Below are 72,089 nucleotides of genomic sequence, written 5' to 3'. Positions count from 1 at the left end.
CAAATTCCGAAGGCAAGAACCGCTACCGAAGAAAAAATCCATAATAATTTTAGTATCCATGTATATAATTTTAAGAATCTTAGATAGAAAACATTCACTAAGTTACCTTAACATTGCCAGCCTCTTTGATAGCATCAACAAGTTTGAGTTGCAAGCCAATACTATGACTCCTAATATGAACACCAGAGATGGCACTGATCACAACATCAACCTTCTTGATAGCATCAACTAAGCTTTTGTGATCTGAAAAAGATGCTTCAATCAAATGAGCACCTTGTTTCTTGAATGAGAGAAGTCTTTGAAGCTTCTCAATTTGTAGACTCAATTCTGGCCTTTGAATCACGTAGGTTTCATGTCCTTGTTCTAAGCTTGCTTTCACTATTCTTCTTCCTATGTAGCCTGTTCCTCCCACTACTAAAACCTTGCTCTTCACCATTTTTTCCTTCTCTTTTTCTTTGTGATTCAATGTTTTGTTTTGGATCTTTGAATTCACCTTTTATTTATTGTGAACTTAGTTTTAGCTGAATTAAATAATGTAGTACCGCTAATTATTATTATAATATGGGATAAGAAAGAAAGAACAAGTTGTTGGTGTGCACTAAGAGTAGAATATTAGTTTTAAACTGTGACACAAATTATGGGGTAGCTGGGTAGGTGGAGGAGGTATCAAAACTAATTTGGTGTTTACGATTCTACCTTAGTTGACTATGCAAAGTAGCCAATTTTGAACACAAAAAACGACTAAGCTTTTTCCATTTAAAATTTTTATTTGTACTAATTTTTTTTATACAAATATAACATTATTTAATTTATCTATTTTTTTTATAATTAACAATAAATAGTGTCTTGATAACACAAACATATCATCTCTCTTAAAAGATAAATCTATAAAAATATTATCAATTATGTTGGAATTTCTGTCTTTATTGCGGTCCGTCTCTAGTCGTCTTAATTCTGACATTTGACTTGTCTTAATTGCAGTTTCCAACACCTCATTGTGTTGGGTTTGAAGGGATAGATTTAGTCTCACATTCATTGTTTAGAGATATGGTATGCGTTGTGTTTTTAAGTTATGATAATTTTCACCATAGAGACCATTTTGTAGGGTTTACTTATAGACAAAATCACATTTCTTAACAATGATATAGAGTTTGGTTTAAGATTCGGTGGATCACGTGCTATCAAATTTCTGTTATTAGATTATCCGTCTACGCTCCAGATATTCAAACTTGAACGTGAAGGATGTGTTAGAATTTTCGTTCATCGTGTGCATCCTTAATCGTCTTAATTGCATTGCCTTAATTCCCGTCTCTAACAAATCATTATTATTTTGTTAATTTTTACAATTAAATTGATTGATCTTATATTTGAAAATAAATGTAATGAAAAATAAATTGGAAAGAAAACTAGTGATGCTCCAAACCCATAAACAAAGAATCATCGTCGGGGAAGCACGAAAAGAATTACAATTATAATCTAAACCTCAACGATAGCAATACTCTAGCTCCCTTTTTGACGAATATAAATTTATTGAAAAACTAAAAGTAGAGTTACATAAATCTTGTGATAAGGATCAGATAAAAAACAGTGGTGCACTACAATCCAACAGAACAATAAAAAATAAAAATTGACAAATTAATATAAAAAAACAAAATAAAACAAAAATAGTCATAATTTGGTAAAAGATTCAAAAATAAATAAATAAATACCTGGAGATAAAAAAAAATCAAACCTATAAGAAAAACTTGGAGAACACTAGCATCACTCAAACAAAAAGACCTTCCTTAACCCACAAAAATCTTCTTAAGATATATCCTTGATATGATCCAATAACTTTTTTTACACGAATATTCTACAATCTCCTAAACTATAAAAACTATCCATGTGCAATAAAAAATTTATTTTTCAAAAAAATCATCCATATTTTATGTATCAGTATATTTGTAAAAAGAGTCTTAAGAGAAGACACTGAGACCTCTAATCTCCCATTTATCGAATCATTTATTTTTTTTATTAAATATATTACCCTTTTGTTAGATGTATCGTCATTCTTTGGGTTAAGTTATCTAAGCGCGGAAATGATTGGCATGCTCTCCTCTTGTAACGACACATAAAAAGTCGTGAGAGAGGTGGATCACACTCCCCTGAACTTAGGGTGGAAAATTGCTCACTCTTTAAGCGGTTGTTATTTGCAAGGAGGCCTAAGACTCAGACCCAATATGGTTATAAATATCCCATCATCACACTTGAGAAAGAAGGAGAACGACTACAATAGAGAAATATGCATATACAAAAGCTTCTCATCCCACATGAGATAGCTCTCAACCCTACAATAATCTAAAAGTATTTGCCAACCCCCAATCACTAGAGATTGTCACATATTTGTACTTTTAGCAAATATAGTTGACGCTTACCATGTGGCTCAATAAAACTAACATAGGCCACCATCACAATATTTAATAGGATTTTTGTCCTCGTGTTCATCCTCTTTAGTGTTGTAAATGAATATCCATGGAACAAATAGTATGATATTCATGTCTTTCCCATTAGATAAGTATGATATTTGTATTTGCCCCGTATATGTGCGGGTATCCACATGTTATATTTACATATATCTATGGATAACATTTTTTTTCTAAATATAATTTTTGACCAAAATTTCACCAAAATTTAATAACAAAATTTTATCACATTAATTTTCTTCTTTTTCACCAAAATATAATACCATAAAAAAATAATATTCATACATTTCATTTTTAACCAAAATAAATGAACATAATATCCATACATTTCATTTTTAACAAAAACAAATGAATAATATTCATACATTTCATTTTTAACCAAAACAAATGAAATATGTTCTGATTGTGAGTTATGATGCAAGAACAGACGACAGAGGAGTAGGAAGAGAGGCACTGGTTGAACGGGGAAAGAGCAGTACTGGTTGGTTAGACGATAGAATTGTTGAAGTGAAGTCTGGAGTATATAAGAAGCTTAAATATGAAATGGCCAAATAGGATTTTTATGGAATGTGAAAGGTTTTCTTCAAACAAAACTTAAAAAAATATGAGAAGACTATTTTTTTAGAAGATGAAAAGACAAAGTATAATAAACGAATGATATTTAAATAATTTTTATAATTTATTAACAGATACAAATATTTGTAGGCACGAGTATCATTAAACTCGCATCCTTATCCATTAAAAATGGGTATTTAAATATCCATTTAATTTATCCGCAATTATCTATTATGCTACCCACCCTGTACTCATGGCAGACTTTATCTACGAATAGCCGCATATACAGGGTTTTTTAATCCCTAATCGTTTGTGTTCATCACGACGAACAAAAAGACAACGTCTCCGGCCAGCGAGGAATCTGATGGCGAGGGAAATGTCATAACAAAGACACACATTGCTATGGATGATCTTCGTAACCATAACCAAACTTTGGATGACCTAAAACCCTTCTTGTGAATGTTGGCGGGTTTTTAGGATAAATGGTACAAATAAAGAGTTACACAACACTGAAGACCACCTTTGCACCAAAAGAAAACACCAGACAGGTCAAGGTATGATATTTAGTCATTGATGCACCCTCATAATCTAACATGATCATAAGACATCATGCCTCTAACTCCCAAGGGTCTGCCTTATCCACTTTATACCTATGCACGGAGTACCCGCTCCTAGATAAGCGAGTCACAGTTATCCAGGGGAATCGAGTGATTTTCAAAAAATTCTATGTAGAAAACTTGAAGTTGAAGAAGATCATAACGGTAGACGTGAACGTTGTGGGCATAAAAGTGAAGGTAAAGCCACCAAAGGAAGCTCTCATTAAGGAATGTTTAATCATTCCAGGTGAGGGGAACACAAAGGCTGTAGAAGAAGATCTCATATCACGAGATGATTTCTAGGGTGATGAGCCTCATTTAGTTCAGGTTGTTTGATGTTTATTTTTATTAGGCAAGTTATATTCTCGGCCTTTTTGTAAGGATAATGATGTTTTTTTGTAGGGACACTCTTTTTTAGTGTTGTTAAAATAACACACAATTTTTAATGAGGCCATCGATTCATTTATATAAGTTTTGGATTGTTGTTAATTTACTTGCAGGATGTCAAGAAGCAAAGGAATATGATCATGATTAACTTTAAGGCTATTAAACATGGTGAATCCTTATGTAGGAATTCTTGTTGCCTTTATGGTGAATCTCATCTTGGGGATCCAACACATGTAATTGCCTCCACGGGCGACAAGGATCCCAACTTGGGGATCCAACGTATGCAATTGCCTTTATGGGCGGCAAAGATCCCATCTTGGGGATCCATCGCATGTAATTTCCTCCATGGGAGACAAGGATCTCATCTTGGGGATCCAGCACATGTAATCTTCTCTATGGGTGGCAAGGATCCCATCTTGAGGATACAACACATGTAATCGCTTACATGGACGACAAAGATCCCATCTTAGGTGTAACACCTTAAATTTTGATTAATTGATTTAATTTAATTTTAAATGCCTTTTATTTAATGATTTTGGTGATAAAATGTTTTATGTGTTTTTTTATGATTGTGGGATTTATCGAGATTTATTTGAATTATTAAAACCATTAGTAGTTGTTATTTAATTAAACTAAGGGAAATATGGATTAAATGAGAAATATTGAGATATGGGGTGGAAAATAGTGTTTTTCTAAAATCAGTGGGTTAAAAGATGAGTTACAAATAGTTGGTGGAGAATTTTGAATAAAATAAAATAATTTGAATTGTTAGGTTATTTAAATAGAAATGTGGAGGAGAGAGAGAGATAATTTTACAGTACGTGAGAATTTTGGCAAAGAGGCAAGAGTAGAAAAGAGGCAACCCTAGGTTGGAAAAGAACACCATAACCAAAAGCTTGAATCTTTGCCGAAAATTAAGGTAAAGGCGGGGAGAGGGGAGAATTACTCTAGTATGAGTGTCAAAATGCATGAAGGGTAGATATTGATCCTCCTCCTCCTCCTCTAGGTTTTCTTCTATTTTCCCCCATTATTGATGCTTGTGTGTTTCTTTTGGAAATGTTTGTGTAAAACTTGTTGTGATTACTGTGAATGACATGAAATTCGTAAATTGTTTTACTACTGGTTTTTGGGTGCCTCTGTATGTGAAAATTGATTGAGTTATGGTTCATGTTTATGGTTTTTGGTGTGATGAACATATTCTTAAAATTGTAATAAATTGATGAATTAGATGTTGAATAAGTGGTTAATTAGTGTAATAAACGTTGTATGAAATATATGTAATGTTATCTGTTCGATTTGGGTGATTAGGGGTCAAAATCGGAGCTTTGATATGGCTCTAATGGTGGAATTTGTGTTTTCTAGTTTTGCTGTCATGAGCGTCCGCGCTTAGCAAGGACCCAACAAGTTTGTGCTCAGCGCAGGAAGATCCCGCCCAGGGAATTCGCGCTATGCGAGCAGTGGTTACACTTAGCGAGGATGACAACACATAGTTAGATGTTTTCAAATCGATTTTTTTGACAAAGTTCTATTTTGATGAATGTTTTGTACTGTTAGGTACTCATTTTTTTGCACTGTTTGTTGTTGATTGATGAGTTAGGGAATAAAAATTGACATATTTTATGAGTTGTGTAAATACTTGAGAATGAATAAGCATATGTTGTTGAATACTTGTATGATTATGCATTGGTGAGTCATAATTATAAAGCATGATTATTTGTTTTGAGACGGTGGCTTTATTGGCGAGTATGTGGTTTGAAGGGAACCAATGAATGTTTATCACATTGGTGTGTTATTGCATTGTCATGTATCAAGGTGTAAGGACTTTGGTCCAGTGGTGTATCACTGGTTCAGTGACAAGTTGTTGATTCAATAGGGGGATCAATGACGCATTGTTGATTCAGTATAGGATCAATAACGTTTATGGTTTGAAGAGGAATCAGGTCCGAAGAGGAACCGTCAGTGAGTAGACGAAATCAATAACATACCTCTGATGTTCGAATTGGTACCACATGCATATAGAGTCGAGGAGTTGATCCATTGCATACATACCTACTTTGTGATCAAGTTATTATTCTTATTGTTGTGAATGATATTCATGTGTTGGTGATTGTTTGTTCGTGCTTGGTTGAGACATGAGTAAATTGGTGATGTTGAGAACAATTTATACATTGATGATTATTTTGTATGATGTTGCCCTTGTTGTCTTTTGCACCGCTAACATATTTTGAGCGTACTCTCACCCTTGTTTGCTTTGTTGCATATCCTACACATGTAATTGCCTCTCTGGGTGTCAAGGATCCTATCTTGGGGATCCATCATATGTAATCACTTCCATGGGCGACAAGGATCCCATATAAGGTACCTAACTTATGCAATCGCCTCCATGGGAGGCAATGATCCTATCTTGGGACCCATCATATGCAATCACCTCTATGGGTGGCAAGGATCTAATCTTGGGGACCCAACATATGTAATCGCCTCCATGGGCGGAAATGATCCCATCTTGGGGACCCATCATATGTAATCTCTTCCATGGGCAGAAAGGATCCCATCTTGGGGATCTAACGCATGTAATTATCTCTCTGGGGGTTTTCTTATGATTCTGGATTTCCTGCGAAGATATAGAATAACCAACAAACGTAGATAAATAAAAGCGAGTTTAATTACACCAGCAGTCCTTTGAGTTATTTTATTGTAACATGTTGGTCCTTTAAGTTTTTCTTACAACTTGGTCCTTTAAGTTACCAAACGTGTGCACTATTACCCTTTTTTAAATCTCTGTTTCAAAAAAGAATATGTGGCATTAACGTGAGTGTGGTGTCAGTTAACGATGGTGACACAAAATTATTATTTTTTACATTTAAATAATTACCCAAACTCTTCTTCTTCTTCCTTTGTCCCCAACCTAAAACCCAAACACCATACTAAAAAAATGGAATATGTGATAACCGAAGTAGCACCACCAACAAATATGCTCCCACACATGAGTTCAAACATAGTTTTTCATATCCAACTAGTTATGGGTGCATATAAGTACTCATCATTCCATGATGGTTGCTAATGCTCAGGGTGATGATTTTATATGCTCAAGCAAATCTTGGTTTGTGTCTCAAAATGACCATTAGGCTGATAGCATAAAAACTAAATTTATAAGCATATAGTAATTGTGTTGCATTCACAACTCAAAAATAAATAAAGACATGTTAAAAGTATAATCACATAAGAATCTAGTTAATCTAGCGAGTAAAATCTTACAATCAACAACATAAATGAAGGAGGTTTGAATGGATATTCAGCAGGAAATTGAATCCTTCCATGGTAAATACCACCCACAAATTCAGTTTCACCAGGTCCCCTAATTGTAAACTGCCATTCAAATATATTTTCCTAAAACCAGATACGAAGCTCAATAAATAGTTTTCAATTACTTTATTATCAAATTGAATAATAAGATTATGAGAGTCAAATTGAATAATAAGAGATTGCTTAATGAAAATTGAAAACCCTAAAATGAAAAATTAGAAAGAAAAAAGAACCACAAAAGGTAAGCTCATGAAATCATCAGAAGGGTTTGATTGCATTTCTTTGACCTCTTAAAGAATCCTCTAGACGACAAGACTCTTCATGTTGTACTAGTCTGCCATCATTGAAAATGGGATTGTGAAGTGAATTTGACAGGTTTGAGGTATTTAGGTGAATTAATGGTGATCAGAGAAATGGATTATAAATAATACATGACCTAAACAATTCTGCACCACCATCTAAACCTATTCCTTCCCATTTATCCTTTCCCCCACACTTAACAACAACAACAACCCTTCAAACTAACCATCCTCATCATTGTTATCTCTTTTCCTTCTCTCTCCCAAATTTCATCTTCATTCCATAACCCGTTGTCGGGAACCAAAGGAAGAAGAAGAAGAGAAATATTTTTTTTGGTTAATTATTTAGATGTAAAAAAAATAATTCCATGTTAGCACCGTTAAATGACACCTCACTCACGTTAATGCCTCTTATTCATTTTTTAAATGGAATTTTAAAAAAATGGTAACGATGCACATATTTGGCAACTTAAAGAGTTTAAGTACTCACATATGAAAAATTGTCAACTTAAAGAAATAAGAAAACAAAAATGAGTACACCAATGACTACTAGAGAAATAAGTTCTGACCTCAAACTTCATTGTGTTAGAATAAAATTTGGTTATGCATCTATACCTTGAGTTTTGATGATAACAATGTTGTATTTATGTGAAACCAATTTTGGTACCCTAATGGTTTTGGTATTGTGTAGCTTTAACAACTAGTTCTGATTCTGAGTTTATGCATGCAAAGTCATCAGTTTTTAAACATTTGTTCTGAATTCCGTTTATGTGCTAATCACTCATGAGAAGTTATGAAAGATGTAAAATTGCTGCTGCAATATTCTTTCTGCTTCTGTGTTGATTCACTCCTGAGAAGTTCTAGAAAGACGACATGTTACTGCTGCAATGTTCTCTCCGCTTCTACTTCAAGATGTAATTCTGATCGTCAAGCTTTTGAAGAATGGTAAGCTTATGAAGTTTTATTACTTAACTGAAGATTCTGAAGATCTCAAGATATACGTTGAGGTTATCAAGGTTCTGACTGAATAGTCTGAAGATTCTAAAGATCTCAAGTCAGACTGCTGACGCTGTCAAGGTTCTGTCTGAAGATTATGAAGTTTTTGAATCCGGTTGTGTGTTTCTTTGTTTCATGCTTCATCAAGTATTCATCAAAAGCCAATGAATTTGAAGATAAGATCAAAATGGATACGTGATCAAATAGTACATGGTACAAATCAAATATTCCTTCCACTACATGATATCGTGGGCAAATGACAATACTATTTTTCATACATGTCACTAATTCATTAGTGGTTAACTACATTTTTATTATTTCGGATTTTTCCTCCAAAAGTTCCTTTTTCATGCTATATAAAGAGGACTTGGAGACTTGAAGAAAAGACGACTACAACAATTTTACGAGATTGTTTTCTACGTGAAAAAGCTCTAAACTTTATGCATACTTTTCTTTAAGTGTTTGTATTTCATTTGTATAAAATATGCTTGTGTGTAAGCAACTTGTTGTAGCACCTTAAATTTGCACCTACCTTTTGTACATACATTTTTCATATTAGGTCATAACATAACATGGTCCACTGCATAGCATTGCATTGTCCCTTTGCCTCAAGTGCAAGATCACCAGTCAGATTAGGTCAAACTGGTTAGGAGATCAGTCAATCAAGCAAGCAAGTGCAATTTTTCATTGAGCCAAGGCCCTAGGGTTGGTCCCAACATGTTCACATGACCTAAGGGTCCTTTTGAAGTGATTTGGTCAAGGTTTGATTGCTCAGAAGTCATCAGTCAGTGTGCAGTCCACCAGAAACCCTAGAAAGTCAACTATTGGTCAACTGTGCATTTAATCAGGGATTTGATGGTGGGAATTGGTTTGAGAGGCCTCATTCATGTCCATATAAGCCTCATATAACATGTCAAACACCATCATGGAAGAATTTGAAGCCAAACAAGAAATTTCCAAAAATAGAAACTTGACCTGTAATTGGAATTTGCCAAAAATGGAAACTTCTTGATCCTAAACTTACATCATGATACAAGCTTCAAATGAATTTTTTCCCAACATGAAAGTTGAAGATCTTGTTCTCCCATTTCCAAAAAGTCCAAGAACACTCAATTCCCATGTATGGTTGGCAAGTTATGATCAATTCATTTTCAGAAATTTTTGAACTTCAAAAGGCCATATCTCTCAAACCATTTGGCCAAATTGGGTGGGGTTTTTTGCTACAAGTCACATTTGATCCCCTCTTTCCAAATATGTCATCATCATTCACCAAAACATCACCAATCAAAATAGCACTTTTGGAAGTAACTTGAATTATTTTAAGTGAAGTGAAAAATTGACTTTTCAAAATAACCATTTTCAATCACTTTTACCAATTGGAATAGTTCAGATATCATATTTAGACTTTGTTGGAAGCCCAATTTCGTGCACTTTCATGCACCTCCATGTAAATTGGTGGATTTTTAGCAAAATGGCAAAAACACTCAAAATTACCAAATTTGGATTACCGCTTTCACTAATCAAACTTAGCATGTTAAACAGCATATATATTTGCCATTTTCTGCCAAACAGAACCCTAGCAGCCACTCTCACCAACAGAAAACCTCTTTCTCTCAAAAATTCATTTTCCTTCATTTTGAGCTTGCTGTCAAAAAACTTCAAGAATTCGAGCTAGAGTTTAGTGCCTTCATCACTCATCACCATCTTGAGATCTTTGCAAGTGACATTCTTCAGCTGTAATGCCATTTGCACAACTGTTTCTCCAAGAACACATCCATGGCAGATTTGGTTTGAGGTCATTTCAAGGATAGCTGAGCCAAAATCTTTCTTCCATCCATCATTTAAAGCATTGTTGTGCATCTGTTTCGAGCCAAAACAACCAAACAACACTTGAATCTTCACTGTGCTTCAATCTTGGTCAGTTTTCGAATCTCCCATTTCTTAAAACCATGCTATGCTTTAGATAGGTCTCTTTACCATGGTTGCAATGAACTTTGAGTTAATGAAAATGGTTGAGTGATGAATGAGAAATCTGATTTTTAAGTTGTGTTGATGATTATGTTTTGCATGATTCTCTCATTTTGGTTTGAATTATTAAAAATGATTGTTGGATTATGAATGTGTGTTGATTGATGAGTTGATTGGTGTATTCGATTTCATTTTCTGGGCAAGGTGAATTTTCACGAGTTAGATGAGGAAGATGATGATACTGTAGCTAAACCCTAAAACTTCATGTTAAACCCAGATTTTCTTGTCCTGTTCGTGTAGCTTTTGTTTTGCATGGCCAGACACTGTACCATTGCCATGAGCCAGTCACAGTGTGACACGCATCTAATCAGCACGCACCGTTTCATTAAAAGTTCCAACTATTTACCAAACTGCCACGGCCATTGTTTATTTGTTTATTTAAATCCTTTATTTTGCAATATTCATTTCATTCTGTACACAAACTTGCAAAAATCATAGCACCTTCATCTTTGATCCAAATTTAATGAGATTTTTTGCTAATTGTTCATCATGATCTCTAGTCAATTATCATGATTTTTCCAGATTTTTTTGATGAGTGGATTTTTAATGATGCTAGGGTTTGTGACATGTGTCCATTTTTTGTACCCTTTTCCAAAACATTTGTGAAATGATGATGCATTATCCAATGGCTTTGAAATGTTTTGTGATTAAACTAGACACATTCATGGTGATTTTGGTTTAGAGTTTGTGAATTTATCATCTCTGGTTTGTGAGTTTTGATTTTTTGAATTAGGGTGTGACAATTTGTGTCACACCATTGATGTGCAACTTCATGATTTTCAATACCATGATTCTTGACCTCAAATTGCTTTGAATTTTTGCATGATTGAACTTATGTATGTCTAGTTTACATGTGATTTTTCTTGGAATTATTTGTGGCATTTCCTAATTGTTTGAGATTTTTCTCCCCTGTTTGGTCTTATGTTGACTTTTTATGACACATGTTCCCATTTCATTTGTGAAATTCTCATACTTTATTGAATGGACATGAAATTTGATATATGATTAGTAGACATCTTAAGCTTTGCCATGGTTTTGATCCCATTCATTTCTCATATGCTATCACTGATTTATGATTTTTTCAAGTTGATGCATGTTTGGTTGACTTCTTTGAGCATGTTTGGAATTGCCTTGCCTTTCTGATTTTCATTGACCACCTTCCCATGATCCAATTGAGTTGAAATTTGACATGCTTACCATGCTATGGATTATGATTGATCATGATTTATTTTATGATTTTTGGAATTGTTTATGATTGGTTTTGAGTTGAGTCTTGCTGTTGACTTCTATGAGCTTCCATATGCCATGCCTTGACCTATTTTGCTTATGAAATCATGATGATGAATGATATGATTGTGAAACCAATTGAGTTTGTTTCTTGATTGTTTGAATTTGATTTTGGACACTTGCCACTTGCTGTTTTGACTTTATCATCCCCTTTTGACCCTAGGCTTGTCCTAGTGGTCCTGTTGCTCATGTTTGAGTTCATTTTTTCAGGATAAGAAGCAGTTGCCTTAGAGAGATCAATACAATTTGATTGATGCTTGATTGATTATCATGACTAACTTGTTTGTTTTGTAGCTTGCTTGGCCCATATGCCTTGAGCCTTGTGCATTGCACAGTTAAACTGATTGTGTAGACTGTTGATCCTTATCTCATTTTTGCTTTAACTTTGACTTGTATACTGATGTTGTCTGACTGGTTTCAGGTACTCTTAGTTGCTTATAGTTCCTTGTGAACTTTGCTTTGCTTTGCTTAAGAGCAATTTGCATTGAGGTATAACTTCTTTACTTCATGTAGTCTGGAAGACCTGGCCTGTTACTTGGCCAGGCAACTGTCTGAAGTCCTCCTTAAGAGGCAATGTTTGTGACTGTTTACAATTTGTCCTTATATAGAGTCAAAGACCTCCTAAGTGAAGAGGCAATTGGCAGAACCCAAGGGATATGCAACCTATCCCCTGCTATTCTGTGTGTCATCTGCTTTGCTCACACTACTATGTTGATGCATTGCAGATACAAACCCAAGATCTTGTACAATTGTACAGTTGAGTCAGTTTTAAATGTGTAGAAGGGTTCCCACTTTCTGAACCCACACATTCTTGTCTTAAGCTCTCCCAGGCCAGGGATAAGAGCTGTGAAGTCTTATCTTCACTCACCTTTCATCAGCTTCACCTTAGCCCCTCAATGGCAAGGTTAAGAGCTAACACTACCCAGTTCCAGTGGTTTGTTTGTTGAGGTTGATATGACCCCTCGACTAAAACCTAACCTTGTTTGAGCCCATTGCTTGCATATAGTGTGTGCTACTTGTGTTTGTGTGTTTGTTTGACTTGCTTCCTGTGCAAGTTAGGTTTAGTTTGACTTGCTTCCTGTGCAAGATAGGTTTGCTTTAGCTTGCTTCCTGTGCAAGTTAGGTTTGGTGTGGCTTGCTTCCTGTGCAAGCCATGTTTAGGATAGGCTGGCTCCCTGTGCCAGTTAGTTAGAAACCTTAACTTAGGGACGACTTTGCATGACAACATCTAGGCTCGAGTCGTAGTCTCCCTAGTGTTGTGTCTCCCTCTGTTATCTGGTTAGGCTAGTCCTTTTTCCCTCCGTAGGGGAACTACGTCGCCCTGATTCTCATACCAGATGAGATACGTAGGCAGGAGATGAGCAGATCTCTCCGGGCGCCTTTTTTCTTTTTTGTGTGTGTGTTTGGCAACTATTAGGCTCGAGCTCTAGTCTCCCTATTAGTATGACCTTTCAACCTTTTGTGTTCCTTCCGACGTCTCAGCGTCTCTTTTTGTTTGCGTGGCAACTATTAGGCTCGAGCTCTAGTCTCCCTTTTAGTTCGCGTGTTCGTCCTTTTTCCCTCCGTAGGGGAACTACGTCGCCCTGATTCTCATACCAGATGAGATACGTAGGCAGGAGATGAGCAGATCTCTCCGGGCGCCTTTTTTCTTTTTTTTTTTGTGTGTGTTTGGCAACTATTAGGCTCGAGCTCTAGTCTCCCTATTAGTTTGACCTTTCAACCTTTTGTGTTCCTTCCGACGTCTCAGCGTCTCTTTTTGTTTGCGTGGCAACTATTAGGCTCGAGCTCTAGTCTCCCTATTAGTTCGCGTGTTCATCCTTTGTCCCCTCCGTAGGGGAACTACGTCTCCCTGATCCTCATACCAGATGAGGTACGTAGGCAGGAGACGAGCTGATCTCTCCGGGCGCCCCTTTTGTTTTGTTTGTGTGAGTTGTTTCTTCTTTTCTGGTTGGAGTCCGACGTAAGTCCAGCGATTGGCAGTTGGTTTCCTGTGTGTGTTTGTTGGTTCGGATGCTGATGTAAGTCCAGTGATTGGCAGTCAGGCTCCACGTTTGCCTTTGTCTTATTGTTTGTGTGCGTGTCAGCCGAGCTACGAATGCTCTGATTCTCTTTTGTCCAAGGAGATACGTATGCATAGGATGCGATATCCTAGCGAGCATGTGTCGTTTCCCCGGTCCGAACTATTTGGACTCTGATGTCTATGTTTGATAGACTAAGTAGGCCCAGGATGCGATATCCTGCCGAGTCAGTTTCAGTCTTGTTTGTTTTCTTGTGTCTCTTTCAGCCAGTTAGTGTGTTTGTGAGCAGCGTTTTCAGCAACCATTTTCCTTCCTATTGTGCGTGGATCCCGTCGAGTACGACGGATGCGTAGGGGTGCTAATACCTTCCCTTCGCATAACCGACTCCCGATCCCATTCTCTTTGGTCGCGAGACCATGTTCTTTCCAGGTTTACTTCGAGCGTTTCCTTTCCCTCTTTTGGGATAAATAACGCACGGTGGCGGCTCTGTTGTTCTTGTTTTCCCGCCGGTTTTTCGCGTAATGCGACACTTGTAAACACAAAACCTTTATTCAAACTTGTTGTTTGTGATTCCTTAAGGATATTAGGGTATAGTCGGATCCTTGAGAAGACAAATAAGGTTATTCTTTGTGATTTTTGTAATCAGTTGATTATAGTTGATTAAGTCCTTGTGTATAAGGAGAAATCACCTTGGTGGATGGAGTGGAGTAGCTTTGAGTTTCAAGCGAACCAAAATAAAAATGCTTGTGTTTTTATCTTTTTGTTCTTAGTATCTTTGTGGTGTTCTTGAGTTGGTAAAAAGCTTTTGTTTTTAAAACCCAATTCGAACCACCTTTCTTGTGTTTTTCACACCTTTAATTGACATCAGAGCTCAAATTCTGATTGTGATAAAGTTTTTATCAACACTTTATCATGTTCATTACCGATCCAGTTTATGTGAGAAACTATGGTCGTTGCTAACAACAACGTTGTCGCTAATTACAACAATGAGAGAGATGGCTACAATGCTAAACCATCAATCTTTGATGGTGAGAAGTTTGATTGCTAGAAAGATAGAATCAAAAGTTTCTTTCTTGGATATGATGTTGATCTCTGTGATCTTGTAGTCGATGGCTACGTTCACCTAGTTAATGTTGAAGGCAACAATATAGTAAGAAACGCCATGACAAATCAATAAAAGAAGGATTTCAAAAATCATCATAAGGCTAAAATGATATTTCTTAATGCTATCTCTTATAATGAGTATGAGAAGATAACTAACAAAGATTCTTCTAAGTCTATTTTTGATTCCTTGAAAATGACTCATGAAGGGAATGCTCAAATTAAGGAGACAAATGCTTTGGCCTTAATCCAGAAATATGAAGCATTCAGAATGGAAGACAATGTAACCATTGAGACTATGTTCTCAAGATTTCAGATGCTTGTCGCAAGACTCAAGGTTCAGATAAAGGATATTCTATGGATGATCATGTCAAGAAAATCATCACAAGTATCCCCAAAAAATGGAGACCTATGGTAACAGCCTTAAAGTTGGCAAAGGACTTGAACAACATTAGTCTTGAAGAATTTGTTAGTTCTTTGAGAATCCATGAGATATAACTCGAGGAAGATGAACCTCATAAGCGAGGTAAATTTGTTGCCTTGAAGTCCAAGCCTGAGAAGATAAGGGTTTATCAAACTGAGGAAGAATCAGAAAATTATGATGAAGACTCAGAAGGTGATGATGAGTTGTCTTTGATTTCCAAGAGGGTCAACAGACTCTGGAAGCACAGGCAGAATGGTCAAGGGAAGTTCAAAGGAGATAGAAGGATTGTTGGTCATTCTAATTCTTCTTATAGACCAACGAAGCAAGGTTCTGGTAAAGAAGTTATCTTTTATAAGTGCAAGGAGCCAGACAACTATAAGAACGAGTTTCTTAAGATGAAGAAGGACAAAAGGACCAAGAAAAATCTCTCTAAAGGCAAGAATGGGCGACGACTAGATGGGATGACTCAGAATCCGAAGAAGAAGATTCTGATGAAGAACAAGCTAACGTTGCATTGATGGCAACTACAGTTAATCCAGAAGGTTTTGAAGAACTAGAGAACAAGATGTTCCCAGAATCAAAATCAAACTCTGATTCTGAAGAGGTATTTTCTGAATTATCTCGTTCTGATTTAGAGTCGTGTCTTTTTGAAATACTAGAAAAGTACCAAAGTCTGCAGAGTAGGTACAAGGACCTTAAACAAGTCAAGTAGTTGCTTCTGAAACTCGTGGTGAGCTTGAGAAGGATATTTCTTACCTAAATGAAAAAAAATATTTAGAAATTAACAAATCTGCTTTGAAAAGCAAAATCTCAAAATTAAAGGAAGAAATAGTCTCAAAAGCTTCTGGTAATTATTGTGTCATTAGATATGACAGAGCATTCTAGTACTTTCTGGCTAAAAGCATAGATAGAAGCAAAATGGCTTCCATGATCTATGGAGTTAGAAGAAATGGCAAGAAAGATTTAGGTTGTACATAAACTGGAAAACCTGATGAAAGTCAAAAGGTAAAATTGAAACCTCTCTATGAGTATTTTGTTCCTGCTGGCATTGAGATTGATAGTTCTTCACAGACACGGAAGAAGAACTTAGTTCTGAAACCTAAATATCATGCACAAATTCCCCTTGATTATCCTGCTGCATAAAAACCCAAAGTTATAAAAAAAACTCTGAGAGAACTAACAAAAGAGGACCCAGAAAGTGGGTACCTAAGGATAAGATCATTTATGTTACAAACATCCTTAGCATCTCAGTTGAGACACGAGTCATGGTTCCTAGATAGTGAATGCTCGCGACACATGACGAGAAGAAAACATATGTTCCAAGATTTAGAACTTAATCCTGAAGGCTTCGTTGGTTTTGGAGGAAACCAGAAAGGGAAGATCAATGGCTCTGGAACTATTGATAATGGTAATCTCCCTTCGATTACTAATTGTCGCGGTGAGAATCGGATATCAAGCTATTGTATTAACTTGAATCACAAAACATTAAGTGTTCACCACCAAACTTTAATTTATCCAAGGGAAAGGGAAAAGATCGAATAAAACCCTAATTGTGCAATGTAAAAACAATGCGAAGAGATCTAAAGTTCGGGGGTTGGTTATACTAAGGGAAGGTATTAGCATCCTCAGTATCTATAGTATCCTATAGGAACCTTTTGAAAGTATTTGTGTTATGTTATTATTTGTTTTCTATTATTTGGAAATGTTTTATTGGGAAGGACCTAAAGGTTTTATTAAGTTTGCTCTCCAAGACTTCGCGATCATGTGCCTACGTATCCTTATAAGGATGGATCAGAGCAACCGTAGTTCACCTAACTAAGGGTGAAAGAACACTTGGTAGTGATCAAGGTTCCAAGGGGGGAAGTAAGTGTTCATAACAAACATACTTACAAGAGTTATAAAATCTTACTTAAATCTAAGTTGAAAGTGAGAATGACTCTAACAAGGTCAAAGGGAAACTAGGATTGCTAAACTACCTATGACATTAAGTCAATAAAGAGGTCTTTCCCTTGGATTCAGGCAAAAAGATAAACAAAATATAAGCAAGATGAAGAAGATGTTCAAGCATGGCATAAAAAAATATAAGCACATGATAAAGAAAGATGTTCAAGCATGACATCAACAAAGATAAACAAATGGTAAATAAGATGTTCAAGCATGACATCAACAAGAACAAACAAGGATGAATAAGATGTTCAAACATGACATCCACAAAGATAATCAAATGAAGAAGATGTTCATACATGACATCAACAAGAATAAACAAGGATGAAGAAGATGTTCAAACATGACATCCACAAAGATAATCAAATGAAGAAGATGTTCATACATGACATCAACAAGAACAAACACATGATAAAGAAGATGTTCAAGCATGACATCAAAAAAGATATGAAAGTATGATCATAATAATATCAAGCATGGTAGGTATACACATATGTACAACATGTGAACATGAACAAAGGTACAACAACATTAATCAAAGATGTATAAAGTTACATGAATATGAATGACATGGATATACCATCATGAAGAAACAAAGATGAATGACATAACAATTCATGAACATGTATATGGATGTCATAATAAGTATGAATGAACATGTGTATGCATGAAGTAAGACATGGTTTAGACATAACATCAACTTGATCATGAAAACAATTTAAGGTATTAAATACATGCATGTTAAGGTTCAATATGATCACAAACAAAGGTTCAACATCATACACAAAGTTTGAACATGTAAGCATACAAGTCATACAAAGACATGTTACTACAAGTTTAAAGCATTTGTAAACACATAAACAAATACAAGCACAAGGGAGCACATGCACACAAAGGTCCAACAAGACATGAAATAATGACATGTGAATCATGGATCAATGGGAAAATAAACACACAAAATTTCATGGCATATTAACAAAAGTTCAAAGCACATAAACATGTAAACATACATTAAAGTAAGTCAAAATTAGGTAAAAAACAAAAGGCACATATTAACAACATCAAAAAAAGTTCATATATGATTCACAACATTCATACAAGTCATGGTGATCAAGAAAAATTAAAGTATCAACCAAAAGAAGGTCGTTTGAAATCCTAAAACAATCCTAAAAAGGTACCAACTTTAGACAAGTATAAGTATGTGAAAAATAAGTAAATTCTGGAATTTCTTTTCACCATAATAAAATAGACAAAATTATGAACACACAGCAAAAAGAGTGGCTCAAAAAGGCTTAGGGATCATCAAGTTATGAGTCTTTGAAGTTATGAAAAATAACAAAAATAAATAGGCAAAAAAAACAATGAATAAAAATAAGTCTGGGACAAGCAGGATTCAAACCCCAAACCTCTTACAAAGACAAAGCCTTAACACACACACTCTAACCGCTGGGGCAGTGATACATCCAATAAACAAATCGCAGACACTAATATACATAATAAAAAAGTTCAAGAACTTGGAGAATGGCACCAACTCATCATCTTCTTCCTTGTGTTCTTGCATGTTTCTTTTCATTTTTTTCTCAAAACTTCAAACAACCATAACTCTCTCAATTTTCCATGAAATTAAAAACCGTAAGAACCTAAATTGCTCTATTTTTCGCAAGGAATCTAATGGTATCATTATATCATCCTAAAACTCAATGTACAAAGTGTGCCAAGGCAAAACCAGAACTGCACTTTTAATTTCTAAACAATAAAATCTCAATGCATGAGCATGGTATAATGCATACAGTAGAAAACATACAACAAACACATTATGTACTATATTTTAACTTCAATAAATATTCAAGAATGATGCATGAACAAGAGTTTCAAGTGTAAGTGCACTTACCTATTGGAGAAAGTCCAATGCTTCTTCTTAACGACTATAGAGATAAGAGAGAGATTCTACCAGCCTTGTTGATCCTTGAGGATAGTGTTTGAACAATGAGAATGGCCAGAAACAACTTGTATTATCTCACACAAATGTTCTTGCAAAGTGAAGAAGTGAAATGGTGAATGATAAAATAGATGCTACAGAACTTGTTCAAGTGATTAAACAAGCTCTAAATGATATCTAGAGATGATTTGTGGTGTTTGTTTGGAAGATACACATGGAGAATAAGTTTGTGAAATTCTGGTATCAGATATAAGATGTCGAAGGTAATGTCACGACACTAATATCTGGTAATAAACAATGGATAAACAAAACAGAATGGTAAAGCGAATAACACAAGCAATTGTTAACCCAGTTCGGTGCAACTCGCCTACGTCTGGGGGCTACCAAGTCAGGAAGGAAATTCACTAAAATAGAATTAGTTCAAAGACTCTCCGTACACTTCAACAAGTTACAGTCTTTATCACCTAATCTCTACCCGTGCAACTTCTACCTAAGCACTCTTAGATATGAGAACCCACTCACTTTCCTACAATCACACACCAGTGATCTTAAACAAAAATCCCTTGTGAAAAGAAAATACTTTTCAATTACACACTCTTGATTTTACTTCACAGTTTCAATCAAGAAGACACACTCTTGATCTTGCTTCACAACTTTGATCAAGAAGACACACACTCTTGCTTAACAGCTTTAGAGTGACAATTTACAACCACAAATCAGTCCAATTCAATCATCAATGGATGACTTGAATGACCTACAAGTCTTACGACTAAACAGACACAAACCCTAGCTCTGTCTCTATATTTCGCTCAGTCTTGTTTCTGTGTTCAAACAGGTTTTCTAAGTCCCTTTTTATAGAAGCATCCAGCTGGGCTTGGACATCTTGAAAACCCTAAATCTATTTTCCAATCAAATCTTTTTATAACAGCTGTTTAGATCTCCTTGGAAAATAAGTAAATCTGGTTGTAATCCATGATTGAATGCGCCAGCTAGCCATATCTTCAATCATCCAAAGACTGCCATTAATTGTGCAATCATAAAACACCAGACATTCATACTGAATGTTCTGTGTACAGGATGTCATGACATCGGGTCTGACATCCTGGAAAAATCCTGCATAATCCAATAATTCCTTTTATAACTTCCAGCAGGTACAGCCATATCAGATGTCATGACATTGTGTATGTCATCTGAAACAATCCTGCATGAACATGTCTTTCATTTAAGCTCCAACAGGTACATTCAATATCAGAAGCCTTGTCATTGTATGTGGCATTCTGAAATAATCCTGCATGCACATGTTCTTGAACTCCAGCAGGTACATAGGATATCTTATGTTAAGACACCACACATGACATCTTGTGAACACTCTTTGTTTTACTAAAATTGCTGCCAACACTTAGAATCAACAAACTCCCCCTTTGGCAAATTTTGGCTAAAACATATATCTGTCCTTTTTGTTCACAAGGTAAACTATCAGTAGTTAAACCACATAACAATAGTTTAATCAGCAACAAAAGCAAAACAATTACTAGCTATGGCTACTAGTAATACACACATGCACAAGGGTACTTCTCCTCCCCCTAAATATGTGCAACAAACAGAATTACTAGTTATGGATGCAACTAGTAAGACACACAAATGCACAATGCACAAGGGTACTCCTTCTCCCCCTAAATCTGTGCATACAACAAACATAACAGCTACTGATCTCCAGTACCTGTACCAGCCAAAATGTCATACTGACATCTGCTTCAACATCAACACCTGTGCACCATATCAGACATCCTTTTTGACATCTGTAACAAACATAATTACATTCTGTTTTAGCACCTGTGCACTCCTTTCAATAATAGTTGTCCTTTTGTCCAGCCACATACAACTTCCACAACAACTTCCATATCAAGCACTTCTCCCCCTTTTTAGTCAAAATTGACCAAAGGTGACCAATTAGACAAAATAAATGTCTATTAGCCTAGCAGAGAATGTTAGATCAGATGTTATAACACTAAGCATGTTAAAACAAAATATTCAGGAAGTACACACCATCATTATACACAACTGAAAGCTGAGATAATGAACAAATTCAAGGAACTCATTAAGAGCCCTAAATATTACATAACAGGCATCAATAAGGACTGCCACAAAATACATAATCAAAAAAACAATCAAGATAACAGCCTTCCAAACGACAGCCCAGCTTCCACCACACCTCCCAGTCTTCAATTCAGGCAGGAACCATTAATCAGAAGAAGAAGTATCACCTTCACCTTCATCTTCATCTTCAGAACACTCAGAGCTTCCAGAGCTGCCACTGGATTGTGCTTTTCCATCTGAATCCTTACCAGCCTTCTCTAACTCCTCCTTTTCCAGGCTACAAATAAGAGTTTCCAAAGCTTCTTTTCTTGCCTTGGCCACCATCATACCCTTCTCCAATTCCTTGCAGGTATCTTTCAATTGATCAATTAGGCTTCCTTGAGATGCAGGCTCTCTTCTGTCAGATGTCATAACAACATCATTTATATGACTTCCCTCAAACAGCTTATAATGAATGGATAGAGGGGTTTTTCTTCTGCTTGGTATGTCATTTGTATTGAGTATGCCTGGTTGTTGACTTAAGATAATACCACAAATAATGGATGGGAAGGCAATGGGTAACTTCACAGCATTTGTGGAGGCATGTTTGATGGTTTGGTCAAATAAAAACTTTCCAAAATCATAGTTTATCTTGGTTCCAATTGCATGAATAATTCTTCCAAGAACAATGGAGATGGTAGAGACATGATTAGTAGGAACCCAATTTGCTGAACCAATCTTGTGCAGAATGGCATATTTAACAGTGAGTTTACTAACTGATAGATGTTTCCTACTAGGCCATTCCTTAACTTGGCCAGCTGTAATAATTCTACAGACCTCATTGTCTGTGGTCTCTAGATCTACTCCTCCATCAGTTCCTCTCCCTAGGAACTTGTTGATGATGGTAGGTGAAAGTTTCACACACTTACCCCTTACAAAAACTTTGCAGACCTCCCTGTTGTTTTTTCCATAAATCTCCTCAGGGATGTTAACAATGAATTCTTTGACCAAGCCCTCATAGCACTGGGGCAGAGCAGTCACAATTTTCATAAGACCAGCAGCTTTAATTAACTCCATGACTTCTTTTACTTCACTTGCCTCTTTTCCCAATTCTCTTTCAACTACTACCCTTCTTTGAGTCACAAACTTTCATTTGGCAACACCATCTTCTACGTGAAAAGAGATATTGTCAAGATGAACAACAGCCACTTTGTTTAGAGACTTCTTTACAGACTTCCTTTTAACAGGGGGGATGTCTGAGACATCGTATTCGACATCCTCATCAGATTCAGAACTCTCACTTTCTTTCTTCTTCCTGACCTCTACTTTACTCCAAGATTTGGAGGGACCTATACCAGCAACCCTTTTCTCTTTCCTACTTGTCCTTATCTCAGCCATACTCTTCATTTTTCTCAGTCTATTAGCTACACTTGTTTTCACAAGATTGACCAACGTGTCATCTTCTTCCTCAGACCTTTCTTCCTCAATGTCCTGAGCAGTATCAGGGGACATACTAGGTAAGTTTTTTCCAAGAGAACATAGTCCCTCAGCAGCTACTTCCTTTTATGTTTTAGATGAGTCATCATCTTTCTCAGCTTGGGTTTCCCCCTCAGGAGAGGGGTCCCTTCTGGACAGAGGGGTAAAAATGTCCTTGACTCCATGCTCTTCATTCAGTATCCTAGTAACTAGGTTTCTTATGATGCGATCAGTAGAGTGCATGTCCTCTTTATCAGGCGATTTTTCAGGAGTGTTACCTTGCTTAACTCCAACCATGGAAGGGGACCCTGGAGCGTCACCTGGTATCATACGCAGAGGAGTTACGTCCATCAAATCTTCATCTAAAAATTCCATGGAGGAAGTTCTAGTATGAAAGGGTTTTGAGCTAGATGTTGATGGATGTTGAGACATGTTGTTGAACTTTTGAGAAAACTTTCTTTGCCCTAGCAGAGGTTCTCTGAGTAGTTTGATAAAGATGGAAAAAATTGTGTTCAGGTAGAGTGTGTAAATGAAATAGATACTGTTTCCAATACTAGGAGATGATTCATTATTAATGTGGCTTTTTCTTTTCATTGGGCAGACAATATTTTTGTTACCTTTTCCACTCCACATTAATTGCCATATTTACTCAAGAAACCAAGCCCCTAATTTTCCCTTTTCATATTTCAGTTGGACATCATACAAATCCCTTGCAGTCCTGTTGGTTAGTTGCATTTCATGTTGTAGAACTATGAGTTTGTTTTCCACATATTTTCTACATGAGTGATGAAATCAAATAATGTACTTGGTCCAGCTGTGCTGAATATGGTCTTTGGACATAGGTGTACCATACAGGTTGTCATAATACAATGTCATAGCATCGAGTGTGACATTGTATACAATTATCAGTAATTTCATCCAACCTGGTTGAGCATTGTTACTTTCATCTGATATCTTTTCTATCTCAATTTTCTTTGCACACATAGTCCCTTGTGTCTCAGTTCCAGCAAAGCTCTCACTACCTTCAAACTTCATACCACCAGTCATATGTTCAGGTGTTTGGGCCATCATGACCTTCTCTTCCTTGAGGTTAGGTCTTAACTTTTGGTGTAACATCCTTGTCTGACATTTTTCATTTCCCTTGAAGGTTCTTCTTGCAACTGTACTCATCTTAGAGGGGTCATCCATTTGAGAGCTCCACATGTAGCAGTTGTTTTTGGTCCTGATTCCTTTCATAATTACTTCACTGTCTTTGTTAACAATCATACATTCAGTTTTAGTGAAGATGATATTCAGACCTTAATCCCCTAGCTGACTGATGCTTATTAGATTTGAAGTCAAGCCCTTGACCAGTAGAATATTGTCAAGTTTAGGAGCTCCAGGACACTCAAGCTTGCCTATCCCCTTTATTTCACCTTTTGCTCCATCACCAAAGGTTACATAGCTTAAGTCATGAGGGTGAAGATCAGTTATCAAGTCTGAGTTTCCAGTCATGTGTCTAGAGCATCCACTATCAAAATACCACTCTTCTTTGTGAGCTGTTAGACTTGTAACATTAGTCTTAGGAACCCATTGCTTCTTGTTGATAGGCCTGTGTTGTTTGGGTTTGGGTTGATAGTGAGTCTGTTGATGAACAGGGGTAGGGTAACCATGCAACTTATAGCAGAAGGGCCTTGAGTGTCCAAATTTCCCACAGTAATGACATCTCCATCTTTGATGTTTGCCTTTCTGCTGTTTTCTCTTTTGTTGGTGTGACATATGATGTGACATCTTAGGACTGCTCTTACTCTTGCTGTATTTAGGTTTAGCTTGAGGTTTGCAACCAGTGTAACTACTTTCAGCCTTAGATTTATGGTATCCTATTCTAGATTTGGCTCTTGTGATTAGTCCAGATTCGATAATCTTGTCTAAGGAGTCAGATCCATTGTTTAGCATCCTTACATACTTGGTTGTCTCTTCTAGTTTTGAGTTTAAGAGCATGACTTCAGTTTTTAGCTTGAAGATGGTTTCCACCTGTTCTGCCTTTTCATTCTCCAGTTGTACTATCTTCTGTTTTTAACTTGGAGATGGTTTCCAAGTATTCTACCTTCTCATTTTCAAGTTGAGTTATTTCTTTCTTCTAGTTTAAAACCTGCTTGCTCAGCTCTACACTTTTATGATACAACTCTCTGTAGGTAGAGGGCAATTCCTCAAAGGTAACTTCACCATCACTTGAGTCTTCATCAGATCCCCATCTTCCTGTCAAAGCAATCCCAAGATTTGCAGCCTCCTCTGTATCACTTTCATCTGACCAAGTGGCAGCAAGACTCATCTTCTGCTTCTTGAGGTAGGTTCCACATTCTGTTCTAATGTGTCCATACCCATCACGTTCATAGCACTTTACTTCTTTTCCTTCTTTGGGCTTCTCCTCTGGCCTTACTCTTCTTCCATTGCTGATGTCATATGAGATGTTCTTGAAATTTGTCTTGGATCTTACATCCATTTTCTTTAACAATCAGTTAAACTGTCTCCCCAACATTGCAACTTCATTGGCCCATTCTTTATCCATATCTTGACTATTTTCCTCTTCTGTGTTGGATATGAAGGCAATGCTCTTGGTTTTCTTTTCAGTTCCATCATTCAATCCCATCTCAAAGGTTTGGAGGGATCCAATTAGCTCATCTACCCTCATGTTGGAGATGTCTTGAGACTCTTCTATGGCAGTCACCTTAATTGCAAATCTCTTAGGGAGTGACCTAAGTATTTTTCTTACCAGTTTTTCATCTGTCATCTTCTCTCCCAGGGCTCCTGAAGCATTAGCAATCTCAAGGACACTCATGTGAAATTCATGAATGTTTTCATCTTCTTTCATCCTTAAGTTTTCAAACTTGGAGGTGAGCAGCTGAAGTCTAGACATCTTTACCCTAGAGGTGCCTTCATGAGTGGTCTTGAGAATGTCCCAAGCATCTTTGGCCACTTCACAGTTATTTACCAGCCTGAAAATATTCTTGTCTACCCCATTGAATATTGCATTCAAGGCTTTAGAGTTTCCAAGAGCAAGATTATCCTCCTCCTTGGACCATTGTTCTTCAGGCTTCTTCTCAGTGGTGGCTTCTCCTTCCTTAGTAATGATAGGATGCACCCATCCTGTTAGCACAGCTTTCCAAGCCTTGTTATCAAGGGATTTTAGAAACGCTACCATTCGAGGTTTCCAATAGTCATAGTTAGAACCATCCAAAATTAGTGGCCTATGAACAGATCCTCCATCTCTCTCCATTGTACCAGAAAGTATTGCCCCTAGATCTCATCCAGAACCAGAGCAGGATGCCTGCTCTGATACCAATTGAAATTCTGGTATCAGATATAAGATGTCAAAGGTAATGTCACGACACTAATATCTGGTAATAAACAATAGATAAACAAAACAGAATGGTAAAGCGAATAACACAAGCAATTCTTAACCCAGTTCGGTGCAACTCACCTACGTCTGGGGGCTACCAAGCCAGGAAGGAAATTCACTAAAATAGAATTAGTTCAAAGACTCTCCGTACACTTCAACAAGTTACATTCTTTATCACCTAATCTCTACCCGTGCAACTTCTACCTAATCACTCTTAGATATGAGAACCCACTCACTTCCCTACAATCACACACCAATGATCTTAAACAAAAATCCCTTGTGAAAAGAAAATACTTTTCAATTAAACACTCTTGATTTTACTTCACAGTTTCAATCAAGAAGACACACTCTTGATCTTGCTTCATAACTTTGATCAAGAAGACACACACTCTTGCTTAACAGCTTTAGAGTGATAATTTACAACCACAAATCAGTCCAATTCAATCATCAATGGATGACTTGAATGACCTACAAGTCTTACGACTAAACAGACACCCCTAGCTCTCTCTCTATATTTCGCTCAGTCTTGGTTGTGTGTTCAAACAGGTTTTCTAAGTCCCTTTTTGTAGAAGCATCCAGTTGGGCTTGGACATCTTGAAAACCCTAAATCTATTTTCCAATCAAATCTTTTTATAACAGCTGTTTAGATCTCCTTGGAAAATAAGTAAATCTGGTTGTAATCCATGATTGAATGCGCCAGCTAGCCATATCTTCAATCATCCAAAGATTGCCATTAATTGTGCAATCACAAAACACCAGACATTCATACTGAATGTTCTGTGTACAGGATGTCATGACATCGGGTCTGACATCCTGGAAAAATCCTGCATAATCCAATAATTCCTTTTATAACTTCCAGCAGGTACAGCCATATCAGATGTCATGACATTGTGTATGTCATCTGAAACAATACTGCATGAACATGTCTTTCATTTAAGCTCCAGCAGGTACATTCAATATCAGAAGCCTTGTCATTGTATGTGGCATTCTAAAACAATCCTGCATGCACATGTTCTTGAACTCCAACAGGTACATAGGATATCTTATGTTAAGACACCACACATGACATCTTGTGAACACTCTTTGTTTTATCAAAATTGTTTCCAACACTTAGAATCAACAGTTTGGTTAAAGAACTTGCAAAAATAGTGTGTTTTTGAAAATTCTAATGGAATGGGAGTTTGATGAAGTGTTGAGGGGTTATTATTGTCTTTTGAGGCTTAAGATATCCTGCTATTTATAGGAAAAGAGTGAGGATTGGAACTGATTAGAAACAAAAGTTGTGAAGTTATGGTTTTGGTTGAGAATGAATGAGAAGTTTGCATGAATAGTTGAGTTTCAAGGAGTTTGTCATATTTCCCTAGCCTCTACAAGATTGCTTCTGATCTCTTAAGATTGTTTGTGATCTTTAGGGACAAGTTTCAAGGGTGAAAGAGTGAGTTTTTTCTGAATCAAAGTGGATCATGATGAAAACTGGCTGTAAAGTTTATCACTTTTTAGGGATCAAAGCTGACTTGAAATTTTTTAAGTGTTTCAACTTGAGACACCAACTTTATGTCCTCATAACTCAAAATCCTTGCACTTTTATGGAATCAACCCTCTAGGACAAAGTTGAAGTATGGAACAATAGATTTCATTTGAGCTTTGTAGCAAAGAAAATGGCTGCTCGGATTGGAAGTTATGGCTTTAGAAAGTAGTGCACTTGAACATGAAATTTGGATACTTAGTGAAATTTTCAATGTTTTCAAGATTGCCCTTTTTGTAAGTAACCTCATTTATCTTGATTTTTCTTGATCAAATTCATCAATTAAGCCTGTACTCATGAAATTTAACTTGATAAGTTCATATTTGATCATAAATCTCAAAAGTCAAAGGTTTGACTTTGTAGTGCAGTGGTCGTGTATCAAATGAATTTGAATTTCTTGATCTTCAATGGATTCAAACTCTTGAGCTAATTGAACATCATGGATGGGCTATAAGATGTAATTTAGTGTGTTGATCCATGTCTCAAGGCTTGATATCATGTCTTGATCAAAATTCTCAGATGAAATTGAATGTTGTTAAGAAACCCTAATTAGTGAGCCAGATGAAAGTGAAGCTTGATGCACTTGTGATTAGGCCATAATACCCTTATTTGTTGATGGAGAGAGATCTATTGAGTGTATGAGAACTTCATTTATTGATGACCAATCCAAAAATTTGAATGATCAATCCTTTGAGCTCTTTGAGGGAAGCCCTAATTCACATATGAAACAAACCAGACATCTCTTGATCTTGAGGTTAGCTATGCATGAATGATGTCTAGGATGAAAATGATTATTAAATCTAGGGGTAAAATTTGAGGTGTGACACTAATGTTCTTTTGGTCGATGGTTTGATGCATAACTTATTGTCTCTTAGTCAACTTAGTGAAAATGGTTATGATATCATTTTAAATCAAAAGTCATGTAAGGCTGTTAGTCATAAAGATGGTACAATCCTTTTCAACAGAAAGAGAAAGAACAACAATTATAAAATCATACTTTCTGATTTTGAGGATCAAAATGTAAAATGCTTCATGTCTGTTAATGAGGAGCAATGGATATGGCATAGGCGTTTGGGCCATGTTAGTATGAGAAGGATTTCTCAGTTAAATATGCTTGGATTAGTCAGAGGCTTACCCAACTTGAAGTTCGCTTCAGATGCTCTTTGTGAAGCATGTCAAAAAGGCAAGTTTTCTAAAATATCATTCAAAGTGAAAACTGTTGTTTCTACCTCTAGAATGTTAGAAATTCTGCATATTGATTTGTTTGGCCTAGTAAAAACTTCCTCTATCAATGGTAAGAAGTATGGACTAGTCAACATTAATGACTATAGTCATTAAACATGGGTAAAGTTATTGGAACACAAGGATGAGTCACATTCTGTGTTCTCTACTTTCTGCTCACAAGTGCAAAGAAAGATGGATTGCAAAATAGTCAGAGTCATAAGTGATCATGGTGGAGAATTTGAAAATAAACATTTTGAAAACATTTTTGATGCAAATGGAATTTACCATGATTTCTCCTGTCCTAGAACTCCACATGAAAATGGGGTTGTAGAAAGGAAGAATAAGACTTTGCAAGAAATGACTCACACCATGATCCAAGAAACTAATATGTCTAAGCATTTATGGGCAGAAGCAGTTAACATAACTTGTTATATTCAGAACAGGATTTCTATTAGACCTATTATGGGTAAGACTCCTTGAATTGTGGAAGAACAAAAAGCCCAACATTTCTTACTTCCATCCTTTTGGATGTGAGTGTTTTATGTTGAACACTAAAGAGAATCTTGGCAAGTTTGATTCTAAGGCACAAAAGTGTTTATTGTTAGGATATTCTGAATGCTCAAAAGGTTACAGAGTCCTTAACACTGAGACACGAATTGTCAAAGAATCAATTCATGTTAGATTCAATAATACGTTTGACCCTGAAAAGTCAAAGCTAGTTGAGAAATTTGCAGATAGGAAGATTAATTTCTCAGAATATGAAGATAAATACTTAAAAAGTAAAGCTAAGGATGCTGAAGAAAAAGACTCAGAAGCTACTCAACCAGAAGCCATTGTTGGTCTAACTTATCAGAAGAAGAATAGATCAAGAACTTCTCATTCTGAATAATTGATTCTAGGAGATAAAGACTTACCAGTCAGAACTCGATCTTCATTCAAACATTCTGAAGAAACTCTTATGAGTTTGATATCTCTAATAGAGCCCACATCTATTGATGAAGCTCTTCTGGATAATCAGTGGATTCTGGCTATGCAAGAGGAACTGAATCAATTCACCAGGAACGATGTCTGGGATCTTGTTTAAAAATCAAAAGGTTTCCATGTCATTGGAACCTGATGGGTTTTCAAAAACAAGCTCAATGAAAAGGGAGAAGTCGTCAGAAACAAGGCTCGACTGGTAGCACAAGGTTATAGTCAGCAAGAAGGTATAAACTATACATAAACCGTTTCTCCACTTGCCATGTTAGAGTTTATTCATCTTTTAATTTCGTTTGCAGTAAATCATAACATCATTCTTTATCAGATGGATATTAAGAGTGCATTCTTAAATGGATACATTTATGAAGAAGTGTATGTGCATCAACCCCTGGTTTTGAAAGTTCTCAAAACCTAGATTTTATTTTCAAACTGAAAAAGTCATTATATGGTCTGGAACAAACTTCCAGAGCTTGGTATGAAAGACTAAGTGACTTCCTTTTGGAAAATGATTTTACCAGAGGGAAAATGGACATAACACTCTTTTGCAAAACCTTTAAGAATGATATTCATGTTGTAAAAATTTATGTTGATGATATTATTTTTGGTTCTACTAATGCTTCGTTATGCAAAGAGTTTGTTAAGTTAATGCAAACAGAATTTGAAATGAGTCTGATGGGAGAACTCAAGTTCTTTATGGGGATTCAGATTGATCAACGCCCAGAAGGAACGTGCATTCACCAGAGCAAGTATACAAGGGAACTTCTGAAGAAGTTTGACTTGTCAGAATGCAAGCCAGTGAAAAATCCAATTCATCCTACATGCATTCGGGAGAAGGAAGAGGTACGCGGTAAGGTAAATCAGAAGTTATTCAAAGGTATGATAAGCTCTCTCCTTTATCTAACTGCTTAAAGACCTGGTATTTTATTCAGTGTCTGTTTGTGTGCTCACTTCCAGTTAGATCTTAGGGAAACTCATATAACTGTTGTTAAGAGAATCTTTAGGTATCTAAAAGGTACTAATAAGCTTGACTTGTTTAATAAAAAATCAAGTGACTTCAAGTAAGTAGGCTATTGTGATGTTGAATATGCTGGAGACAGAATATAAAGGAAACATACTTCTAGAAGTTGTAAATTTATGGGAGACAATCTGATCTCGTGGTCTAGCAAAAGGCAGTCAATAATTGCACTTTTAACAACCGAAGCTGAGTATATCATAGCTTATGGATGCATCACTTAGATACTCTAGATGAAGAGTCAGCTGTAACATTATCAGATATTTGAGAGTAACATTCCTATTCTCTGTGATAATACTTATGCTATTTTTTTATCCAAGAATCCTATCTTGCATTCTAGGGCTAAACATATTGAAATTAAACATCATTTTTTACGTGACTATGTTCATAAGGGTGTTTGTCACTGTCATACCCTAAATTTTTCTCCACCTAATTCATTTGCCTTTATCCAATCACATTCATTTGTCTGCAGCTACTCATGTGTGCCTCATTCATCTACATCTCATTATCTTTATCCATTCAGTGTGATCGATCTGTTTGATCTAACCAGTCTATTACATACCCACATTCAGGCATTAGTTTTGTTTTCCACTTAAACTTTGTTAGGGTTATTAGGACTTTCATTAGGTCTTTTGGATTTTTTTTAATTATTATTATTTTTAATAATTTATAGCCAAATCATCATTTCATTCATAAATACATCCATAAATGACGTTTGCTTTGTCTTACATTAAGTTTGGATGTTTAGAATTTAAATTTGCATTTTACACTAAATGTTTAGCTTTGTCTTTGCTTTCTTTTTTTTCTTCAAAATAAATCAAGTGCTATTTAGTTTTGCCTTGATTTTATTCTTGTTCTAGCAAGAGTTTTTCATATTAGTTTGAAATAATAGCAAATTCACATTTTTATTTAAGTTCACATTTTATTTGTACATTTAAATTCACATTTACATTTACATTTAAAATTCATATACATTCAAATCCACATTTTTATTTTACATTTAAATTCATATTTTGCTTTTAATTAACACTTTATTTTACACATATTTTGTTTTTTTACATTTAAAGTTCAAAAATAAATTACATTTTTATTCTATCCTTTTTTTACACCACTAAAGCAAAATAAGGAAGGCTTAAGCCACATATATTTTTTTTACATTAACCAAGTTACACAATAAAGGAATAATGTCAAATGAGTGGGGACCCTCAATTTGCCATTTTTGATGAATTTCTTGGTTTTTCCTCCACCTTGATTTCATTGGAGCAGAGAGTTTTGTCTTGTACATACCTGGATGCATAAGCATAGAAGAAAGTTAGCATAGATATAACACATGTCCTAAGTCAAGGTGGAAAGCAACATGCAGGATGCACCAAAACATCAGCATAGCAGATCTTTTAGTAAATTGTTAAAATATCTCTTGGCATAAAAAAAAGTTGAATAATTCCATTACTTTTGTGTCATACAACAACATCATAAACCCTAAAAATTTCACAATATAAAGAGGGAGCAGCCCCTAATAAGAATGGAGATCAAAACTTGATGAACACAAAAACCTAGCATTCATCAAAAGAATTCAAAAAAAAAAACTTAATGGCTAAACTCAAAAAATAAGCAAGGAATATACGCAAATAGAAGGAAAAGCCCAGATTTTTTTTGCAGCAAGGAAGAGAAAGAGCATAACAAATTACCTGAACATTCAAGCAGATCTTTTCGGAAAAGAGGAAGGGAGCGGCTATGTAAAAAAAATGGGTTCCCAAGTGTGATAAGCAAACCAAACCGGGTCGGTTAAGGCCCAGTCTGAACCTCCTGACCCACGTTCAACCTCCCCCAATAGAAGTTTACTCTTTTTCTTGACCCATTTGATATTGTTTCATCTTCTTTATTTTCTTTTATTGTTTTTTTTTTAAAATTAAGATATTAAAATAAAAAAGTTAAGTTTAACATTTATTTTATTTTATTATTTTAAAATTATGTCACAAAAATAAAATAAAAAGTAATGTAATTCATTTTCTTTTATTATTTTTGAGTATGTTATAAAAATAAAAATAAAAACTAATGTAATTTATTTTATTTTATTATTTTTGATTATGTTATAAAAATAAAAATAAAAATTAATGTAATTTATTTTCTTTTATTATTTTTGATTATGTTATAAAAATAAAAATAAAAACTAATGTATATTATTTTATTTTATTATTTTTGATTATGTTATAAAAATAAAAATAAAAAGTAATGTAATTTATTTTCTTTTATTATTTATGATTATGTTATAAAAATAAAAATAAAAGTTATTTTATTTATTTTATTTTAGATTATGTTGTAAAAATAAAATAAAAAGTTATTTCATTTATTTTCTTTTAATTTTAGATCATGTCATAAAATATTCCAAAAAAGAGTTTATCATTTATTTTATTTTAATTTCAGATCCTGTCACAAAATATTCCAAAAAAGAGTTTACCATTTATTTCATTTTAATTTTAGATCGTGTCATAAAATATTCCAAAAAAAAGTTTACCATTTATTTTATTTTAATTTTAGATTATGTCATAAATAAATTTCAAAAAAAAAGTTTATCATTTATTTTATTTTAATTTTAGATTATGTCATAAATAAATTTCAAACAAATAAGTTTACCATTTCTTTTATTTTAATTTTAGATTATGCCATAAAAAATTCCAAAAATTAGTTTACCATTTATTTTATTTTAATTTTAGATTGTGTTATAAAAATATTTTTAAAAAAAGGTTAATTTAGTTATTTTCATTATTAGTTTTAGATCATGTTATAAAAATCATTAAAAAAGGGTTAATTTAATTATTTTCATTATTATTTTAAATTATGTTATAAAAATATAAAAAGAGTTAATTTAGTTATATTTATTATTATTTTTAGGTTATGTTAGGAAAAATAAAAAAGGGTTATGTTTAATTTATTTTCTTTTGTTATTATTTTAGTTAGATTTTAAAGAGAATAAAAAAAGTATTTAATTGTTTTATTATCATACCTCTTTTAAAATAAATAATATGCATATGTCTAATATTAAGTTGATCTTATTTTCTCACTTTATTTTACAAGACATAAAAAGAATATTATTGTATTTTTCTCCAACTTAATTTTTTGCTATTTTATCTAAATATTTGAATAACTATGGAATTATTATTTTTAAATAATATCTTTTTATTTGTAGTTTTATTTATTATTGTTAGAATATTATGAATAAATAATTAAATAAATATCTAATAATGATGTTGATTAATTAATGGAATAAAATATTTATGACTAATTTCTTAAATTTTGGTTCTACCCCAAGTTATATCTTTTAATCTGATTAATTTATTTCTTTATTCCGATTCAAACGCTTTATTATTTAAGTTAAAATATTAAAATCTTTTTTTCAAATAACTCAAAAGAAGAGGACCATTGGAATCTAGCATTTCGGTGGGAACCCTCGAATAGTCGGTCATGAGCCTCGCGTTTTGGGTTAACCGTTCATTCTTTTCTTTTGTCCCTAAAAACACTTTAATTAACTTGGACAAAATAAGGGCCGTTGGAATTAAACATTCTGGCGCAACCCTTTGAACAATTGATTCTTATAAAGCGGCTGTTGTCCATCTAATAATTTTCTCAATTAATTCGGTTGAAAAAGGGCCATTGAAATCTAGCATTTTGGTGGAACCCCAAATGATTGATCCCGAGACTTATGTCTCGTTCTCATCAAATGTTCGTCATTCACCCATAAAATACATCCAATGCATCAAACTTCTTTTTTCATCGTGCGATTGATCTTAAAACCTTTTCAAAAACGAAAAACATCTTGTCTTAAGATGATGTAAAACAATGTTTCGTCCGTAATTGTTGAGTTGAGATAAGTGACGTTTTTCCGAATGTTGATTTGTAAATCCACTCGATGTATGGTATACGTCCGCTCCCCATCTGTTTTGGGTAAAATAATGTTTTTCGTCAATTAATACAATATAACTTTCGCTAAAATAGACCAACAAACAAACATTTTTCTACCCAGAACTACGTAATCCTTGAGTTCTCTATTGAGATACGTAGGAGCAAGATTGCGAAATCTTGCCAGGCCCATTAATAAAAAACTTAGGTTTAGTCCCCTTTATTGCAAAAATCCAAAAATATCTTCTCTTTTCTTTTGATCATATTATTCTTTCCCTCATAATAACTTGAGAAGACTAACATAAGCCAACATTCAAAAAGAAACTAACTAAACGGTTCCCGTTGAACACAATGGACGTGAGGGGTGCTAATACCTTCCGCTTGCGTAACTGACTCCCGAACCCTGATTTGGTTGCGACGACCATAATCATTGTCGTTATTTCTTGGGTTTTATCGATATTTTCCCTTTCCTTTTTAGGAATAAATATATGTTCGATGGCGACTCTGTTCAGTATATCCCGCGAGCGTGCTATTGCGCTCTGCGAGCGTTGTGTTCTCATTTTTCGAGGTACGACAGTCACTTAAAATTTGTTGATACAGACCATCAATGGGCTGACATCTTTACAAAACCCCTTGCTGAAGATAGGTTCGTTTTCATTCTGAAAAACTTATTTATGGACTCTTGTCCATAATGAAAATATGAATTCATAATGTTAAGCTTCCAAAACTCTTGATTCGGTTCTGAGAATTTATTTGTTGATTCTGAGACAAGAGCTTTTTAAAGTGAGGAAGCTTCATGAATCAGAAAGGTTCCAATTAGAAGCAATCTTATCGATTTGCCTTCTTGATTTTGAATAATTGTTGCATTAATTGATTGTCATTTCGTGTGATATCATGTAGTTCTTAATGGTGACAGTTGTCCCACTTTCTGAGCATGCGTGATGTTGGCGTGACACTTTGGGTTTTCTATTTCTTGGGGATTAGGTTAAAACTACTACGTCTCCCTATGACGGCGTATTCCTTTTGTTGTCATCATTACTAATTTTTTTTATATAAACCCACTTCACTCGCATTTCACACTACGCACACTTTACTCTCACACTTTCAATCTTTCAAAACTTCAAAAACTCTCTCTAAAACTGTTTATCATTCTTCATCTTCAACATTCTTTAATGACTTCTCTTCAACAACAACAATCTCCTAATCATTCAATTGCTGATGAGAATCATCCTGTTATGGAAGGTATTCATGAGTTAACTCTCGATGCTCCTGTTGATGAGCTTATGGTTCTCTGTGAAACCATTGTCGACTTCAAAAATCTAAAGGATAATGGCTTCAATTTCTCTGAGATTTTGGCATTCCAAGGGTGGAAGGGATTCTTCGAAAGATTAAAGGGCCTAGTTTACCCAGTGCTTGTAAAGCAATTTTGGGTGCATGTTATTGCTGAAAAGAAAACAATAACTTCCTATGTTATGAACAGGAATATCATAATCACTGAGAAATCCATTGTTGATTTTAATCTCTCACAATGGTAAGGGAAAAAGGGTCTATAATGTCAAAGCTAATACTAGAAGAGAAACAAGAATAACATCTGTCATCTTCAAGGTTAGAACTAATCTTGATGATGATAAAGGTCCCAACGCCAAGGATTTTCAAACAATCTAAGAGTTTGGTTCAAGATCATTATGGGTTGTATCCATCATAAAACAAGTACAAATAGTTCAAACTATGTCAACTCTCTTCAGAAGTATATGCTATTCTTTCTGGAGAAGGGTTTCAAGTCGGCACTCCCTTCTTTATTGTTCAAGTTTCTGAGGGATTCTATCAGAGAATCCAAAACTAGAAGTTCGTAAAAGAAAGGAAAAGTAAAGTTCATTCCCAATGGACGCTTGATTTTAGACATTCTAGTCAAGAATGGTTAAGTGGATGACCTTCTGGTGAGTAGACTTACTGAAGAACTGATCAAAGATTCTGGAAAGGTCTTATGGGCAAGAATTTGAAGAGTATGGGTTTGATCACCAAGATTTCTAAGCTAGAACATATTCCCTCCAAGGAAGAAATCTATGGTATTAGAATCCCATTAGAAAACTATCCTATCTTCACCAAGATTGATCCTTCGAAAGTCTTGGCGTACTACATGGAAAGTTACCTCAAGGATAATGTCGATCCTTTGGTGGATCCCTTCAATCTACCCGGTGACTAGCCAAATGTTCATGGCCAGCTGTCTAAAAGAAGTAGAAAGAGAAAATATGCTTAAGAAGGGACTTCTGCACCAAAGAAGAAGAAGAAGCATGCGAAGTTTTTGGACGAAAAAGAAGTGCTTATAAGTGAGCTCCAAAGGAAGATGCTTCTAAGAGACACTTCTGGTGATGCCCAACCATCAACCAAAGCTCCAAGTGAAACTACTTCTGGTAAGTCTCCTATAACTAAAAGTATTTTTGTTTCTGAACCTGTAATTTCTGAATGTGTCTTACCAACATAACCATCTCCATCCCCGTCTCAAAACATTCAAATCTCATAAGCACCACCCACAAATATCATCATTCCAAAAATAATTAAAGAAACTTCTGAACCTCCAATATCTGATCAACAAAAACTAGGATACATTCTTGTTTTAGAACACCCTACATCAACTCTACCTTCACCCATTTCTAATCCACCTATTTATACTCCCCACACCGAAAATCCAAATGTAACAACACTTAAAAGATCTCCTTTGAGAGATTCTGGTAACCCAGTGTCTGAAGGTACTCCTGAAGGCATGTTTAATTTTGAACCTGAACCTAAAGCATCTGATTCTGAAAGATACGAGGTCACTCACTCTCTTCTTCCAATTGTTTATGGTCTAGATCCTCATTCAATCATAACTAATATTTCTGTCAGAATCCTTGGCCAACCCAAACCAAAACAACCAAATATTGGTAAGATTATGAAGAAATTCGAATCGGACTCAAGAAGTTATCTTCACGTTGCTATGAGGACTAATTATTTATCAGCTAATCCAGCAAAGAGTGACACTACTTGGGAAGCTTATAGAAGATGGGTAAACTTCAAGATCTCCAGGCTTAAGAACTTTGGATATAAAGTTTCTGAAATAAACTTTTGTTTCGGGTTTGTACCCCTTTTAGAACTCTGGAAGTTACGACATACTCCATTATGTCTTCCTACTCCAGAGGTTAAGGAAGTTACTAAGGAAAACGAGGAAGACTCTGGTCATCCCGAAATTGTCATGGAAGATGTTGCTGCTTAGCCGAATACTTCTGAAGAACAATAGATTGTTGTTTTTGAAAATTAACAGTCTGCAGGAACTTCTTCTGGGGTAATTTCTGAAGTGCTTCTGAAGACCATAACTAATATGCAAGTTGAGAGTACTCTCATCAAAGGAATTTTGGACATGTAGGAGGTGGTGTTTCAGTTGATTGTATCCAGACTTCCGACCCCTCATCCGCCATAGAACCCTTAGTTTTTTCAAAATAGTTTTACATTTTTGTGTTTTTATTTTGTTTAAGTGTTTTTTTGTTTCTATCTTTTTAACATGATTGTACTATTTATGCCTTCTGGCACCTTTCAATAAAATCATGTTTGTCTCTTTATATTATTTTTGTCTATGCCTTTTTGATAGATGACAAAGGGGGAGAAACGTATTTGATTTTGATATACCTATATTCATCAATGAGAATCCAAACATTTTTTAATGTTTCTACTAACAAAAACTTAGAAGAATAGTTTGTTAATTGTCTTTCAGGGAAAATTCAAGATCATCATAAGCTCTTGAAGTTTGTCAGATCGGAACTTAATTTACCAGTTTCTAAAGAAATGGTCTACTCTCTGAGTCTGAAGCTTTAACTTTGTTGTTTGAGAAAGATTTCGAACCAGGCATCAAGTTTTAAGGAATTATGAATTCCATGTTAATCACAATTGATTCAACCAGGTCTTAAGGATTATAACACGGCTCTGCAACTCTTTAAGAATAATTCGTAACCAGGCTCTAAAAGCTCTTTCAAAGAGAACCGGGATCTGAAGCTTCTTCAAAAGAGTTCAACCAAGCTTCTGAAGTGAAGTTTATGAGAATGTTGATTTTGACAACCAGTGCTCTGGATAAGTTCAAGCAACTTCTGAAGACAAACCAGATTCTGATGGAAGATCATTCTGGTACTTCAAAAAGGTTAATCAGGAAAGTGCTTTATTATTATGATTTTATCCTTTTAGGATTATACATATCAAGAGGAGCTTTGTGCTTATGTAAGATGTATCTTTCAGTGATTACCCTGTACAAAATTGTTCATCAAAATACATGGTTTTGTCATCATCAAAAAGGGGGAGATTGTTAGAACAATATTTGGTTCTGCATCTATACCTTGAGTTTTTCTGATAAAAATGTTGTATTTGTATGAGAATAATTTTAGTACCCAAATGTTTTGTTATATATGGTTGAAAATATGGATTTCTCAAGTCAAGAATTATGAAAATATGGTTGATGAATGCATTTGAAAGTCAACTGCATTTCTAATCCACATATTTCTACTCCCCACACTGAAAATCCAAATGTAACAACACCTAAAAGATCTCCTTCGAGAGATTCTGGTAACCCAGTGTCTGAAGGTACTCCTGAAGGCATGTTTAATTTTGAACCTGAACCTAAAGTATCTGATTCTGAAAGATACGAGGTCACTCCCTCTCTTCTTCGAACTGTTTATGGTCTAGATCCTCATTCAATCATAACTGATATTTCTGCCAGAATCCCTGGCCAATCCAAACCAAAACAACCAAATATTGGTAAGATTATGAAGAAATTCGAATCAAATTCAAGTAGTTGTCTTCACGTTGCTATGAGGACTAATTATTTATCATCTAATCCAGCAGAGAGTGACACTACTTGGGAAGCTTATAGAAGATGGGTAAACTCCAAGATCTCCAAGCTTAAGAACTTTGGATATAAAGTTTCTGAAAGAAACTTTCGTTTCGGGTTTGTAACCCTTTTAGAACTCTGGAAGTTACGACATACTCCATTGTGTCTTCCTGCTCCAAAGGTTAAGGAAGTTACTAAAGAAAACAAGGAAGACTCTGGTCATCCCGAAATTGTCATGGAAGATGCTGCTGCTCAGCCGAATACTTCTGAGGAACAATAGATTGTTGTTTTTGAAAATTAACAGTCTACAGGAACTTCTTTTGGGGTAATTTCTGAAGTACTTCTGAAGACCATAACTAATATGCAAGTTGAGAGTACTGTCATCAAAGGAAGTTTGGACATGTAGGAGATGATGTTTCAGTTGATTCAATCCAGACTTCCGACCCCTCATCCGCCATAGAACCCTTAGTTTTTTCAAAATAGTTTTACATTTTTGTGTTTTTATTTTGTTTAAGTGTTTTTTTGTTTCTGTCTATTTAACATGATTGTACTATTTATGCCTTCTGGCACCTTTCAATAAAATCATGTTTGTCTCTTTATATTATTTTTGTCTATGCCTTTTTGATAGATGACAAAGGGGGAGAAACGTATTTGATTTTGATATACCTATATTCATGAATGAGAATCCAAACATTTTTTAATGTTTCTACTAACAACAACTTAGAAGAATAGTTTGTTAATTGTCTTTCAGGGAAAATTCAAGATCATCATAAGCTCTTGAAGTTTGTCAGATCAGAACTTAATTTACCAGTTTCTAAAGAAATGGTCTACTCTCTGAGTCTGAAGCTTTAACTTTGTTGTTTGAGAAAGATTTCTAACCAGGAATCATAATCAGGCATCAAGTTTTAAGGAATTATGAATTCCATGTTAATCACAATTGATTCAACCAGGTCTTAAGGATTATAACACGGCTTTGCATCTCTTTAAGAGTAATTCGTAACCAGGCTCTAAAAGCTTTTTCAAAGAGAACCGGGATCTGAAGCTTCTTCAAAAGAGTTCAACCAAGATTCTGAAGTGAAGTTTATGAGAATGTTGATTTTGACAACCAGTGCTTTGGATAAGTTCAAGCAACTTCTGAAGACAAACCAGATTCTGATGGAAGATCATTCTGGTACTTCAAAAAGGTTAATCAGGAAAGTGCTTTATTATTATGATTTTATCCTTTTACGATTATACATATCAAGAGGAGCTTTGTGCTTATGTAAGATGTATCTTTCGGTGATTACCCTGTACAAAATTGTTCATCAAAATACATGGTTTTGTCATCATCAAAAAGGGGGAGATTGTTAGAACAATATTTGGTTCTGCATCTATACCTTGAGTTTTTATGATAAAAATGTTGTATTTGTGTGAGAATAATTTTAGTACCCAAATGTTTTGTTATATATGGTTGAAAATATGGATTTCTCAAGTCAAGAATTATGAAAATATGGTTGATGAATGCATTTGAAACTCAACTGCATTTCTAATCCACCTATTTCTACTCCCCACACCGAAAATCCAAATGTAACAACACCTAAAAGATCTCCTTTGAGAGATTCTGGTAACCCAGTGTCTGAAGGTACTCCTGAAGGCATGTTTAATTTTGAACCTGAACCTAAAGCATTTGATTCTGAAAGATACGAGGTCACTCACTCTCTTCTTCCAATTGTTTATGGTCTAGATCCTCATTCAATCATAACTGATATTTCTGTCAGAATCCTTGGCCAACCCAAACCAAAACAACCGAATATTGGTAAGATTATGAAGAAATTCGAATCGGACTCAAGAAGTTATCTTCACGTTGCTATGAGGACTAATTATTTATCAGCTAATCCAGCAAAGAGTGACACTACTTGGGAAGCTTATAGAAGATGGGTAAACTTCAAGATCTCCAGGCTTAAGAACTTTGGATATAAAGTTTCTGAAAGAAACTTTCGTTTCGGGTTTGTACCCCTTTTAGAACTCTGGAAGTTACGACATACTCCATTGTGTCTTCCTGCTCCAAAGGTTAAGGAAGTTACTAAGGAAAACGAGGAAGACTCTGGTCATCCCGAAATTGTCATGGAAGATGCTGCTGCTCAGCCGAATACTTCTGAAGAACAATAGATTGTTGTTTTTGAAAATTAACAGTCTGCAAGAAATTCTTTTGGGGTAATATCTGAAGTGCTTCTGAAGACCATAGCTAATATGCAAGTTGAGAGTACTCTCATCAAAGGAAGTTTGGACATGTAGGAGATGGTGTTTCAGTTGATTCAATCCAGACTTCCGACCCCTCATCCGCCATAGAACCCTTAGTTTTTTTAAAATAGTTTTACATTTTTGTGTTTTTATTTTGTTTAAGTGTTTTTTTGTTTCTGTCTTTTTAACATGATTGTACTATTTATGCCTTCTGGCACCTTTCAATAAAATCATGTTTGTCTCTTTATATTATTTTTGTTTATGCCTTTTTGATAGATGACAAAGGGGGAGAAACGTATTTGATTTTGATATACCTATATTCATGAATGAGAATCCAAACATTTTTTAATGTTTCTACTAACAACAACTTAGAAGAATAGTTTGTTAATTGTCTTTCAGGGAAAATTCAAGATCATCATAAGCTCTTGAAGTTTGTCAGATCAAAACTTAATTTACCAGTTTCTAAAGAAATGGTCTACTCTCTGAGTCTGAAGCTTTAACTTTGTTGTTTGAGAAAGATTTCTAACCAGGAATCATAATCAGGCATCAAGTTTTAAGGAATTATGAATTCCATGTTAATCACAATTGATTCAACCAGGTCTTAAGGATTATAACACGACTCTGCAACTCTTTAAGAATAATTCGTAACCAGGCTCTAAAAGCTCTTTCAAAGAGAACCGGGATCTGAAGTTTCTTCAAAAGAGTTCAACCAAGCTTCTGAAGTGAAGTTTATGAGAATGTTGATTTTGACAACCAGTGCTCTGGATAAGTTCAAGCAACTTCTGAAGACAAACCAGATTCTGATGGAAGATCATTCTGGTACTTCAAAAAGGTTAATCAGGAAAGTGCTTTATTATTATGATTTTATCCTTTTAGGATTATACATATCAGAAGGAGCTTTGTGCTTATGTAAGATGTATCTTTCGGTGATTACCCTGTACAAAACTGTTCATCAAAATACATGGTTTTGTCATCATCAAAAAGGGGGAGATTGTTAGAATAATATTTGGTTCTACATCTATAGCTTGAGTTTTTATGATAAAAATGTTGTATTTGTATGAGAATAATTTTAGTACCCTAATGGTTTGTTATTGTGTAGCTTTAACAACCAATTTTGATTCTGAGTTTATGACGTGAGACGTTATCAGTCTCTGAACATTTGTTCTGAATTCCGCTTCTGCGCTAATCACTCATGAGAAATTATAAAATATCTAAAGTTGTTGTTGTAATGTTCTTTCTGCTTCTGTGTTGATTCAATCCTGAGAAGTTCTGGAAAGACACTATGTTGCTGATGCAATGTTCTCTCCGCTTCTGCTTCTGGATATGACTCTGATCGTTAAGCTTCTGAAGTTTTTTTACTTAACTGAATATTCTGAAGATCTCAAGCCAAATATTGAGGTTATCAAGGTTATGACTGAAGAGTCTGAAGATTCTAAAGATCTCAAGCCAGACTGGTGACACTGTCAAGGTTCTGACTGAAGATTCTGAAGTTTCTGAATCCAGTTGTGTATTTCTTCGTTTCATGTTTCATCAAAAGCCAATGAATTTGAATATAAGATCAAAATGGATACGTGATCAAATAGTACATGGTACAAATCAAATATTCCTTCCACTACCTAATATCATGGGAAAATGACAATAATATTCTTCACACCTGTCACTAGTTTGTTAGTGGACAACTACATTTTAATTATTCTGGATTTTCTCTCCAACAGTTCCTTTTTCATTCTATATAAAGAGGACTTGGAGACTTGAAGAAAAGACGATTGCAACAACTTTACAAGATTATTTTCTATGTGAAAAAGCTCTAAACTTTGTGCATACTTTTCTTTAAGTGTTTGTATTTCATTTGTGTAAAATTTGCTTGTGTATAAGCAACTTGTAAACACAAAACCTTTATTCAAACGCGTTGTTTGTGATTCCTTAAGGAGACTATGGTATAATCGAATCCTTGAGAAGACAAAGAAGGTCATTCTTTTTTATTTTTGTAATCAGTTGATTATAGTGGATTAAGTCCTTATGTATAAGGAGAAATCACCTTGGCGGGTGGACTGGAGTAGCTTTGAGTTTCAAGCGAACTAGGATTAAAATCCTTGTGTTTTTATCTCTTTATTCTTAGTATTTGTATGGTGTTCTTGAGTTGGTAAACAACTTTTGTTTTTAAAACCCAATTTCAACCCCCATTTCTTGTGTTTTTGACACCTTCACATTGTCCCACAGGGTTTAATAAGAAGCCTATTTTCTCTTACCCTCCTATTCGAATGGAGTTATCATGAAGTTGGCTTTCTTTATTTTCACGTCTGAAAAGTGGGCCCTTTTTAACTTGAGGCTCTTTGCATAACACTTTATGACAATCTCTTGATTTCCTCGAGAAATCCCTACTCTCCAATTGGGGAGTGGATATTTCATACATAAATACAAGGTAGATAAAGAAGCTCTCGTTCGGTTAAAGGCTGGTGTCCCAATAATTATATTATACTAAGAGGGGCGTCAATGACTTGATACTCAACCTTTATTTCTTTGGCTTGGTTATGTTCTCCGAATGAAATCCTCATGGTTAGATACCCTTATACTTTTCTCCTAAAAATTTGACTAGTGATCCCTTGAAAGGCTTCAGGCCTTCGGGTCGAGATGCATTCTCTTGAAGGCATCCCAATACAATATGTTGGTGAAGCTTCCCTGATCCATTAAAACCCTTTTAATCTCCCATTCTTCAAATTTGACCGAGATGACCATGAGGTCATCATTGCGAGGATGGATACCAGACACATCCTTCTCCGAGAAGACAATCACAGCTTATGGTGGTTCCATGCTCTTGACCACTAGGACATTTTCTATGTTCAGAATTCGGTGGGCATATCTTTTGCGTGCGGAACTAATTTCCCACCTTGGAAAATCCTCCTGCTATGGTGTTAAGCGTGTGATGTGCCGCTTTGTTTCCTTCTCCCTGAGATGTTCCTTTGTCTTTGTTTGACCCGGGGATTCTTGTAATACCCTAAACCTGACACCTTAGATTTATGAAAATAAAACATATATTTTCACACAACATTGATGTTACACATTCACAACATGAAATTTTACTCCATTTATCACACATATTAAATAAAAACGGAATATCAAAACTCCAAATAAACATTTATTATGTCACAACATAAGTACTTAGTAAAATGATTCAAACATAGCAAGAGAACACATCATGCAACAAGATAACCCATACCAATGTTACAAATCAGAACTCAATGAAAACTAATTAACTCGGAAAACAGTAAAAAAATGAAAAGGCCTCAACGTTATCCTCCAGCTCAATCAACAACTACTCCTCTACCTGATTATCTGTACCCACGAGAGAGTACAAAATACCACAACAAAGTAAACAGGGATGAGAATACCCTCAAAATATGCTAATGGTGCCAAAGTAATAAAGGGCAGTACACACCAAAAAACAATGCGATCATGTCATTCACAACTCTCACAAGTAATCAACACATTCATAAAACATTCACAATCATCACCAAATCATAAGTACAAATGTGTATGCAATGTACTCATGTTCTCATCACCAAATGCATATGGTACCAAACTACTCACCAACTGGATGTCAGAGTTATGTTACTGAACAATCCCATCACTAATATTTAGATATCAGAGTTATATTACTGATTTAGTCTCATCACCAATCCCTATATCTAATATACATGATGCATGACAATGCAATAACACACCAATGTAATAAACATTCATTGGTTCCCCTTCAAACCACATGCTCGCCAATAAGGCCACCATCTCAACATATATAATCATGATTTATAATTGCGACTCACCAATGCATAATCATACAAGCATCCAAAAGCACATACTTAGACATTCACAAAGTATTCACACAACTCATAAAGCATATCAGTTTTTATTCACCAATTCATCAATCAACATCAAACAGTAGCAAACAATGTTAATTCGTACCTAATAGTACTAAACATTCTCCAAAATAAAACTCTTTCGAAAAATCGATTCGAAAACATCCACCTATGCACTATCATTCTCGCTAAGCGCGGATTCACTAGATGGGATCTTCCTACGCTAAGTGCTGATTTAGTGGGTCCTCGTTAAGCGCAAACGCTCAGACAAAAAAACTAGAAAACATAAATTCCACCATTAGAGCCCTATCAAAGCTCTGATTTTGAACCTCGGTCGCTCAAATCGAACAGAAAACAACATATACATGTAATACCATTATTAATACATCATACATTGTTGAAATGCAGTATTGCTATCAAGGGTAAGTATTTGTTTTGTCGTATCCACATGGACTGATCAATATCAATGTCGTTAAACTATTATTATGATTTTAAGCGTAAGTTTGCAAGATGTTTGATGATTTAAAGCTACAAAATGTAAAACGGGTGAATGGTAAATAAAGTTTCAGAGAGATGAGAGCTTGCCAGGATTGAATTCCATCCATCGATAGAATATGTAATTTACTAATCAGTTATACAAAATCTAAACATTTATCAATATCATCATGTATCGCTCGCCGACTGTGTTTATGCCTAAACTCCTGACGAGAGTTCAATCGTATTGTTGAATTGACGATCTCTCAACCTATTAAACAATATAGTAGCATTAAGACTCAATACTCAAGTGAATGTTAAGTATAAATCTATGTCTAGAATTTAGCATCTAACAGATGATTATCCTAGATCAAGATTCGAAGAGTATTTCTCAATAACAGTTCCAATCAATATGTAAAACAAGTAAACAAGAATAACACCACTACTAATGCATGAATATATTGTACATAATACCAAAATCAATAAAAATACATACTGTAACAGTGAACTATATCCAATCCCAACAAGAAACTAATTTAGCTACTCATGGTAGCTTGATACAAAGAGAAGAATGAAAATGAACATGCATCAATTGTGATTTCCCAACGATTAACACGAACCCAACTTCTGACCTTCAAGAAGCACCATCTCTTGCTGTTTTCTAAGTCTCTCTCTCTCTCTCTCTCTCTCTCTCTCTCTCTCTCTCTCTCTCTCCAAAATGTAATATCTATCTAAAAATTTGAAGTGCAAAGCTATTTATACAAATCTGAAAAATTAGACCGCGTTAAACCCCAGATTTGGCGCTAAGCGCAGCTAGCAGGCAAATAACTTAAACAACCATAAATGGCGCTAAACGCAGCTAGCAGACAAATAACTTAAACATGGAAGCCCCTTAATTGAGGTGTTACAATGGCGCTAAGCCACATCTGCTGTGCTACAATGGCGCTAAGCCACATCAACAGGATTTCTTTGATCCAAAAAATGCATGTTGAAGCCATATATTTCTCTTTTAATGACCAAAGCTCCTTCTAAGCATAAATACCTACAAAATGGGTTAAAATTAAGCAAACTATAAATAATTACATGATAAGCTAATATAGTTAGATATTTACATAAAAGTTGATGTTTTGGTATACCAATCAAATGAATTAAGCTAATAAGAGCCATTAAATTATACTATTAATCAACATAATTTCCCCCTTAACAACTATCTCCAACTTAGATCTTTGTTTATCCTCAAACAAGAGTCTCCAATCTAAAGAAACAAGCAACATCCAACTTCGAAAGATTAACAAGCTTTTGATAAAAGACAATTGCATGGTTCAAATTTTTCAAGGGCACAAAGAAAGTAATTCTTACCACTATAATACAACAACACCTTGATCATGAAATAAACTCTAAGCATAAATCTTATGTAAAAAAATATAAGACAACACATGCCCAATCATGAATGACACCTAGAACACATCTTCATCAATGGATAAAGGACAAAATTTGAGGGACTTGACTCACAGCAAACAATCTTGCTAACATCTTGATCAACTTATACATTCATCTAAGCAAAACATATTGAAAGCACAAAAGCATAAATCACAAAGGACTTTCAAGGGTTATAATGAGACTTGGTTAACAAAGAAAGGTCGTATCTAAAGGTCTTTGAAACAAAGTTGTCAAACTCTAGAAGAGCATTCACTTTTCAATTTCTTTATAATTCACAACTTCATTCACCACATTTCTATGTTCATATGGTACACTCTTGATCACATTTTCTAGCACCACTATTTGCCACTTTCTTTTTCAAACAAGTTTATTTCTTTTTCAATTCTTTTTCATCATTCTCTTTCTTGTTCAAATTCTCACTTTTCCAACTTCTTAGCAACCCACATTTTCTCCCCAACTTGATTACAACCAACATTATAGTATGAATGCTCCTTTATTTTCTATGGTAAGGGACAAAATTACACAATCAAAAGAAGGTTTAAGGTTCAAGAAAAAAAATTCAGAATCCATTCTAAAATTAATGATGAACTATTCTTTGCATGTAAAGGACAAATCCCACAGTTTAATATTTAAATAGATCCTGACATTAAGGCTCAAAGTGGTTAACAAATTCTTGCTCACGCACAAGGTAGGTTACTTTTGGTCAAGTGGTTATGCTCAAAATCAAAAATTTCTTTAATCATTTTCATACTTTTGTAACTTTAACATAAATGCAAGATTAAACATAAATCAACCGAGTTAAAACAATAGATTTGGTCTCATATGCATATAGTAAACAATGGAAAGTATCCTCACATTTAGGCTTTGATCTAAAGTGATTCAATCATAAATATGTAGAGCAAAATAATGAATGACATGATATTTGTACAAATTACAAATTTCATATTCATGTTATGGTCTAGAAAGCAATAAACATCATTCAAGCTTTTATCATTACCAAAACATTTTCTAGTTGAAACATTCAAACTTGTAATAATCACTCAATACTTTTTCAAGCCATTCAAAAACAAACTTTGAGAGCAAACTCAAAATTTTTGCTAAAACTCTTGAAATTAAACTGAACTACTATACTATCTACTTGAAACAAATTAAACAAAACACAACTTACTTAACAAAAATCACCATAAAGATGGGGTAAATGGGCATTAGTGAAAGTGGATAAGTGGACTGAGTAAAAAGAATTTTTACTGGTATAGTAGGGCACGCTCAGCGCCCAAAAGTTGCGCTTAGCGCCAACTCTGCTGCCAAGAATTTTCAAAGTGATTTTTTTTGTCAAGCTTTCTATCCACTTTCACTCTTTAAGGCTTAAACTACTTAATGTAAAGCTATTAAATACTTATAAAGTTGGGTTGCCTCCCATCAAGCGCTTGTTTAATATTGTTAGCTCGATTCCTTTTTCAATTAGACCATCATTCTTGTTGCTTATTTTGCTTGGCTAGTTGTTTGTTCTTCCTGATTTTGCCGTTGTTCCTTCACCAACAGTTACCCCTAACTAACACTTGAGCTAACATGATGGAAAACAAGTATATATACAATATAGACAAATGTACAAAGCTTAAAAAGATAGAAACTATTGCTATGCTTTTAATATCTAAACGTCAGTCTTCGGCAACGACGCCATTTTGTTGAAATGCAGTATTGCTTTCAAGGATAAGTATTTGTTTTGTCATATCCATAGGGACTGGTGCGATATCAATGTTATTCAACAATTACTATGACTTTAAGCGTAAGTTTGCAAGATGTTTAATGATTTAAAACTATAAAATGTAAAACGGATAAATGATAAATAAAGTTTCAGAGAGATGAGAGCTTGCCAGGATTGAATTTCATCAACCGATAGAATATGTAATTTACCAATCAGTTATATACATTCTAAACATTTGTCAATATCATCACGTATCGTCCGCCAACAGTGTTTATGCCTAAACTCCTGACGAGAATTCAACCGTATTGTTGAATTGACGATCTCTCAACCTATTAAACAATACAGTAGCATTAAGACTCAATACTCAAGTGAATGATAAATCTAAATCTATGTCTAGAGTTTAACATCTAACAAATGATTATCCTAGATTGAGATTCGAAGAGTATTTCTCAGTACCAATTCTAATCAATATGTAAAATAAGTAAACAAGTAAAAAAGGATAACATCACTACTAATGCATGAATAAATTGTACATAACATCATGATCAATAAAAATAGATACTGCAACAGTGAACTACATCCAATTCTAACAAGAAAGGGATTTAGCTACTCATGGTAGCTTGATACAAAGAGAAGAATGAAGATGAACATGCTTCAATCGTGATTTCCCGTCGATCGGTGCAAACCTAGCTTCTGATCTTCAAGAAGCACCCTCTCATGTTGTTTTATAAGTCTCTCTCTCTCTCTCTCTCTCTCTCTCTCTAAAATGTAATATCTATCTAAAAATCCGAAGTCCAAAGCTATTTATACAAATTTGAAAAAGTAGAATGGGATAAACCCCATATTTGGCGCTAAGCGCGACTAGCAGACAAATAACTTAAACCGTCATAAATGACGCTAAGCGCTAGATTTGGCGTTAAACGTAGAAGCCCCTGACTTGATGTGCTACAATAACGCTAAGCCTCATCTGCTGTGCTACAATGGCGTTAAGCCTCATCAGCAGGATTACTTTGATCCAAAAAATGCATGTTAAAACTAGGGGTGGCAAAACGGGCTCGGTTCGCGGGGCATGCCCGTTTTGCCCGCACTTTTGTGCGGGGCGGACCAAGGATTTAGGCCCTCACCCTCAAATGTGTCCGCCCCGCCCCGCCCCGTTTTTTTCGCGGGCTTTTGCGGGCACGTGTATTTACATAAATTTTTGTATTTTTAGGCTTAAAGAGTACAGTGCCCGCGGGCTTTCCCCGCCCCGCCCTCACTTTTTTGCGGGACGGGTCTAAGTTTTAGGCCCGCATCCTTAACTATGATCGCCCCGCCCCGTCCTATTTTTTTGTGGGCTTTTGCGGGGCGGGCCTAAACGGGGCGGGCATGCCCGTTTGCCACCCCTAGTTAAAACCATATCTTTAATTAACCAAAGCTCCTCCTAAACATAAATATCTATAAAATAGATTGAAATTAAACAAACTACATAAGTCAAATAATATAAAAGAAATTTTGAATCGATTACATCCAACACAAAACTGAATCTGATTAAGAGTGAATTACTGCGAATACATAATTGATTACACCAACTATGAAAACACAATTTCTTAACTTATTGTAATCGATTACATGATGAATACGAATTTCTAAAAAGAAACTCTTAAAGAATGTTACGGGTCCAATTTTAATCTATAATATATTATTTTTAACACCTATATTATCCTCATCCATCACTTCCATACTTTGGCTACACCTATACAAAAACACGTGCATCAAGTCACCGTGTCTCTATGAAGGCGCAATCAATAGTCAACGTACCAAATAAATTATAGCATGGCCAAGAAACAAAATAATAATTTTATAATCTAGTTATCATATTAATTTTAAAATCGACCAGCGTAATTTAAATTAGAAAATACTAGTATGAATCATACTAACATATTATTAAAAATTAAAAGATATATAGTCTTGCCTTTCCAAACGGTTGCTCGTGGTAAAAAAAAGAGTGAATAATTGCTTCTCCTTTTTCATTCCATCTTCATCAACATCACTGAAGCTGTTTTCAATTGTTGAATCATTAAGCAGATTACTTAAAAAGTGATTTGAAAAAGGGTTCTTTCTATTCTACTTTTTCTACATCGTAACTCATCATCATTATCATGCCGCAAACATCTTTATACTATTACTGTAAGTATAATACCTAATCTTCATCATTATTTCTCTTTCAACTTTTTATCTTATTTTCTTACCATTCTTTGCACTAAGAAACTGGATTTGTGTTTTCCCTGAAACTTAAACGTTATATTGATTCTAATCATCAGTGTTTTTCTTCCGGAGTTTCTAACTGAATTAGGGTTTCTAGATGCAGAACTGAATTAGGGTTGATTGACTGACAAAGTAGCTCATAGTTTTGATATGGAACCTGTAAAAGCATACATCAGGTGTTTGAATTCTGATTCCAACATGTTATAACAAGATGCTGAAGCTGTTTGAACTCTGATTCTAACATGGTATAACAATATACTGAAGTCTTATCAGGAAAGTTGTCAAGGTGGAAGTGTTTTAGTTTCCATGTTTTCAAGGATCTAGTTGATTAAGTGAGTGTTTGATTTTGTGGTGGCATCGACGTAGTTGTGAGGTTTACACAGGGGACTGTCAACGGCATTGGGACGCAAGATTTACGAATTGGGCGTTGAACCAATTGGGCATTGGAACTTGAAAGATTTATTTAGTGGTAAAAGTAAATCAGAAAAATGGGATCTTTCGTAGGTCATATTTTGCCGGGAACCTTGTTTCTTCTAGTTGGTTTATGGCATATATGGTGTGCGGTAGTGAGATATGTATCAAGTCCTAAGACATTCCGAGTTCGTGTCTGGAATCCTGTACCAGGATTTGATGGGAAGCTCAAGCACTTGGAACTCTATGTTATTTCAATTGGTGCTTTCATTGACTTGTGCGTTGAGCTTTTAGTTGCAACACAACTCAGGTTTTTTGTTGATGGAGTCTTGAATTCTACTTACTTGAATAACTTTGAGCACTCAGGAATGCTTCTCATGTTTCTTATCTTCGGTGTCGTTTCCCTGCTCTCAGAAAGCACAAGGTTAGGTGTTTCCGTTGTTTTTATGTTTTTTGTTTTTTGTTAGAGATATAGCTTGTACATAAGAACTTATGCTATAAGCGCTTAATTGAGCCGTTTTTCCTAACAGGGCTTAATTTGATCTTATTATGTAGATATGTTCACTTGCCAGAAGGTGCACTTTGTTTAATTGCTGCAACAGCATTCACTGCAGAGTATCTTCTGTTTTACTTTCACTCAACAACACACAAAGGCCTAGAAGGCTATTATCATGTCCTCCTCGCCTTCATAATTGGTCTTTGTGTATTATCTTCAGTTGCCGGAGCACTTTTTCCAACCAGTTTCCCGGTCGATTTATGCAAGGGAATTGCCATAACATTGCAAGGAATCTGGTTCTATCAGACCGCCTTTGTTCTCTTTGGCCCTATGCTACCAGCTGGTTGTAGCATGAAGGACAATATTGTCACATGTCATTCGCACGAGAGCGAGGTTCGTGGTGAGTTGTTTGCCAATGTTCAGCTCTTTTTTGCCGTACTTGCTGTTCATGTAGGAACTATAGTATCCTTTGGTTTTGCAGCTTCAAGATATGGAAATTTAGAAGAACTTGCTCCTAATTCAGGGTTTGATTAGAAGAAAACTCATGTAGATTATGTGATATTATGGTTCCAGCTTTTATGGTAAATGTAATGCTGGAGTAAACAGGTGATGTTTTGGTGTGATGAAAAGACTTTTAGAAGGTCAAGTGTAAAGTTAATTTGTAAATTATTCATTTATTTGGCTACAATTACAATATAAGTTTGAATAATATGAGGGAGTATCCATGATCAACATTCCTTGGTGTACTGAAGTTTGAACTCGAGATTTCATACTCCTCGAGTCTGACCACTAGACTATTTGATCATAAAAAAAAAGAAATAGTTTATATTTGTGAAAACTTTTGTCCCAAACAAATGTGTCAACCTCCACAGAGATTAGATGGATGATCGCTTTGGGTTTTGTCACAACCTCCATCATTTCAAATTTTATGCAATTGGCTTGATTACTATATTTTTGTTTCCAACAATGTGGGTATGGTTAAAGAGGTGGAAGAAATGGACGTGTGACTTGGGAGAAGTTGCTTCCACATGAAGATCTAATCAAGTGATTTCTTCTAGTAAAGTGACATAAAAGAGGAAAAATAATAAAAATATGGATTTGCGGAAGGATATGATAAAGAAGGCGTCACAATCATGGAGATTGATAATCCAAGAGAAATCGTCACAATGGTAAAGAAGTCATAAATAAGATTCAATTAGAGTTTCAATTCAAGAATCAAAAAGATGAGACCGAGCTCATTCACATCATTTCAAACTTTGTTCATATGAGATTACAAATGGTGAGTTGATCTTTCCACCCTTAGGGGTTATTCCACACCACCGCAAAAATACTTAAATGTTATGAACACACCTTTTTTCACACACAACTGAGTCGAAAATGATGAGAAACCTTTATTCTATTAAATTTGATTTGGAGATGTGTCTCTGTATGCATAAAAGGTTGATTCAGAGATGTATCTTTGTATCCTCTTTAATTCATTTGTCTGTGAGCATTTGAGAGATGCATCTCTAGATTTTGCTCGGTTAGTTCAAAACATAAACTGGCAAAAATAATGGTAGAATGAAAAATATAAATTAACTCCAAAATAAACATTACATAGATAAATATTACATAAATTCAACATTACATGTTATTAAAAATATGTTGTTCGGGACGTTGCAACATTCTTATAATATCTTCGACTGATCTTTGAATCGTCACATCCACTTCAATCAAACCTTTTGTTGAGTAACGGTAAAACGCACTCCACATCACCTTCAAATCATCATCCGTCTTCAGTTCAAGCATGGTGAACTGTATATTCCCTTCGTTGTCAATCGCGGGTGAACGGTACTCGAGCTCGACAACTCTTCGATTTTTTAGATATCGCAGGAAAGTATTCAGTTTGATTTTCAGATCAACGAGAAATATGTTCTCGCAAATCCGAAATTTAAGTGGAGATTTTACTCCATTGAAATACACAAATGCAAGATGAGGATATAGATTCATTCCGATTTGTGCAAAGAAAATGGAATGAGAGACCCTATTTATAGAACTCGTAGAGTAATAAGGACCTTACAAACATGATCATATCTTCAAGAAATATTACGAAGATACACCTCCGGATCCGTCTCTCTTTTTAAAAAATAACGGTCGCTCCGGAGATGCATATGTGGACGATCCTCAGTTTTATTTTTTAAATGAATAAAAAAGTGTGTCTGGAAATACATCTCCGGTCCGCCTTTTTTCAAAAAATAAGGGTCGCTCCAGAGATGCATTTACATATGTTCCCTGTTTTATTTTTTTAATGAATTAAAAGGTGTGTCCGAAGATGCATCTCCGAGTCCATCCAAAAATTATGCATAACATAACAACGCTAATTATGCAGAGCAGAATTTTAAAACACAAAAATCATTCAAAAAATACCATCCAATTTTATAACATTATGCAATGCGTTACTTATTAAAAAATGTTACATTGTTAGATTACAATGAAAATACATCAAAAGTTGAGGTACTACCTAAATCTATCGGTGGCTCGATCTTTGACCTTTCCTTATTTACTTCTTGTTCAATGTCGCTCAACTTGGTGAACTCTTGTATCCTTTCAAGAAAGTGATTCGACCATGTTTCAACATCTTGTGTGAAATGTGTCGTCCAGTCCGGTGATGTGTTTGGTATAGGACATCCTGATTTCAAATAAACCTCAACAAAATATTGTTGTTTTGATAGCCAACTAATACACATGATGCGTTTGGATGGATTATGAGATGACTTACTCTGAAGTGGAAAGAATGTTTCAGAGAAACCATATCATCTTAAATTAATGCACACCGAATTCATCAGTGCGTGTCGCGATCGATGATTATGACTTGTGGCATGTTTTTTTGGGTCCTTCAACATACTCTTGCATATTTCCAAAACCCATGTAACATTCTCCTCTTTTTTGGATTCCAAAAATTCAAAATCGACTGAATAAGTCATCTCCGTAAAAGTAACACCAATAATTTTCAAGAGTTGAAGTTTATACTTGTTTGTTTTGTATGTTGAGTCAATTATGAGTATGGAGAAAAAGGTGTTGAAAAACTTCACGGAATTTAGATGACTACAAAATATATCTCGAACAGTGACTTTATCCTTACATACTCTGTACCTCGATACATATTTTTCATCTTTCAAAAGCTTTAACAATTGTTGCATCTCAGATCTTGTCTTCTTGCCACCTTATTGTCTCGAGCATGCACATTGTATATTTGCTTGATATTTGAAACATTTAGAGGTCTTTTCCGTTTCAAAGTCGCGAGTATGTTCTTCGGAGCCACCATGATTAATGTCATTTCTGAAACAAGTTCCCTCTCCTCCGACACAAGGCAATACAATGGGATGGCCAACTAGCTTGTTAGTCAATGCATGATTATGTATACCAGAAATCACATTAAATTTCCATGTCTCATCCGCCATATGGTATACACGCAATTTAAACGAATACTCACATTTCCTTGATCTAGTGTCACCTCGTATCAACTTCCTAATCTTTGGTTTGTACGTGCCATTTCTTCTGCATACCATTGTTACAAATGTTTGTCTTCTATCCGAACCATTGTCGGACCTTCCTATTACAACATCAAACCCTAATTTTATGTCCTCCCTACGGACCCATTGTACCACTACATCGGTCAGTCGAGCATCCGGTTTAACATCATCATTCACTTCATCTGGTTGAACATCGTCATTCTCTTCATCTGGTTTAACAATATGCTTCACTTCAACCGATTTAATATCCACACTCACAATAGCTTTTGGGAAACATATTCGTGTTCACCATATCTATCACCACCAATAATAGAAAAGCAGTGTTACATTTCAAACTATCAGGACAATCCAAAGATGCACATCCGAAACTCACCTAACTTCGTCCAAAAATGCATCTCTGGAACGTTTTTTTTTCATCAAAAAACTAAGATTAATGCATGGAATGAAGGATGAAATGAATGATATTTATCTGTAATTCTAGCTTGTTTTGCTCCATTTGAAGTGATGAAATACAAGAATGATGTTTTGATGTTGAAAAATTGATTGAAAATGAGAGAAACTTTTTCAACGGTTTTGCAATGGTTTCTTCTTTTAGCATGAAGAAGAAACTCATGCAAGGTGGTGTTTTACTGAGATGTTATTTATATCATTTGCGTGAAAAACAAACCCATAAATGAGTTAAGGTGGATTTCGGAGATGCATCTTTGGATACACTCAAATATGATATATTTGGACTATTTTTTTTCAAAAATTAAGGTGGAACTCAGAAAAAAAAAAAGATGTGAGTGATCTTGTGTGCGTTCGGAGATGTGCATCTCATGACGCCTAAGACATTTTTGAATTTTCAAGAATATGAGACACACCACTAAACATGGAAAGAGCATTTCCATTACAAATGCCAATTTATATAGAAGATTTTTCTATAAATGGACCATAAACACCACTTTCTATGTCCATATTAAATTACATCATATTTTCTTAAAATAAATTAAAGGAAGCAAAATCCACTGATTCTTAATTAAAACTAATATAATCTCAAATTAAAATTAAATATAATTATTACAAAATAAATTAAATATTTAATTCACTTCTTCATTCTTCTCTTGATTCGTCCTCATCAAAGTGGGTGTAGAAGTAGTAGAAGTTATGACCAGGTCAATATCTCTGATTATGATAATACAATCTGATTAAGGGCAATCAAATAGCTTAAAAAAACATGAATTTTACTTCTATTGTAACTAACTTAACATAAAAGCTCATACATATCTTTTTATTATAACATACACCATCATATTAATATATTTTTTATTAATATTATTTTCGTGCATAATATTATTCTCTTACATAATTAATATTATTCTCTCACATAATTAAGTAACATTTCACTTATTCACTTAAAAAAATAATATATTGATCATTAATAATATACTAGACAAAAAAAATCTTATATTTATTTAATATAAAAATTATATTCAACTAATAATTTTATTACTACAGCTAACACAATTTTAATACCAATTTTGTAAACAATTACATACTCAAAGAAGTTATTTGTTCTACCAATTTATATATAAAAAGTTAATAATTATTTCTGCATTTTTTCTTACATATTTTTACAAGTCAAGTTTAGTTAATAAAAAATGAATTCATTTTTCTTTAAAATCGAGTAAACATGTAATTTTTTATCAGTAAAAATATATTTAAAAATATAATTTTTCATATGAGGATAATGAATTTGTTTGTTTTAACTTTAAAAAAGTGAATTTATATTTTCAAAAATAAATTTTATAAAATCGTTTTTCAAAATATTATAATTTTTTATATTTATTTTTTCTAAATTGAAAGATTTATTTTAACATTCTATAACATAAACATTATTGAATATCAAAACATAATCGAAATCATAATTTTTAAAAATTTGTATCTCAATAATGATTTTTTATAAAAAAGATATTTGAAATGATTTTAATATTAAATAATTTTTTAAAATGTTGATATATAAATTCTTTTTTAATAAAATAATAAAATATTTAAAATAATATTTTAAAATAACTATTCAAACTAAATTTCATTTGAAACTTTTAAAAATAATTATTTAAAATAACATTATAAAAATAGTTATTTAAAATAACATTATAAAAATAGTTATTTAAAATAACATTATAAAAATAATTATTTAAAATAACATTATAAAAATAACTATTAATTTTTAAGAAAAGGCAAAGCAGACAAATACATTAAACTACTTTAAATATAGATTAAAGTAGCCAATAAAATTGTCTTTAAAATCAATAGTTAAAATTTAACTTATCAATAACATTTAAGATATTGTACATTTAGAACATTTTCAACAACTTTTTTTAGAAGATTCTATTTATGTTGCGTCAAAGTTTATACATATTTTATTTAAATTCTATTAATAATGATATGATACTTTATTATACAGCAAATATTAACGTTAATATTGTATTTTATTTAATATAATTTTCCTAAAGAAATATAATACTAAGTATCATTAAGTCAAAATAAAAACATAGATACTTTTGTTCCGTGGAAAAAGAAAATTAAACAAAAATTGAAATTAAAACAAACAAAAAATCTAAATCTTCAAATAAATTATGAAAATGAAGTTTTTTAAAAATGGTCATACAAGAACAAAAACTAAAACTTCAAACAAATTATAAAAACCATATTTTCCAGAAAAGGTTATATATCGATGAATACACATGCATTAATTATAATCGCTCTAGTCATATTTATAAGAAAATCTTTGTTTTTTGAATTCATTGAATAAGCATTGTATCTACAAAATATAGACCAAATACATTAGTTATTGAATAAATCTATTTTTTTTTATAAATAAAATCAGAGATAGTATATTTCAATTTTCATTGAGGTGGTTGTTGATTGGGGTTGAAATGAATAGATTGACATTCAAATTGCTAAGACCTGAAAATTTATTTATTTATTACAACAATCACCCTCATTATTAACCCTATGAAAGTTCAAGACCAATTTTAAAGAAGGAAAAAACGCAGAGAACTATAATTCGTTACAATAAAATAACTCAAGAAGTGCTGGGACAATTTCATCTTATAATTCATCTATACCCTCACGTCCAAAACAAACTATTGTCTTTTCCCTATATATAGTTGATAGTTTCCTTATCCTCTTTGTGTTTTACTAGTTTGTCTATTTATTTACTAGTTTGTCAATCTATCAAGCATTCTATAGAGTGCTTCTCTCAACAACTCATAACACAAGATACCAATTCAGTGAAGAGTGGATAGATGTTTGCAACTTGTGGGCTTGACGACAAAAATAGCATATATTTTCTCAAATATCGTGAAATCGGTAACATTTTTGAATAAAAGAAGAAAACTGATACTTGATATTCTTCTCTATTTGCTAACTACCCTTTTAGTTTTCTTGTCACTGATGTTATATGTTCTCTCCATCATAGAACCGAAGGCTAGGAGAGTCTGTGGGGAAATAACTAAGAGTTTCATCAAAAAGTAACCACAAAGCCAATAGTTGTGGGTGAAAAGAATCAATCTTTTCCTGCAAAATAAGAGATGCAACAATCAAGCTACTTTGCTTAACATCAGCAGCAGGTAATGAAGTTAATATAGAGGGAGAATAGTGCAAGTATCAATTGGAACTGAATGCAGCATCAGTTCAAAAAAATTAACAATCTTTGGTTTTTCATGTCCTAAATTCAGAGACAGAAATCAGATTTGGATCTAACACAATCGCGTTTTCATGCATTCGTTGCAGTAGTGGATTGCAGGCCGTCCGATCAAAAAATTGGAGGGCTCACATTTTACCAGTGTGATTTGACGAATAATACACGGTTGCAATTGTGGCGTCTGATTTTAATCAAACGGCCTGCGATTTCAGAAAATGCGTGAAAACACGACTGCAAAGATTTGTAATCCATGGAAAACCTAAAGCTATTAGCTACTATCATCGGAAAGTTGTCAACCTATATTTTGGGTTAGGTCCATAACCATCATAAGGGAAAATAACTATTAGTACAGAAGTTGGGGCATTTATCTAGATTCTGATTTTGGACTTGTTTCTAGCTAGTGCATTAAGCACATTAAATAAGAAAATCATGAGATAGAGAAAGGCATTGTTCCTATCTGGGAGCTTTGTAACACCAGATTGCCTTCCTTAGTTTAGGAGGAAAAATAGAGAAAAGAGATAAAATAATCCAAAATTAATAGAAAATAATGTTTTGGATAACTTGGTAGATGAATGAGCTAAATGCTAAAGCGGAGAAGAAATGTACCGTTAAATAAAGATAAGATAAGCAGAAAAACATGAACGCAACTAACTCAGCAGGATAGATAAATGGTGCAAAAAGGAAAGCAAACAATTTCTACACGACAAATACTAGGTATTTGAGTAGAGGTGAATTTTATATTCGAAAACAAAATAATACCTTTATGAGGGAAAAACTGGTCATGAAATGCTTGTATATTTTTACAGGCAGATGTAGTAAGCAAAGGCAAGCTGTTCTTCACATCAAAGAAATCAGTTCCATTGATTGATAAATACTTTTGGCGAAAGCAAGAGAACTTTTCACCAGCTTCCCGTTGAAAATCAGACACAAGAGGTAAATTTCTAATCCAAACGTCCTCTGCGATTTGTGTACCAGAACGTGCTAACTTCAATGCAGAGCTTTTTGTTGCCAAAAAAGCTGGATTAAAATAAGTCACAGGTAACATGCAAGAGTTTAAGACTAGGAATCTTTGATTTCAATCAGTCACACATAATAATTGCATCAATTTGAGCATGGCCATCAGTACTTTACAAAACATGTGAGTCATATCTCTATTCGGTACAAAATTGGATACAACCGATACAAACCTCTATTGTTTATCCATTTTAGACACGACTCTCATACTGAGTTTTGATTCATTATATTGAATCCTGATTCACTATGATGAATTCTGATTCATTCCAATCCAATGAATCACAACAGAATGAATCACAACCTAAAAACTTAGTGTAGTGAGACACTATTTTTGTCAGCTATGTATAGCCAGCCATTTTTCTTATGCCTTGAATCTTAAGTTATTTTCAGGTTCTAATATGCAATGTAGTCAAGCACGAGATCTTAAGTAGGATCGGTCAATTTGTGAAAGATAGTAAAACTCAGATATTTAGCACGGCATGCGAGATCCGACCGAAGGCAAAAAGGGTAATTTCATACATATATACATACACACATACACAAAAACATGAAAATCATTAATACATGCCCAGAAAAAAGACCCAACATGTATTTTTACGATCTTGCTTCAAAAAGCTCGATCTTGACCATACTTAAAATGATCTTTCTCTGATAATGTTATTAACAAAAGGTTTACCGTTGTATGGAGCTGCAAAGATAATGTTAGCTGGAAGACCAATTCCAAAGCCAGCAAGAGTGATACCAACATTGAATCCAACACCACAACCAGAACCAACATAGCCAACAACTTCAGGACCAAATCCAGGACCCCATCCAACACCACAACCTACTCCGAAACCCATTCCATAAAAGGCTCCATAAGTTGGATGAACAGGGTTCCATCTTTTATATCTTCTGAATAATCCTTTTATAATCATTACAACCTAAACAAGTGAAAACATTGCAGTTATAAGTAATCGATAAACTAGCACACAACATGTTTGTTGAAATGACAATGATAAACTTTCATTCAAGCTACTAAACAAGTGAAATTTTACTAAAATCACGTTTTGAAAAGCAATTTTGATAATCTACAATTTGAAATACACACACAACTAAATATAAAATGGAAAGAGAATTGTGACGACTTACGAGGGGAAAATTAAGTTGAAATTATAACTGCTTTGGAAGAAGCAAATAGAAAGGATTGGAGATTTTGAGCCGAAGCTAAATTCACAAAGAACCGCAAACGCCAAACGAAATCAGAGAAATAATATTATCCATTCCGGTCATTTTTGATTGAGTTTGATTGAGTTTTGATTTTTGATTTTTAAAAATATTTTATAAATCAGTTTTGAAAAATAGTTTTTAAAAAAATTAATTGAATAAAAATGAATATTTTAAAAATACTAAAATCTAATCTTTTAAGTTTTATAGTAAATTACTCTAATATATATCAAACTTATATATAATTTTATCAAGGATAAGATAAGTTAATATACAATCTGTATATTTAAAATTTTAATTATTTAATATTTTATTAATCATTTGAATATATATATTAATGTTTTCGTGTAAAATAACTCTAATACAAATCATAACGGTATATTAAAAATAAAGTGTAATATGACGCGATACACGAGTCTCATTGATTAACGGTGTAAAAATATTTTATTTTATCAGTGCATATTTCTTTTTTCATATATATATATATATATATATATATATATATATATATATATATATATATATATATATATATATATATATATATATATATATATATATATATATATATATATATATATATATATATATATATATATATATATATATATATATATATATATATATATATATATATATATATACTCGTTAAAAATTAAATGGATCTATCTTAGCAAAACTCATATATAATATATTTATTTATTATTAATTTAATTTTTTTATAACATTCAAATCAATGTTATTTAATTTATTTTAGGATCTACAGTAATTTTTAAAATAAATAAAATATCAAAATAAAAATAAAAATATTTGGTATTGTAATATAAGGGAGCAACATTGAATCAATAAAAATTAAGGGATCTAAAATAAAATTTAAATATAATCAAGAGTTTAAATAAATAATGCCAAATAAAAGATATAATAATTTTAATGAGTCATCAAATATAGACTATATTAAAAACATAAACTTTATCAATTTAAATATATTTTTATAAATTTACTTTTGATTAAAAATAATTAATTAAGAGAGTTCTATATTAAATTGGATTTTTTTATAGGATTAAAAATAAATAAAAAATATGATACAGAAAAAAACTCATAAATATGTTAAAATGAAATTAAAAAAACACATAACATTGTTATCGTGATGCTATATTAAAAAAATTGACAAACTTGCAAAAAAAAAATATATATATATATTTAGAGTAATGTCATTAATGAAAAATCATTATTTTCCATATATTTTCAAAACACCAAATAGAAAAGAAAAACATCAAAAAAATATTTCCACCTTTTAGTTTTTAAAAACAGAATATTAAAATTAATTATGAAAATTCTATGACATAAAAGTCTTATCAAACAAATTTATACAGTTTTTAGAAATCAATTCAAAAAGGTCCTAAGTATTTAATTTTTCTCTCTCAATTTTAATTCGATTATCTTAATTAAAAGAAAACTAATCATATATATATTTTTAATATTATTTAAAAAGTATAAGATAATACAACAACTATTTTTTTTGTCAAGATACAGCGACTAATTTTTTTTATCAAGATACAACGATTAATTTATTAAATATTATAAATTCAATCAACTAAGTTAACTTTTAATGGAAAACTAATTAATTTCTAACCAAAATATAAGTAATATATATTTATATTACTAATATCTAAATTAATATTTTAATTTATGAAAATTAAATTAAATAATAATAATAATATTTAAAAAATTGTTTTTATAAAATTATATTTAAAATTACAAAAAAAAATTATTCTTTTAAAATATAAAACAAAAATTAATTTATCAACTTTCAATATTTTTTACCATAAAAATTAAAACTATCAACTCTCAAACTTTTTTAACTAAAAAAAATGTTGAAAAAATACTTGATAAAATTAGATAGATGTGTAAAAATAAGGTTGAAAAACTCGATAAAATTAGATAGATATGTAGCATAAGTTACGGTGTCAAATTATAAAAAATCTCAAAAAATCGTAATGAAAAAACAAAACCAATTTTAAAGATGACAAATAGAAATTAAATTTGATCGATAACAATAAAAAATTCCTTTAAACCAATATATATATATATATATATATATATATATATATATATATATATATATATATATATATATATATATATATATATATATATATATATATATATATATATATATATATATATGAGTTTAATTGAAATACACCGACATAGTAAAAGAATTTTACACCGTCAGTTAGTCATAGACGTCGGATATTAAAAGAAGTTTGACTTTTATTTTAAAAATCTATAAAGTAATACAAACGGATGATGGTGATGAATCGACGGTGTAAAACTTTTTACACTGACAGTGTATAATAATTAATATCTCTCTCTCTCTCTCTCTCTCTATATATATATATATATATATATATAGGGATATTTTTATTCCAAGAGTAAATTATTAAAATTTACTCCACATCTTGATCATAAATTCATGGTTAAAAATAATCGGTAATTAAAAACGAAGAGAGAGAAAAAACTAATATAATATATATATATATATATATATATATATATATATATATATATATATATATATATATATATATATATATATATATATATATATATATATATATATATATATATATATATATATATATATATATATATATATATATATATATATGGTCGAGATCAAATGACACCAATGTGTCAAACTTAGTAACATGACACATGCAATAACTCTTCATCCTAAGTCCGTATAATAATATCCGTTGTTGGATTGTAAGCTATCATCATAAAGATCGTGTCTATAAAATTTCACATCAATCAAAAATCTTTTGATACGTTTAAGAGAATGATAAAAATTAACGGGTTTCATGAAGTTTTGTAAGACCTTAATTTTTATGTATCTCGTTGATATGTTCGATGATTTTTAATTGATATTAAATTTTATAAACATTATATATATAATAATAATTTTCAATCTGACGGTAAATTTTGTTATACAAATATGCACTAAAGCGTTTCAAATGTGTCATATTACTAAATTTGATACCTTAACGTGATTTGATTCTGACACACACACACACACACACATATATATATATATATATATATATATATATATATATATATATATATATATATATATATATATATATATATATATATATATATATATATAGATAACTCTACCGATAATGACTAATCAGAGTCATAAGAGAGTCACATTGGATGACTTATTTGCCTAATAATTTCTCTCCTTTTTACTTTTACTTGTCATCCTTTTTATAGTGATCTCTTAACATGAACTGGGACAAGGCTGATAAAGGCACTTCAATGCAATTGAATTGAATGGTCATAACAATGAATAATCATCAATTAAGGGATTTACGGAACATGTTTAGACATGTTGACATTGTGAGGATAAATGCAAATAAAGATGTGTCAGAGATATCTCGACTTCGGGGCGATTTAGATAGCTTTTTATGGTGTATGTAATAGCCTAAAACCTGCATGAAATTTTAACGTATAATTTAATAAAATTGCAACCACAAAGGGTGTCACACACATCAAAAACAAATTTTTCTCCATAACACTGGTTACATCAATTCACATTTAACCTGTCATCGCATGCTTACCTTCACTTAGGGTCATCGCAGCGGAATCATTATCAATCAATTTAAACATAATAAATGCAACTCAAGGCATATAGTCTCAAAACTCAAACTTTCATAACGCCACATAAGAGTTATAAATTCAACTCATCACAATATCGAGATCTTATCAATCATAAATGACGACTTCAACAAAACAAAAGAAGTGAAAACAAACGTCTCCAGTCATATGTTACATTGACCAGGGTAAGACCCTACTAAAGAGAAATGACAAAATAATGGGAAGCCCCTCCAAGAGTTACCTTCCACTTACTCCAGCTATACTACTCATGAGTATCTGCACGATTCTCACGAAAAGGAAACATTCAAACATAAGGGATGCGAATTCATTTCAATAATAAATGGTATATAATAAAGAATAGAATACAACATCTACACAATCATGCATAACAACATATCACATCACACTCAGATCATCATCAACATCATACACGACAACATCTCAATTATCATTAACATCATACACAATCACATCTCAATTATCATCAACATCATACGCAATCATATCTCAATTGTGATTAACATCATATGCAACAATATCTCAATTACAAATGCAACACTTATGCAATATACTCAACACCAAGTCGACATGCATGTGGTACCAAATATTAACATTCATGTTCATCTCACTCCATGATCCCCACCATAAGATCAATTCTCTCATGGAACCGGGGAACACCAAAAATCGCTACCATGACCATAGGTAACGCTTCACTAATCCCATATAATAGGAATTATCTACTCACATCTGATCCATCACAATAGGATCAAGGCTCACCAAAACTCGTTACTATCACCATAGTTAACGCTTCACTAATCCCCCACAATAGAAATTAGCTACTCGCAACCGATCTATCACCATAGGATTGAGGCTCACCAAAATTGGACTGAAGTCCGTACACCATGATGCATGACTCTCAATTAACATGCATTAACACATCAAGATTCACCAAAAGGATCCTCACACACATCTCATCATTTATGCATCACATCATTCATCATACAACAATCATTTTATGTTACCACGTAAATAATATTAACAAACAACATCAACTCATCAACACCTTAACATCATTATCATAACATCATCGACAACAACATCATTATCACACCATGATATTATAGCAATGCAATGATTCATCAACCAAATATATAAACCAATATAGTTATCAATATAGTAGGCATGTGAATAATATTCAAACATCTCAACAATCACTACCATGTTATAGGTCTGAGCATTATCTTTCTAACACTTCAAACGACATAAAAATCGAACTTACAGAATGAAAGTTATGACCAAAATCGTCGGGATATACCAACAATTCATTAATCGAACATATGAACAAAAAATTCACAAACAAAGTAGGCATATGAATAATACTAAAAAAATTCACCTATCACTATCACATTATAGATCCGAGTATTAGCTTTCTAACGCTTCAAACGACACGTCATTTGGGTATACGGATCAAAAGTTATGGCCAAAATCGTCGAACATTGCAAAACAACATTCTGGCCGTTATGTGTCGACACATAACATCTATAGGTCGACAAATAACATTTATAGGTCGACACATACCATCTATATGTCGAAACATAACATCTATAGATCGATATATATACTACATTTTTAAATTCTGTATATTTTGTCTTATGTGTTGACTGCATGTATCGACCTATGACCTATACAGGACGGCACATGACCTTCATAGGTCGACCTATAATATGAAAATTTTCCCAAAAATCAGCTTTTAAACCATCCAAATACTCCCTCATATGTCAGAAACTTATGCTACGAAAGTCCATCAATTAAAATCCAATTTCTCATGGTTATAGCTTCCTAATTTATCAATTACTCCATAGTTTTCATGAATCAATATCATATTATAACACATCATCATACTGATCATCTCTAATTCACCAAATAACACAAATCAAGGTTAAAACCTTCAAACATCAGTCAATGGCATAACATCATCAACACCATCAAACAAACATATGCATACATATGATACATGGACTTCACACCAAATTCATCATACAATCAACAATTATAACATGGAAACCAGAATTTAGATCTAGAACACACAATCCTAAGGAGGTTAAGGGTTCCTTCATTCTACCATTTTACCACACTCTTTACTATCGGAACAAATTCCCACTCTTACCTTAATTCTTTGCAAAAATTCTGAAGTGGAACATTCACTCTCTTAGCCTCTTCCCCTAGCCTTCTTCCTCTTTTCTCCAAATTTTTACGTACGATGCAATTTTGATTCCTTTTTCCCAATTCCCTTATTTTATAGTAACCCTCTTTCTCCCAATAAATTTTTCCTATTCTACCCTAACTTAACTTTGTAATTACCACTTTGCCCTCAAAATCTCTACACACTCTCCTTTTCTTATTATTTAATTAAATAATCAATTAAATCATTATTTTAATTATCTAAAATAACTCTAAATTGTTCTAGATTAATCATATGGTCACAACCCCTTAAATATTCTCCCATCTCAATGACACATACCTCACCAACATCCAACAATAAAGTAATGAATTATTGTCAAGTGTTATGTCATGTTGATGAATTTTAATAAACACTATATGATGTGTTTCATCCAATTTGAATTGTGTTAATTTTTTTATATTGAAAAAGAAATCATTAAAAAACTAATTTTTATTTAAAACACAACTCACAAATCAAACCCAACTCAACCCATAAATGAACGTGTCGGTTTTGATAATGAAATTGTGGGTTAGACAACGAACCCAACCCATTAAAGTTTAAATGGGTTGGGTAACGGGTTAGCCCAAACCTGATCCAACCTAACTTATGTACACCCCTAGAAGTAACATGAATGAATGCATAAGAAGTCATGTTTGATGAGTGTTGTTACTGTTATTTTTATTGATGTTGTAACATGAATTGATTATAATGTGTGATGAATGATGTGATGCATAAATGGTGAGATGTGTATGAAGATCCTTCTGGTGAACCGTTTTGTGATAATGCATGTTGTTGAGAGTCACACATCATGGTGTACGGGCTTCAGTCCATTTTTGGTCTACTCTGGTCCTATATTGGGGATCGAGAGCGAGTAGCTGGTTTCAGGTGGGAATCAGTGAAGTGTTACTTATGTTGATGGTAACAATTTGATGTGCTCTGGTCCTATGTTAAGGATCAGGAGAGAAATGAACCTAATTGTTCATGAATGGTATCACATGCATAATGAGTTAGTTATGGAGTACATTTACATATATGATTGTATATGTTGTTGATTATTCATGATGTTGATGATTATAAGTGATTATGCACATGGTGTCATGAATTGGGTGTGAGAATATGTTGTTGATGGTTATGTAATGAATGTGTGTTTGATGTGTACTCTCTACTTTAGTATTCTTTACACTGTTTATATTGGTTTGTTGTTTCTCACCCTCTTTGCTTTCATGTTGTCCATCATGGACATCTTGCAGATACTCAAGAGTAGAATTTTCTGTTGTAAGTGGAAGTTAGCTCCTGGAGTTACTTCTTTTAGTTGCATCGTTGTTTTAGAAGTCTTGCTCTGATCCTGTAACATCGGGTTGGGAAAGTTTGTTTGCTTATTATATTTGTTAGAGTTTAATTGTTTATTCAGTTTATGTTGGAGTTATTCAAAGAGTTGAAAATGATAACTTTTTACTTTGAAAATAATTTCTTATGATTTGAAAATTGAGACTAAAATTCTAAGTTGCAACGTTTTGTTATTTGAAATAAATCAATATTGTCGCAATGATACCCTAAGTGAAGGTGAGCGTGCGATGACAGGTGTTGTATGATGTTAATATTTTTCGCTGCGTGTTTGTTAAATGTTTGATTTATTAAAGGTTTTGTCGGTGGTGATACCTTAGACTGTCATGCAATGCTTAATATATAAGTTTCAAGGTTTAAGGTGTTACACTGAACCCCTTATCCATAATGATACATACATGCAACCACAAGAAATTACTCATACTTTAACCTTTGACTTTTACAACAATCCTCAACTCAGCTATAACTTTTGAACATCAGAACAACAATTTTCGTTTAATCCACCACAACATTCACCCAAACTCCACCACCTAACTTCAACTTTTAAAAATCCCAATAACAAACCTCTTCAAACCCTCATTTTTCAACTTATAATAACAAATTTATCTCCACAAACAGACTTTTACAACCTCACAACTGAAATGTCAAATCCACCACCAATACATCCACAAAACATGTTCACGCCCAGTGGCGGATCTTGAGGAGAATTTTGAGGGGTGCGAAAAATAAATTTTTGAGGGGTGCGGAAAAATGAAAGATCTAAATAAGTATATATTTTTTAAATTATCAATATTTTTTAGATGATGTGGTAATTATTTAAAGTTAAAATTTTCACAAGTACAAAGGTTCTTCTACTACATTTTGAGAGAGAAAAAACAAAAAATTTGGTGGAACTAGGAGTTTAACCCTTGACTTAAAGGAAAAAATGCAATTTTTACCACTAGGTCATGGGGAGTTGAAGGGTGTTATAGCTCCCTCTCGCCCCCATATAAATATGCCACTATTCACACCTTACAACAAATTTGATTTTGAAATCGCGTTATTTATAAAAACTATGCATCGGATATCAATTAATTTTGCAGACTTGCAAAATGTCTTTGATCCATCATCATTTGATAGGGATCAACAACAAGGTATATATATCGTCACTATGGAACCAACAATCACCTCTAAATCTAACAACGACGACCTTAGTTTTTTTTTATAATTTAATATTTTTATTATTTGTAATATTTATATTAATATCTAATTTTTATTAAATAATTATAATCACATTTACAATTAAAGGATATGTCAAAAACATCTACATTGTAACACCAATAAATATCCTAAAAGAAAGAAAATTTTAAAAATAGTTTAGAAAGAAAAGTATTTTAGAATAGGCCCAACTTAAGGAGCAGGCCACCAAGGCTTCCCCGCCCTAGGCCTCAATTTTTTTAAATAAGATATTTATTAAGAGTATTTCTTAATGCACCCTTTATATTTCTTAGCCACCACGCAAAATTATTTAAATGTCCCTGGTTTCCGGAGATACATCTCCGGACGCACCAAATTCTGAATGAACATTGAAATACTCTAGAGATACATCTCTGTAACAATTTAAAAGATACGATACATCACACTCAGAAGCCATTACACACGTGAATTAGACCGGAGATGCATCTCCGTGCATATTTCAGAGGTACATCTTTGTAATGTATCAGAACATAACTTTTCATGTTATGCTATGTTTATGTGTATTTAGATGCAGATTTAAACCATACCATACAATTGAAAATAAAAAATAGACGTACATAAATCTAGATGGTCCAAAAATTATACATATATATAAGACAAATAAATGTCAAAAATTCCAAAGAACCGAGATCAATAAACTATGATGATGTCTAAATAAAATACAGACCATAGTACTACTGCTATATACTAATATTATATTGTGATGCCTGACTACCTCTCATCTACCTCCTCGGCCATTAATCTCCCCCTTCCTATGATGTGTTTCCTATAGTACCAAATGACTCTCAAAATCAACAAACATATCATATATCAGTCTACGTGTCAAAGCAGGAGGAGCAGAGGCAACAAGGTGTCTGGGAATGGTCGAGTGTAGCCAAATTGTCGCATGATGTGCTCGGGAAGATGATAACCAGTGAGACGTGATCCACAGACCAACCATCAAGAGTATATCATTAACTCGTCAAATGGTCGCATCTGACGATGATCAACATAGATGTTGAAATGCATGTCCTCAGCAACCAAATAGTCAAGATACACTCTGAAAGGCTCAGTCGCCTTGTTCCTCCTGTGCGGGGAAAAACAAGTAGCACACAACATATCCTCAGTGTAAGTCTTAACACTCGCCCAACCGGAGACGCGCAGAAAGTACTGGATGATCCAAGCCTGAAATGAAAAGTTTGGATCACACGAATTATCAGTAATGGCTTTGCATGAAGATGAAATGAAAATGACAAAGAAATATTAAAATACCAATAATTATTATTGTCAATCGTGTCACGCTGCTTGTGATCTACTTCATCTTCAACATACAACCCTCTCTCAACTTCGAATACATGTAGACCAAATAAACGGCCCCCTAGTTGTACTCATGGATCCTCTCGAAATCCAAGAAGCACCGCAGGTAGATGACATATGTATAAGTGGAACTCTTAGTCTTATCCAAATTGTTATTCGCCTCCTCTTTGTCAACCGCTAGATAGTCTACCATTATCTGATGTATCTCATCTTTGGTAATCCTCTTATGACCTATAAGTCTCCTCCTGATCGGAAGATGTAGCAAACATGAGACATCATCGAGTATGATATACATCTCACCAAGTAA

The 72,089-nt window shown here is 33.6% G+C and overlaps 3 protein-coding genes and 1 long non-coding RNA gene across 6 annotated transcripts in view; 1 reads left to right on the top strand and 3 right to left on the bottom strand.

Annotated features, from left to right (window-relative positions):
* The window catches only part of LOC127074848 (isoflavone reductase homolog), a 1,648-nt gene extending 1,059 nt beyond the window's left edge, over positions 1 to 589 (bottom strand). The window contains exons 1-2 of the mRNA XM_051016245.1: positions 107 to 589; positions 1 to 22 (exon numbers count right to left, since the gene is read on the bottom strand). The exon at positions 1 to 22 is cut by the window's left edge and continues 219 nt beyond it. Of these exons, the coding sequence (XP_050872202.1) occupies positions 1 to 22; positions 107 to 436 (352 nt within the window). The 5' untranslated portion in view covers positions 437 to 589. The remainder of the gene's footprint in view (positions 23 to 106) is intronic.
* A 31,371-nt stretch (positions 590 to 31,960) lies between these two features.
* On the bottom strand, positions 31,961 to 32,837 carry LOC127135402 (uncharacterized). Its single transcript, XR_007808540.1, has 2 exons — positions 32,698 to 32,837; positions 31,961 to 32,296 (listed from the first exon to the last, which is right to left on the bottom strand). It is a non-coding gene; the product is annotated as an uncharacterized LOC127135402 (long non-coding RNA).
* An 18,505-nt stretch (positions 32,838 to 51,342) lies between these two features.
* Positions 51,343 to 53,333, top strand: LOC127074845 (uncharacterized). 3 transcript variants are annotated; one of them, XM_051016241.1, is made up of 4 exons: positions 51,343 to 51,614; positions 51,790 to 52,527; positions 52,659 to 52,999; positions 53,081 to 53,333. In XM_051016241.1, the coding sequence occupies exons 2-4, from the start codon at positions 52,181 to 52,183 to the stop codon at positions 53,131 to 53,133; spliced, it is 741 nt and encodes a 246-aa protein (XP_050872198.1). In that variant the 5' UTR covers positions 51,343 to 51,614; positions 51,790 to 52,180; the 3' UTR covers positions 53,134 to 53,333. The 3 variants fall into 3 exon arrangements, with proteins under 3 accessions (XP_050872198.1, XP_050872196.1, XP_050872197.1); XM_051016239.1 differs by having other exon boundaries at positions 52,659 to 53,333; XM_051016240.1 differs by having other exon boundaries at positions 51,366 to 51,614; positions 51,796 to 52,527; positions 52,659 to 53,333.
* Positions 53,334 to 59,142: 5,809 nt separating this feature from the next.
* LOC127074844 (cadmium-induced protein AS8) lies at positions 59,143 to 62,103 on the bottom strand. Its single transcript, XM_051016238.1, has 4 exons — positions 61,945 to 62,103; positions 61,490 to 61,736; positions 60,559 to 60,816; positions 59,143 to 59,672 (listed from the first exon to the last, which is right to left on the bottom strand). Exons 2-4 carry the CDS (start codon positions 61,728 to 61,730, stop codon positions 59,662 to 59,664), a joined length of 510 nt encoding a protein of 169 aa, XP_050872195.1. The 5' UTR covers positions 61,731 to 61,736; positions 61,945 to 62,103; the 3' UTR covers positions 59,143 to 59,661.
* Positions 62,104 to 72,089: the final 9,986 nt, after the last annotated feature.

Source organism: Lathyrus oleraceus, chromosome 4 (genome assembly GCF_024323335.1).
Source record: "Lathyrus oleraceus cultivar Zhongwan6 chromosome 4, CAAS_Psat_ZW6_1.0, whole genome shotgun sequence".
Taxonomy (NCBI): Eukaryota; Viridiplantae; Streptophyta; class Magnoliopsida; order Fabales; family Fabaceae; genus Lathyrus; species Lathyrus oleraceus.
This window is presented reverse-complemented; position numbering and strand designations above follow the sequence as displayed.

What these genes read in the sequence shown, in the direction of transcription:
- LOC127074845 (XM_051016239.1), top strand. Translation starts at nt 52,181, where the DNA reads ATGGGATCTTTCGTAGGTCATATTTTGCCGGGAACCTTGTTTCTTCTA. An exon ending in CTGCTCTCAGAAAGCACAAG is followed by an intron (nt 52,528 to 52,658) that starts GTTAGGTGTTTC and finishes CTTATTATGTAG; the next exon opens with ATATGTTCACTTGCCAGAAG.
- LOC127074844 (XM_051016238.1), bottom strand. Translation starts at nt 61,730, where the DNA reads ATGATTATAAAAGGATTATTCAGAAGATATAAAAGATGGAACCCTGTT. An exon ending in CTTTGCAGCTCCATACAACG is followed by an intron (nt 60,817 to 61,489) that starts GTAAACCTTTTG and finishes ATTTTAATCCAG; the next exon opens with CTTTTTTGGCAACAAAAAGC.